This window comes from Mercenaria mercenaria, chromosome 10, assembly GCF_021730395.1.
Source record: "Mercenaria mercenaria strain notata chromosome 10, MADL_Memer_1, whole genome shotgun sequence".
NCBI lineage: Eukaryota > Metazoa > Mollusca > Bivalvia > Venerida > Veneridae > Mercenaria > Mercenaria mercenaria.
Genome location: NC_069370.1, coordinates 74,417,926 through 74,490,014, shown reverse-complemented (window position 1 = coordinate 74,490,014; position 72,089 = coordinate 74,417,926). Strand labels below are relative to the sequence as shown.

The window sequence follows — 72,089 nt, the reverse complement described above, 5'->3', positions numbered from 1 at the left end:
TGATAATTACGATGTCTTTGTCTTACCATTTGTAGTGCCTGGTTGAGGTGTTGTCATGGGAAAATTCTGGGGGGTTCCACAATGGTCGTTACAAAAATCTGTATTGCAACACATGGGGGCACATCTGTGATTACTAAATGCATGTGCTATCGCATCGCATGCCTGAAAATAAGATATATTTTACATAGCGTGCATCATGTGTATTTGAACCACGTATTTCGGTGCGGTTGTTGGAATTTACAAAGGATTTATAAATGTTTTAGTTTATGCCGGTTTAAACCTGTATCTTCCACTTCCTCAAAATTGTTTTTGTGGAGTTTATTATGACACGTCACTGCAGGTACCCGCTTAGTTCGTTCTTGGTTGTGTTCCATGTTTCACATATTTTATCAACAATCACAACAATATTTTTCTTTTCAAGTGCCGTGTGGCGGCTGCAAAATCTTTTCTGTAACTAGGACTCAGTGTTGTTATAGTTTTGTCCTTTTGAATCATGAAGAACATTCAATTTTACTAGAATAAAATTTCGTTAAGCCGGTGCTCTCAGGTCGTGAGGGGTAGTGCACTTATCATTGCCTTTCAAGAAGAGAATCAATCCCACCGAGTCTGCTATTATGTTGCTTGGTTGCGTTCTATGGTTCCGGTATCAAATGATATTTTCACGGATTTTGTCTGAAATGTGTTTATATAAGTTATGCTGCACAACATATCAGAAGCTAAAACTGATATTGGATCCAGTCTACCTATTTCGTAAAACTGGTTGTCGTTAATTACTTATATAATACATGTATTAATTAAAAATCTATATATACTAGACCCAAAATTATCATTTCAAATGCTTAATAAATACATGCGTAGCTTAACAAAATATGAATGTGTACTGCCAGTAAAAAGTTTAAACAATCGACTGTTACTTCTTGAATATAACTCGTACATACACAATTAATTTATATAAATATTATTTAGTAAAGTTAATGAACATTTCCCACGTAAGACGTAAATATCTGAAGATAAAATATATTTTAGTGAAAGATGGGCAATAGATATTTTTAAGACTGTTTTAATTTCGTTTAATATATTTTTGTCATAGAATACTGAAAGGGATTGAGGGGTGGAGTATTTTTGTTATAATGAATTGCATTTTTCTACGCTTTCAAAAACTTGTAGTATAAAGTATTGATATGTAGAAATATACTCTTACTGCTCGTGTTTCACATTGACCTCTGTAAATAGTTTCAGGAAGGCCGTGGAACTCACCAGGATTGTACATGATGCAAAGCTGCAAATAAATAGTAAGAGAAAGATCTTTATCATTTAAGAAATAATTTATAGCAAAACGGTGCTTTAACACTTTATACACGATGGGCGGTTATACGCCGGGCGTAATAATTTCACGAGGGCGCAGCCCGAGTGAATTATTTCGAATGACGTATAAACCGCCTGAGTGTATAAATAGTGTTAAAACAACGTTTTGCTATAAATTATTTCGATTCTAATATGAATTTTTGTAAAATTTAGATCAAATATGACAGAATTGTTTTTTCGCGCAAGCATGGCGCCAACTGTTAGGTCGTCACGCTCCTTTGTTTATGCACGCCAGGATCGGAAATGGTAATACGACTTGCGGAAATGTTCAGTTTGGGCGCAAAAGATGGCGAATTATTCTGCAAAGCGAATAACCAACTTAAATTACTTAATACATGTGTTAATTAATCAAGACAGTTGTTCAATGTGACATTTTTTTTAAACATGCTATAAAGTAAAACTTTTGAACAAATTTGAATGCCCTATTTCTAGATGTATACATGGCGGTAAATATCACGTCGACGTGACGTCAACATTATATCGTTGTGATGACTGAAGCATTGTTAGTCATATTAGAATGTTTATTTAAGAAATGAAATGATTTTGTTCGGTGTTCATGCGAAATGAACGACAGAATAGGATCGGCAAATCTAGCGCGATTCATGTTTAATTTGCCGATCCTATTCTGTCGTTCATTTCGCATGAACACCGAAATAAATAGTTTCATTTCATATATTTACATTATATTTCCTTTCCATTTGTAAACAAGATAATATTATAAATTGCACATATTTTGTGGCATTTAACATTAAAATCAGTTTCCCGGGCATTCTGTTCAACACACGGAATAACTGCGACGTCATCTAAGGAACGTTCTCCCTGACTATACGCGGACGTCGTCAAAACAGCGGTCGGTTATCACTAATATGACAAACAATGCTTTAATCATCACAACGATATTATGTTGACGCCACGTCGACGTGATATTAAGCGCCATGTACGCGTCAAGAAATAACGCTTTCAAATTTCAAGAAATAGTCTACTTAATAACATGTTTTAAACGAAATGTCACATTGCACAAACGTGTTAATTAATTTACACACATACTGTGTTAGTTATACGCTTTGCTGAATAATTCGCAATAATTTTCGCCCAGATTGAACTCTGCCGCAAGACATATTACCATTTCCGGTGATGGCGTGTATAAACATAGACCTACTATTGGCGCCATGTTTTGCGCGAAGAAATAGTTCCATTACATTTGATATCAAGTTTACAATAAAGAACATATTAGAATCGAAAACAGTGTCTGAACAGTATTTATACACTCGAGCGGTTAAACGTCGTCCGAAATAATCTCACTCGGGCGCCCGACGTATAACCGTCCGTCGTGTATAAATAGTGTTAAAACACTGTTTTGCTATAAATCATTTCTGATTCTAACACGATCCGATTCATTATCCTATTAAACAAAGAAGGCAGAAAACAGTGAATTATTATACAACAAATCACTGTTGACGTCACAATTATACGTCATGAGTTTCAAACGCCATGGCGTCGCCTGGAAAAACGATTGAAACGGCAATATTAATGAATTCATCAAGAGTGTACTTAAAATCCTTGAACGTGTTTAGAATCGAAATATTGTCTTTAGTGATTTGTCTTGATAATCATGTTTGTCGTTCAATGGTTTACATATATCACTCGGCTGGCTCTGATATATTCCTTGCTGAATCCAACAATGATTATTCAGGACATGATGATATATTATTCTTAATTCTATCTACAACTTGTTTAATCTCACAACGAATTGTGCGTCATCAACCATGTACGCATAAAGAATAGCTTTCAATTCATAATTCTAATGCATGTTTTAAACGAAATGTCATTGCCAGTGTGTTAATTACAAACATACTGAGTTGTTATTCGCTTTGCTGAATAATCGCATATTTTTTCCCGAATAATTTGCCAAAGACGTATTACCATTCCGGTCAGGCGTGTGTAAATAATAGGATATATTGCGCATGCTTGGCGAAAAATAGTTCCATCATTGATATAAATGTTACAATAAAAACATATTAGAATCGTGCTGCGCCCTCGTGAAATTATTACGCCCGATGTATAACCGCACATCGTGTATAAATAGTGATAAAGCACTGTTTGGCTATAAATTATTTCTTAAATAAAGACATATGCATATGTATAAAATGAATTAATAATATCATATACACTTTGTAGTCAGCAATACAACCTTAAAGTAAAGAAAGTATCCACAATCTAAACATTGAAACACTATCTTCGTATATTTAGAGTTATTGCAGACTTGGAAAATAGGATAATTGAAGACATAATGTGATGACATAATAAAATGTGTAAACAGAGTCCTTTCTAGTATCTCTGTATAGATTTAACAAAGTAGTTAATATAAATAAGATATGTACTTCGTTTTTAGAACAAACGTCTACATCAGTGCAATCTTTGGGGTCTAGAGCATCACACGTGTAGCAATACGGACCACGTTGTTCAGCTGGAACTCCTGAAACATGCAATGTCGTTATCACACGTGTTTTGATAGTGCAGGTCTGCTCACTTCCAATATTCGAATTACTCTCCCCGTTATCATACGTGTTTTGATAGAGCAGGTCTGCCCACTTCCAATTACTTTCCCCGTTATCATACGTGTTTTGATAGAGCAGGTCTGCCCACTTCCAATTACTTTCCCCGTTATCATACGTGTTTTGATAGAGCAGGTCTGCCCACTTCCAATTACTTTCCCCGTTATCATACGTGTTTTGATAGAGCAGGTCTGCTCACTTCCAATTACTTTCCCCGTTATCATACGTGTTTTGATAGAGCAGGTTTGCTCACTTCCAATTACTTTCCCCGTTATCGTACGAATTTTGATAGAGCAGGTCTGCCCACTTCCAATTACTTTCCCCGTTATCATACGTGTTTTGATAGAGCAGGTTTGCTCACTTCCAATTACTTTCCCCGTTATCATACGTATTTTGATAGAGCAGGTCTGCCCACTTCCAATTACTTTCCCCGATCTAATCATTACTTCGTCATAGAATATATACTTTGTACAAAAGACCTTGTTCTTTTCTAAGAAATAATGAAATCAGATAGTCATTAAATATGCCAAGTTTATAGATAGGCCATATCATTATTGTTTGAAATAATCAAATTTAAAAACAAAGCATTTCAGAGAATCAGTTTGATAAGTAAGGTGTATCCCGCTTGCATGCGGATGTCAGGTAGTTCTACAAAGCTGGCAGCAATTCTGCAGCCACTGTAAGCTGAAAATATTTCCCCAAATTATATTTAAACAAAACATTTTGAAATATTTATTTCCCCCTAAAATGGTAATATCCGTTGTATATCTACATACTATATCTTGTCCTAAATCGTGAACACGTTTCTTTATGCAACGGTAATATATAGAGCCTCGGTCACGATTACATTAGAATGGCCACGACATAATCATATAAATGATAAAAGCAAGGTTCCAAAATAGAAATAAACTTTAAAACAATCTGCGGGATAACTGAGCATATTAAATGCAACCAACATCACATAATAAATCGATAATGAACTTGATGCCAGATAATATGCTATGGAAATGAATACGCGATTTTATTTCCAATCTGTATACACTACTAACAGTTACATTTAGGCTAAGTTTTGGAATGACACCACACTAATTATGTCTGTTTGTTTGTTTAATTAATATCATAATAAATGTTTTTGAGTTATGTGATCACGGATTTAGATTAAGGAGAATATAGGAATGTGCTAAGATATCGATTATTACATTAATAAACTCCTTTATCTTGCCTCCTACAAGTTTCTTGCATTTCTATTGGTCAATAGACGTCACGTGGAGACAGGATATATTCCATATCCTGCTAGTATATTTCAGATATGAATTTTGATCAAAACAAAATGGCTGCCACACTGCTGGCGTAATTGAATCAAGTCAGATTATATATTAGCTCCAACGAGAGTATCGTTTCCGAGAGTAAATTTAGTGTTTTCTTGCCGATTTCATTCTATATCTAAGTTGAGGCTCATGAAGTTTGGCAAAATTAGATGTAAAAGCGGAATAACTCTGTATGGGATAACGGACGTTGAAATCTTGTTTTGGAAGTTAAATAGTTAAATCATCGTGAAATTAAGGAATTGACATATTTGTTACTCAGCAGTTTGTTGTAGGATCATTTAATCTACGTGCAAGATAAATGATTTAACAGGAAACGGGATGAAAGCCGAAGTATCAAGACATTTATGACATCGTGATATCCGGTAACTTTCGAAGGGATGGGACAAGAAGTTTTTTAGTGTTTCTAATCTAAACCAGTTCATAACCTGTGTAAATGAGCTTTTGTGTTTTACGATTTAACCAAAACACAGGTCATTGTGCATTTTATGGCTGGTGTAAATCAACTAGTGATGACCCAACAAATGATTTGTAGGATTCCAGTCTGCACTGTAAGTAGCTTTGTTAATTTACAAAATGTGTTGATTATAGCATGTAAGTAAAGGGTAGTCGGCAAGATAAAATCGTTACACTGCTTGTTGGTGACAGGATACGGGATATACGCTGTCTCGAAAATCCATATCAGGCTCGAGCTTCGCTCTCGCCTGATATGGATTTCCTTGACAGCGTATGTCCCGTATCCTGTCACCAACAAGCAGTGTAACTAATAGGGGATGAAAATCCCCGAGACGGTAACGTCCGTATATAGATATTCGTATTTGCTGTTTGCATATACTGAGGCAATTTTTTCGATGTTTTCCGGTTCCGGTTTATGTAAAATCCGCTGACTGGTTGTCTTTATGAACATCCGAGCACCCCGAATCAGTCATAGAAACTCGTAAACCGCGCTAACATGATTATTTTACTTCTTTTTCGTAATGAAAACTGTACATGCAACTGAAAAACACTTTTAAAACAGTAAGGAAGTGTAAAGACCGTCAAGTTTCTGCATGGAGTGCAAACAAACAAAACAAAATTCTAAAAGCTAGTGCGAGAACGCTGAATGACGTCACCGGCATGGCTTCCGTAAATTTTGCAAAGTATGATATTCGCTGTAAGAGGTATGATGACACTAAATGTAAACTACAGTTTAGAGCAAAGTTTCACTTTCTTGAGTGTTGAATATTTGTTTCTAAGCGGATATATAAAAGATAAATCCCCAATGCTAGGCGGTGCCTTAATTCATATTAATATATACAGGAAATTGATAAGACTTCCAGTCTATATTTACCTTGCGTTCCACACCCCTTCATGTTGCAGAAGTCGTCTGTACAACATTCTGTGCACGTGACAAGGTCACTTGAACGTTTATCCACCATGTTTGTTATCGACCTTCTGCCAACAAGTGATGTCGCAACAGTAGAGCAACGCTGTTAGAAGTATGTGTTTATGTCTATTAAATATGACTCTCAGAAATGTAGTAAGTAAGTAAAGTAAGCACATTCTTTGTTTATAGAGGGTAACCCATTTAGCAAAGCTGATCTTACATGAGGCCCTCTTAGGACTAAAATGAACAGAAATGCTACCTATTCCAGTGAGATTCCTAACACGACTGAATCAATAGATATCGGGCGCATTCAAGATTATTTTTCCTGATAGCCAGAAACGAAAAAAATAATCCATTCTTCCCTGTTATGTGTAATAATCCCAGCTATTTGTCTTTTCTGTACAACGTGGACAAGAATAAACTACTATTGAGAAATAGTTCATAACAATCAAACACGATCGAAGTTTTTCTATTGTTGCATGCTTTGTAGAAAGAAAATTGTATTCACTGTATTCATTATTGAATTCAGTATTCACTGTATTCATTATTGAATTCAGGCTCGAACCCATATCGGTGAGGGACAAGTGATATTTACCCATTGATAGCTTGCCACTAAAAGCCTTGTAATGTGTGCGTTTTCATATAATTTGGGAAAATGCACAAGGTAGTTCGTATAATGACGGAAGAGAAAGCAAGTTTCCCTAACTGACATCTCTTTCATCTTTACATACGAATGTACTTTATCTGTCTTCATGTTGAATAGGATATTTTATTTAACATGACATTTATTTTTGTTTATTAATTTGATAGATACATTACTACATTGTTATTACTGTAATTGGCTAAATTGCTTGGCGTCTACTGGTAACTTTTTCAACAGTTTGGTATATACCGCACGGCAAGGGAGAGGTTCCATGATTTCCCCTATTTGAAGCAAACGCTTAACCACTGGACTACCTAAGCAGCAATTACAGTTTAATTGCATCAGGTTATTAAGGTAAAGTAATACGACATACTTTATGTCATGAGACTAAATTTTTTTTGGAATTTGGTTACTGGTGAAATATTAACGTGCTCGTTTGGAATTGGGCTATTAGTGCCGTGTTATCTATTAATGGTGCCTCTTTCAATCTGGGTATTCTGTGCCAAGTCACCCTAAGATATCCTGGTGTCCCCTTCGATTTGTGTTTATGGTGTCAAGTTACCCACAGATGTCCTGGTGCCATTTCAATTAATGCTTTTGGTGTCAAGTTACCGACAGATATTCTGAGGCCAGTTTTGGTTTGGGTTATTGGTGCCAGGATAACGGCAGATATCCTTGTTTCCGTTTGCATAGTTATCAACCACTATCTCGGTGACCGACCGTCTTAAAGTTTAAATTGTCTGTAGTTAACATTTTTTTTTATTAATCAACTATTTGTGACGGCTGTTAGTTATTGCTTAATAATTTTGAAAGAGGAAAATATTATCATAATGACCATATGTACTACAGTTCGATTGATACACTTTTTGATTATTTGTCAAGAAAATGTTCACAATTTAGAAATAACAATGTTCACAATTTAACGTATGACGTCATTTATTTAATTCAACTGGCGAATGTCTAAAGTGTGCAGTTTTAAGACAAAAGGTCAGTCTGTTATCACCACACTACATTAATCTCCAGACCAAACTTTTCACTGTAATCAGTTCAACAACTATCAAATGGAAAAAGTGCAGACACGAAATACTTAGCGCAGCAGTGACAACTCCATTAAAACTGTACACGCCACAGACTGGACGTAGTGGTCCAGTTGTAACACACTCACACTATGAAACCAGGGGCTGTGTGTTCGAGACTCAATCCTCCAACTAAACAAAAGCTAACACGGGGATAAGAGTCTATTCTATAGATGTTTTACACCTAGCACACTAAGGAAGCAGGGAAGCTGCTGGAATTGGAGTGTTTTCTATATCCTGCACTGTTCTTTCTCTAAAAATTACTAACAATCCTGTGAAGGAATCGCCAATACGGGCCACCAGTGGCGGCTATAAATAAACTTCCAAACAAACAAAAGTACCCAGAAAAGAAAGTGGAAACTCCACAACGCGACAAAAATGAAAATGTTGCAGGCTCGGTTTGATTGCGCATGTTCATGGACGGTAGCGGAAATGCATGCTGCTGTCTATGCCCTCTAGCTCCTGGTTGAGCAAAACTCAATATTACACATGCTACAAGTATAAAAACAAATTAGAAACATCTGCAGACGTGTTCATATCATAATTACATAATAATTGTAAACATACACACCAGATATGTTCAACATGTAATTACCACTAAGAAATTACAGTATGCGGAAGGATGGACGTATTGACAAACATCGCCTTGACATTATTGCCCTGTATTTTTTAAAAAAAGACATGTCTGTTGTTCATTTGCTACCTAACTAATATATAGTTCAATTGCAAAATAAGTGTTTACCGATTTGGAAAGGCAGCCAGAGTTATAAATAATATTTCCACTAGTTGTCACCACTTGCTCCGTGTAACATTGCTGGAACATAATAATACATACATGTATATAGATTGTGTAATATGATAGGTGAAATGTGAATCAAATTACATTCTGTATAGATGCTAAGAGGTTTTTTTATCTTTTTTCTCGTGTATTTTAACCCATATAGTATATATCTTTAGTGTTTGCATTACTTGTGTTACCTTTATCTTGACAACATTGTGTGTTAAATTTGTTTTAGAATTCTGGTCAGTTAAATTTGTAATAATTTATTTGGTTGGATGATGTGGACAAATTCCAGTATTTAATGGTTAAAAAAAGACGCCAAGAAACCCCCTGAACACCGCCGACCTTCCATAAGTCATGAAAAACTACAACCTAAGTAAGGTTTCGATTCCACAGCAATGAGGGACAAGCTATTCGGCCACTGAGGGCTCTGAACATAAGAATATAATATCTGACGAGTTGCATGAATGAATCCAAAACAAATAATTCAGTGTCAAATTGTTATGTAGCCACTGTATTTCATACGAAAGTCTGTTCTTACAACATTAGTATTTCCAACGTGAATTGAAATGCAAAAGTCTGTGTTAAGTAAGCTATTTCTAAATAAATTTACTGCATAATAATTGACTTACGGTTTTCTCGTAAATACCATATGTAAAGTGTACCATGATACATGAAAAGTGGACTCTGAAGAATGATATATGAACTGTGAAGTATAAATTATGGAGTGTTATGTATGAACTGGGTGCGTATTTCAGTAGCATCTAAGATTTGAAAATAATCTTAAGTTCATATTATTTCCTTAAGTTTTGATTATTTTTCCTTAAATCTAAGATTTTTTTTAAGTGTGATTTCAGAAATTTTTTATCTTAAGTAAAATCTTAAGATATGTATTTTTTGTCCTTAAATCTAAGGAAGCACCTCACCTTCCTTATCTTTCTAAGAAAATTCTTAGTTCACAAATATCAGTAAAAAGACAGGCATATATTTGCTGTATTTTTCTGCATTTTAAATATCTTATATTGGATTTTTTCAGGAAGACAGGTGAGCCATTTGTATTGTTTAGTAACCCGGTAAATTACGGCGCTGTCGTTTATTAGATGCTATTCGTTAGAAGAAAGACAACTCGGTTGGGATTGTACGAACGCTCACGGATGTAATAAAGGAACAACTGTAATTTTACACTTTAATGAATTTTTCTCAATTATGAATGGATAATTTGGATAAAACACAACCACTAAACTGGAAAATGGTCGTCCATATGCACTGGAAACAGATTATTGTGATATAAAGGACTGTCTTTTTTTTCAACTTCGTGATGCAATTCGGATAGGTACCCAATGTCGGATTCCCTGAGAATGCCTCATTACCACAGAGTTATTGCGTTTGAAAGTCTTTCCTTGATCATTAGTCGATGGATAGTGGGTCACAAGAAATGGATAAAACGGTATGTAGATATAATGTTTATTGATTCATGTAATTCAGCACTATATAAAATCATTACTTAATTTTTGAGATTGTTTATTGCGCAGTCTTTTTTTGTTGATTTCATTTGTAGATTACCTAAATATCTACTATCATGTTTTTTATATAACCTACTCTGTGATGAACTGTTAATTAAAAGTTACTGATGTTACATTTGACACTATAAGTTTGATACAGTGTTAACGAAGTATGTAACAGTTAATAAGTGAATTATGGGCATTTTTTTCAAGTCAAAATTCAGCTGAAAATAGATGTGTGTGTAAAAATGGTGGAAGGAATTTATAGCTTTTAACCAATATACCAAACTCTTCCTGTTACCAGTACGAAATAATAAATTTTTAAATTACATTTTTGTATGACTTTTCTTATTTTGACTGGGGCAGTTCTTTTTAAGAATTGTCAAACTGCTGCAGGAGTTGTTTCCTTTCAACTGGAGAAATCTCTACCTTAGGTAAGGGAGATCCATGCGTCGAGATGGAGAAAGAACTATTATTTTATTAGTCTGATTTCTTTATTCTAAAGCATCAACTTCAAACACTTATCGGCATTATTGTAATTTAACACATTTAAATGCACAGCAACCGAAAATTACTTTTATACAACATTCACCAAAACACACTATGTGCAGTAAGATGCGCAGATAAATGCCACTATTACAGAATGAATTTAAGAATAATTTTATAGCAAAAAGAGTGCTTTATTCACTATTTATGCACGATGGGTGGTTATAAGCTGGGTGTAATAATTTCACGAGGGCGCATCCCAAGTGAAATTATATTGAACGACGATTATCACCCAAGTGTAATAAATACTGTTAAAGCACACTTTTGCTATAAATTATTTCAATTCTTATATGCCCTTAATCTCAAACAATAGATAAATTATAGAATCGCTTTTTCTTGATCGCAATAAGAACTTTGACGTAATCGCATGTTAACGTGATGTCATTCCAGCACGAGTGTTTTAACAGAGACAAGCGTATTAGAATTTGAGTTAAAATTCATTTTCAGACTTAGTTGGTTCTTTCTGCAAATGATAACATTATATAAAGAATTAATAAAAATATCATTATTCTTTTTCAGACTGAATCTGGTAAAATAACCAGGTGACCAACATGACCAAGTGACTGCCAAGCTTTGAAAATACCTCTTTTTTAAATGCAGCAATTGACGTTCAAGTAACAGGATAACACCTGGTATATATGTAATTTCTTTTTTTTTTAAGGTATTTTATAAATAATGGATTATGATACTAAGAACAAGCAATTTATCTATTTACAATTTTAAGGTTAACCTGAGAAATTGTTGAAAGATGAATGATATGATGTCTTTTTTTCTTTTTTAGCTCATCTGATTTTTTGAAAAAAAATGATGAGTTATTGTCATTACTTGAGCGGTTGTCGGCGTCGGCGTTGCCTGGTTAAGTTTTATGTTTAGGTCACCTTTTCTCCTAAACTATCAAAGCTATTGCTTTGAAACTTGGAATACTTGTTCACCGTCATAAGCTGACCCTGTATAGCAAGAAACATAACTCTATCTTGCTTTTTGCAAGATTTATGGCCCCTTTTGTACTTAGAAAATATCAGATTTCTTGGTTAAGTTTTATGTTTAGGTCAACTTTTCTTCTAAACTATCAAAGCTATTGCTTTGAAACTTGGAATACTTGTTCACCATCATAAGCAGACCCTGTGCATCAAGAAACATAACTCCATCTTGCTTTTTGCAAGATTTATTGCCCCTTTTGGACTTAGAAAATCAGTTTTTTTGGGTTAAGTTTTATGTTTAGGTCAGCTTTTATCCTAAACTATCGAAGCTATTGCTTTATAACTTGCAACACTTGTTCACCATCATAAGTTGACCCTGTACAGCAAGAAACATAACTCCATCCTGCTTTTTGCAAGATTTATGGCCCCTTTTGGACTTAGAAAATATCAGATTTTTGTTAAGTTTTATGTTTAGGTCAACTTTTTCTCTTAAACTATCAAAGCTATTGCTTTGAAACTTGCAACACTTGTTCACCATCATAAGCTGACCCTGTACAGCAAGCAACAAAAACTCCATCCTGTTTTTGCAATAATTATTGCCCTTTTTGGACTTAGAAAATAATTTTCTTGGTTGAGTATTATGTTTAAGTCAATTTTTCTCATAAACTATCAAAGCTATTGCTTTAAAACTTGCAACAGTTTTTCACCATCATAAGTGGACACTGAACATCAAGAAACATAACTCTAACCTGCTTTTTGCAAGAATGATGGCCCTTTTTAGACTTAGAAAATCATGGGTAGGACAATATTTCTATTACACAAAAAAAATCAGATGAGCGTCAGCACCCGCAAGGCGGTGCTCTTGTTTTTAAATTGCAATGATGAGTCTTGAACTATTTCAGACTGCCGTATGTCTTAGTTCAAAGAAGCAGAATAAAATGGTTTAATTTGTAAATGCTAATGATGTAAAAACTACACTCAAGAGACAGACCTGGTGACAGTAATGCAGGTTCAGGTAATAAAATCATATTCACTGTAAATATTTAAAGATGCATGGTGCACCAATGATTTCATTATATATGTAGAGAGTAATATGTGCTGTGTGTCTGTTTTGTTTAGAGTAAGAACTTTACAAAAATTATTACCCATCTTATTTTAATTGTAACCATGATAATGATATAGTACGGACAGGCCTATTGGAAAGGGTTTGCTGGGCCACTGAATCAAGCTTTTTGGTTTATGCACCACTAGGTGTCTACTACGCCTTCTCAATGACACCATTAATGGTTTTTACGGGATGTATATTTGAGAGTTTACTGATTTACATGAGACAAATTTTTCAATATTGAGACCTTCATGACTGGTTAACTTGTAAAATATTTTGGTATGTGTCCAATTATATGAGCCGCGCCATGAGAAAATCAACACAGTGGCTTTACAGTCTGGTCAGGATCCATGCTGTTCGCTTTCAAAGCCTATTGCAATTAGATAAACTGTTAGCGAACAGCATGGATCCTGACCAGACTGCGCGGTGGTCATAAAGCCACTGTTTTGATTATCTCATGGCAAGGCTCAATTATATTATATCGTTCCATGTGAAATCTATGATTTGTTTTTTATGATGATATAAAATTTATGATTGTAGGAAGTTGTTCATACAGTTCAATATAAACCTCTTGAGGGAATCATTTGAGGAGACTAACCGTCCAGTGTGTTGGTTTATAACATGTTTAAACACAGATAATAATGAGATATTGGTACACTCAGGTAAATGTTTACACTTGTAATTTATCAGAATAAATTCCAAAAAGAAAAATTCTAATATGCTTGTCTCTGTTAAAACACTCTTATGCTAGAATGACGTCACGTTAACGTGTGGTGACGTCAAAGTTTTTGTTGCGACCAAGAAATAGCGCTTCTATATTTTATCTTGTGTTTGAGATTTAGGGCATATTAGAATCGGACTAATTTATAACACAAGCATGCTTTAACACTATTTATACATTCGGGTGGTAATACGTCGTTCAAATAATTTCACTCGGGATGCGCCCTCGTGAAATTATTACGCCAGAAGTATAACCACCCAACGTGCATAAATATTGTTAAACCACTCTTTTGCTATAAATTATATCTTAAATCACTGCATAGGTCAATTAATGTTTGTAATGTCAATGAGAGGCTTGTGTAGTTGATTTCAAAGAACTTCAAGTCCAACTGTCAAGTATGTATTGAACTTTACACATGCAGTTATAAATGATGCATTACGCAACAGTAATTGACTCACACTGTTATTGTTTTAGCCCGACTACAGAAGAAAAAGTAGAGCTATTGCACTTGCCTCGGCGTTGTCGGCGCCGTCGGTTAAAGTTGAGAAGGTGTATATTGTTTTGCAGATGTTGGTCGGTGTGTCAGTATTTATACCAATTGATAACATTTCCCTAATATTTGCCTAATTTAATATTTATTCCACTCACAATGTCCTTGTGTGACCTTATACAAATGTTGTTAATGAATTTCAGATTTTTCAAAAAGCATGGCCGCCAGAGGGCATGGGCATGGTCATTTTCCTTCTGTGATTTTTTAGATAACATATGCCAGAATCACTGAATGGATTTTGATGAAACTTTACAGAAATTTTACCCTAGGTAATCATCATATGAAGTTTGACGCGTGTAATGCCTAAAGGTCGCATTGATCAATAGTAAATTCTAACATGGCTCGATTTATTTACAGTCAAAAAGAAGGAAATTAAGTTCTGTATATTCTGTGATAAACAACAGTTGACACGCAGACTGGTAAAGAAGCATATGACATCAAATTGCCACATGATGTCCGATACATTACCTTCCGGTAAATTAGTTCCAGCAAAATATTATTTAAATACGTCAGTCATGGTCAGTGAGCATGTCAGAATGAAAACAATAAAGGGCCTTGTTGTGATTTATCTTTAATTTACCACAGTTCATCGTTATGCTTCAGTATTTGACCACTCAGGCTAGCGCCCTCTTGTTCAATTCCTACGCATCTGAACTCTGACCGTGGTATATTAGACGATAAACCACTCGAAGGCCTTGATTATTTGTTAATTAAACATTCTGACAGATTGAAGGGACAGGCAGCCCAACTAATATGCCTCCCCTTTGGTGGCCAGAAAAAGATATTAAGGCACTTCATAAGTAGGTGTGATTTCAGTTTGACAGTATAATTTATTTATGTCTTCAGAATCAACGTGGAAACTGTTGGTGAGATGTGTACATCATTCAGCTTTGGAATCCTGGAACTCATGAAGTGCAATGTTCAAATAGCACTCAGTTCAATGTTTGAAGAACCTTCAATGGTGTTTCTGTTTTGCTTGAACAGAACAGTACCGACTCCCATTACAGTTGTAGAATTAAGTGACGTGGAAGGCACTGTAGCTCAGCCTAATTATTAATTGTACAAGAATGTAGCCTGTACATATACATGTTGTATCAAGAGGAAGTGAAATTATTTATATGCATGTCCAGAAGTGGCTAGCTGTGTACATGGATGTCTTTGTAGAAAACTCATTATTGTTAAGTTTTAAACCTTTGCTTTAGTTGCTATAAAATTTTATTGTAAAACTGATGAAATAATCAGCATCTTTTAATATTCTTAAGGATCACTTATTCATATGATGGATTATTTCTATTGCAATGTAACTCACATTGTTGTCACTGTTATGATATGTCACTTAAGGTATTTCTGCACGTTTGAAAAACCGGAAGTGATTGCATAACGTCACTTATTTGGAAAACGTAGAATAATGCCCTTATTCGGCGTACGGAAACAAAAATCAGTTTATGAATTAAGGACAACCTGTGAATAAATATATTAAAATGGCACTGTTACTTTCTTTCTAAAGTTAAAATATGATATTAAAACATCTTACACGTTAAATAATCTAAAATAATGTCTTAAAATTAGCTTGAAATAGGCAGTTCACTTTAATCATAGCCAAATATCTCAAAAATAAGCATATGGACCTATACATTTTATTTCGTCGTATTATAGGCCGTATGTCTGTTTATGACTGAGAAGTTTCATTAAAATCTACATTGCAGAAATATTTCTATTTGCGAAAATGTTTTGAAAATTGCGTTTTTCCCATAGACTCCCATTATGAAAACTTGCGTTAGGTCTAAATTTTTCAAATCAGTCTAGCAAAAAAATCAAGCACACAACCCTATCTTTTTTATTTTCTGAATTTTCTTAGAATATTCCGAAGTTTTGAAAAATCAGAGTTTAATCAAATTCTACATTGTAGAAAAAATTTCCGGTCCTGAAGTGCAGAACTACCTTAACAGAATGCCATGCCATGTATTTATGATTTACTTCACATTTTTGTATTTCATCAATAAAACATTATTATCATTATAAATTTATAATATATAAATTGAGAGGAATAAATATGTTAGGAAACAGTAAAGATTTTGCTTACTAATTGTAATACATAGATTTTCCCTGTTTTCCTTGTATATAGGTACCAGTAATTGTACTGTGAACACAAAAATGGACAAAAATGTATGAGTAACCAGGCTAAATTGTAAGTTAAGACCACTTGAATACCACACCTGTTCGGACGAAAAATACCACAAACCCAAATGAAGGTCAGAGTTATGGGACTTGGTGCCATCAATTTGTTTTATAACCCCGAAGACACGTGAAATTTCAAATCAATATCTGCTTTAGTTTTGGAGATAGTAGCTTGCATGTAAAACTTTAACCAGATTTTTCTAAGTCCAAAAGGGGGCACAATTTGCTCAAAATACATGTCAGAGTTCTGGAACTTGACCCAGTGAGGTTGGTAATTGACCTAGAAAAAATAAGTTTCAAAGCTATATGCCTTTAAATGATAGCTGTATGTACTTGCATGCAAAAACTTAACCCAGGTGTTGATGCCGACACTGAGGCCAGGGTAAGTAGAATAGCTAGACTATTCTTCAAATAGCTATCTAATAAAATGGAATGTCTAAACACAGACAGAAATGGCAAGCTGCATGATACTTGTCAGGCATGATACATGTCAATACAGCATAAACAGGTATCAACATTTGATCACTGATAAAACTTATTAAAAATTGTTACTTTATTCATGATATATGAGCTGCGCAATGAGAAAACCAACATAATGGCATTGCGACCAACAGCCTGCCAATCCCGGCAGTCTGGTCAGGATCCATGCTGTTCGCTAACAGATTCTCTAATTGCAATAGGCAGAAAATGGCGCCAAAAAAGGTAGTAGCATAGAAAAATGGCGCAAAAAAATGGTAGTAGCATAATGGCGGAGAGAAATAGTTCTTAGTTGTTTTTGCTCTGTAGAGCTATTTTCCTTAGTTTCTTTGCATTTTATTTGCTAAAATCACATGACAGATCTATGCTTGACATGTAAGGTCACTATGTTGGTTTTCCCATGGCACAGCTCATATCATACTTTAGACTGTCTGTCAAAAGTTTCAACAAATGTTGACTTCACTTCAATTTTCCATAGATAGTGTCGGCTGCACAGAAAGATGTACATACAAAACTATAATACTTAATAAATAGTCCAAACGTTGAATGAAAATGGAGTTAGCCTTGTAATTCTCCTGTTCTCTGCATACAAAACTATAGGAATTCCCTTTAAAGACTATTTAAAAAATACATGAAATAAGTCTATTTAATTGTAGTTTTTCACTTTATTAGTCTCATTTATGTACAATACAATTGGCAAAAAACAGAAATAAAATACAGCTCTGTACATAGCCATACTCAGAATAGAACTAGAGCTGCTTTTGAGAAAAGGGTATGTGTCCCCACAACTGCCAATCATCTAGATAGTAAGTCGTATATATACATGTATATTGGTTACTTAGAGCACATAAAAGACCCAAAAGGACACCTATACATACTAGAGCGTATGTGCATTTTTTTCACTAAAAGTACCCCTATACTACTTTTTACAAGGCAGTCTGAAAGACAGCTAAATCCCCCGCACTGCTATGGATAGTGAAAGGGTAAAACCTTGATTTTAGCTGTGACCTTGACCTTGAACTGACACGGTGACTCATGAATTCGCACAACGTCTTGATGAGGTGATCATTTGACCAAAGTTTCATGAAAATCCTTCAAGGGGTTTAGGAGATACAGAGCTGAAACCTTTGACCTTCAGTTGTGACCTTGACCTTGAGTTGACATGGCTGACTCATGAGTTCTTGATGAGGTGATCATTTGACCAAAGTTTGATGAAAATCCTTCAAGGGGTTAAGGAGATACAGAGTGGACACCAAATGGAAGGCTCAAACCTTTGACCCTTAGTTGTGACCTTGACCTTGAGCTGGCATGGTTGACTCATAATTTCTGCACATCGTCTTGATGAGGTAATCATTTGACCCATGTTTTATAAAATTTCTTCAAGGGGTTTAGGAGATATAGAGTGGACACGAAATGGAAGGCTCAAACCTTTGACCTTCAGTTGTGACCTTGACCTTGAGCTGACATGGCTGACTCATAAGTTCTGCACATCGCCTTGATGAGGTGATCGTTTGACCCAAGTTTGATGAAAATCCTTCAAGGGGTTTATGAGATATAGAGCGGACACAAAATGGAAGGTTCAAACCTTTGACCCTAAGGTAAATTAAGGGCCTTAATTCCGAATTGCCTGGGCCGATTTGGCTAGTTATCGAACATGGCTGGGCACTTATTGGCAAACACATTTTGTTCAAGTTCGGTGAAGATCGGATGAGAAATGTTCGACAAAGAGTGTGAACAAGCTTTATGACACACAGACAGGAGTAAATCAATACGTCTCCTACACCACTGTGTAGTGGGAGACGTACATAAAAGAGACAACAAATAAATTCAAAAATAAACTTTTTCATTAAAATTGTACATACAGTGCAACCTCTGTAGAGAAACACCCTTGAGAGATACAAAAGTTGACTGTTATGTAAAGGTTGTTGTTCTAGAGAGGTAAATTTGATAGTATATTTCAGCTTTGGGAAATTTTGATGATGTTACTTTACAGAGGTTTTTGCTAAAGAGAGGGCCACTCTGGAGAGGTTGTACTGTTCTCTTAGTCTAAATCTTTATCTTTACAACTGCAAATTGAAATGTCATACTATTTCTTCTGATCACTAAAACACTGTACACATAAAGTGCGGTTAAAAACAATACATGTACTGAAAAAGGAATTTTTAAGATATTTCAACAGGCTTTTGCTACTAGTCTAATCATTTCTACATTTGCAAATGGGTAATAATGATAACAGGTTTATCAATCTCGCTGAGTATCCAAAAATACTGTTTACAATGTTAGTGTGTTCAAAACAATTACCTTGTTTCTTCTAAATAGGAAAGTACATGTGCTTAACATTTTATAGCTTTTGAACATAAAGGGCATACTATATCACAGTCAGGTATATTTTCATAATGACCATAACCTAATCAGTCTATTTAACAATACGGTCTTAAAGAATACATCTACGACAAATACGTAGTTACATTTGATTTTAACTTTAGAAAATTAACCATTATTAAAGACCTTTCTGTGGGTTTTTATATATGCCAAGAAGGAAAGTTTAAACTAGCCGAGAGAATTTTCATAAACTCTGCATGATCATAGAGCATCATATTATAAACAACTATATTTAAAAAAAAAAAAAAAAAAAAAAAAAAAAATGAGGGTCCCAGTGCTACTTTTGAGTTATCTCCATCTGAAGGTGGGATATGTTATAGTCAATAGGAAAGCCTCCACTTAGTAACTAATTATTAACGTTAAAGTTCTATGTGAAAGTTTTGCTGCATTTTACAGCCTGCAACCCACCTGCCTAACAAGTTTAATGAACATAAGCATATCTAAAAATGGTTTTGGAAAATAGGGATAACCTTTTTTTCTTTGGGAGGGGGTGGGGGGGGGGGGGGGCGTAATCATTGTTGGAGAATTATACTGACCACTATCAAGTTTGAGGGTATTTTTTTTTTTTTTGGTAAAATTTTCTTTGGAAAAAATGTTTGAATATTTTTAAGATGTTGTATCTTGACCTTAAGTCTGGTACACAGATCATTTCTTGAATGAAAAATTTTTTACATAATGTTAGATGTATTTCTTAGGTATGGCAGCGAGACCAAATATGTTGGACAACCTGACAGACCTTGAAATCATCCAGAGATACAGGTTTGACCGTAGAGGTATAGAGTACCTTGAGGACCTGTTGCGACCATACCTTCAGCCAAGAACAGCCAGACATCAAAGTCTCTCTGTGAGAGAGAAGATTTTAATTGCTTTGAGATATTTTGCAAAATGGGGGTGTGCAGTTGAATGATGGGGATATCCACCATGTTTCTCAATCAACCGTTCTAAAGCTGTGAACGAGGTGGTAACAGCTCTATGTACACCTGCTTTAAATTTAGCAGTTTGTTTCCTTCCCAACACAAGTGCAGACCTTGACAAGCAGGCCCAACAATTTACGGAACAGCAAGGTTTCCGAAGGTTGTTGGAGTAATTGACGGGACCCACATTAAGATACTGGCTCCATCAGAGGAGGAGGATATATTTGTGAACCGGAAGGGCTATCACAGCATAAATGTGCAGGTGGTGTTTGATGCCTTTGACAGGATCGAGGATATTGTTGCACGTTGGCCTGGTTCTACACATGACAGCAGGATACTTCACAACAGTGGGCTGAGACAGCTTTTTGAAAGAGGCATTGTCCATGGTGGTTATCATCTGTTGGGGGACAGTGGCTACCCGTGCCGTAGATGGCTGCTGACCCCCTACCTCAACCCTCAACCTGGGGCACAGAGTGCTTACAACAGGTAAATATATCAACTTCAATCTTGCATAACATACCCCAGTGTTACCAGTCAGGGTGTAAAATGTTTAAAGTTATCGCAGTTTTAACCCATTTGAGTTATTGCTGATACTTTTATAACTTGTTTCAGTTATCATAAAATTATTATAAAGCCCTCCTGTGCCAATTCCGTATTTTGAATGTGACTAATGCTATTATTACCTGAATCCTTGACGTTTTATCTTTCCAGCTCTGCAGTAAAAAAATTTACGCAAGGCTGATAAAGTTTTACGCAAGAGTTTTAAAGCTATAAAACTCTTAACATCCCATTATGCTTATCAGGTCATGATCAACTAAAAGAGAATTTGATTAACCACAGTTTTTCTACTAATTTCACTATAAAGGTCACTTTGTGAAGAGCAAAAAGACTTTTATTGAATAACTTACCCGAGTTAACAATATTTTATAACTAACACAGGTTATAAAATGCTTGAAAAGTAACTGAAATAGGTTACATGACTTAAAACAGTTACACCCCTGACTGGTTTACAACTAGTATAATTTCGACTTTGCAATGATTTCTCTGTTAAGTTAAAATCTTTATGTAGTAGTAAGTTCAAAAATTCATACAGAGGATTTCGAAATCAGTCAAACCAGTACACAGGAAAACTAAAAGTAGCTTATGATTAAAATATATGAGACTGTACAATTACAATTTTGAAAGCATAAAATAAAATAACTATACAGCATTCAAACTTGTTTTTGCATGTATAGAATAATCAAATCTTTTGCATGTTTTATCATCTGGTAAACAATAGATCAGCATTAACTCAAGCGGTTCGATATGTCAATCTTTGTGCTACTTGCAATACACTAAAGTTGAAGCACAAACCTGTGAGAGAACACTTTTATGTGAAATAGCACCCTGACGTCCTGTCAATGGCTACCAAGTTTAACAAATTTAACAACTTTTATCCTCAAGTTACAACAAACATGTTACAATCAGAATAGACCATGCCAATTTCAGGCTAATTGTCTGATTTATCAGGATTCAGTAGCCCAATGCTTAGATATTTAATAATCTGTGCTTACACTCCTGGATCAATTCCTACACCATCTAAACTGAGCTGTTGTACCTGTTGAAACTTAAACCACTAACGAAGTGATTATTTCATACGTATACGAAAAATGAACCATGTTAAACCAAAATGAGAAGGCTTAATTAGTGTTTTAATGTGCACTGAAATTTTAAGAATACATGTAATTACAGATTTCATCCATAGTAATTCCCTATTTCATATACTGATTATTAGAAACTAATTATTATAAGCCAAAAATATGTTTAGCAGATCTTGCAAGTCTAGATCTCAATAATACAAATTGTTTATATGCCGCATGTTTAATTTAATTGGGCTATGCCAAAGTGATATTGATCCAAACACGTATAATTTCTTCTCATTTGGTTTCAAATATTAAAACATGGGTCTGAAATGTATTACTTCTTATTATAACACGATCCGATTCATTTTCCTATTTTAAAAACAAAGAAGGCAGAAAACAGTGAATTATTATACAACAAATCACTGTTCTGACGTCACAATTATTTTGTCATTGCGTCAAATGGCATAGCGGCGCGCTAAAAAAGAAAACGATAGAAAACGGGCAAATATTTAATGAATGACGTCAAGGTTGTACTTAAAAATCCTTGGTAACGTGTTAGATTCGAAATAATATATCTCATTTAGTGATTTGCTCTTGAATAAATCATTGACGTTCAGATGCTTATTATTATGTCACTCCAGCTGCAACCTCGTGATATAATTCCTTCGCATCTGAACTCCAAACAATGATTTATTCAACGACAAATCACTGGATGAGATATATTATTTCTTAAATGAAAATGCAACATATGATTATAAAAATATACTATATAACAGAGCCCACAAAATCACAAGAAGTAAAGTTGAGAGAGGAATTGGGCAACTGAAGAGAAGGTTTGGGATATTGCATGGAGAAATTAGAATGAAACCAGAGAAAGCCTGCAGGTAGAGTAGTTAACTTTTTTCCCTTTTAAAACACTATTGTTCAAAGTTTAGTTACATCGGTCTTTCAATCTGTGTGAACATCATTCGGAAATTTTAAGAAATATTGAGTTATGCTAGTAACCGAACACTGTATGATAGCCAAGGGTATCACTATTTCAAGACTTGATTTATTTGAAACCGAAAGCAAAAATAATGGGCCATAACTCATAGAGAATTGTTCACACGACATGCATGTAAATTTTTTTGTTGCATCTAAATCTAAATTAAAGATGAATTATTAACTGCCTTTCATTTCATATCCTAAATGAATTAATAGTGAAAAAAGGTATATATTATTCAGAGTTATCACTGCATGCGCAGTACTGCACAACATTTGCAAGCAGAGAGACATTCCATTGCCTGATGTGGACAATGAGGACCAAGATGACCAGCCACAAAATGCAATTGACCCAAATGCTCCACAAGTGGGACTGAGATATAGAGATTACATTGCAAACACTTATTTTTGAACAATTAGGTAAATATCTATCAAATAATATTTCCGTTAGACATAAGGATAATGATGTTGAACAATTGTTTAAGTTTGAATCAGATCCATTCAGTAATAACAGAGATAGAGTGAAAGTGCATAAAACTTTAACCTGAAATTCTAAGTAAAAAGGGGAATAATTCATGACAAATTGTGCCAGAGTTATGCACCTTGTGTCATATGATGTGGGTGATGATACTGAACAACTATTTTAAGTTTGAATCAAATCCATTCAGTAATAACAGAGATAGAGTAAGTAAGTAAGTAAGTAAGTAAGTAAAGACTTTATTTAATGAGGCTACACATTTGGTTTCCCAATCTTCCATGTGGGCCTCAACATATATACATATAAACAACAGAGCATTACACAAAGTTACAATACAAAACAAATAAGAATGGTACATAAATAAAAGTTTTGTACAAACTGAATAAGAAATGTGGCATTGTTAACATAATTTAAAGATTGTCATACCAAATAATTAATATCAAGTTTAACACAAAGCAAAATATATTTTGTTGGAACATGTAGATTATAATTGCATATTCACATATGAGAAGAGAATTTCCACTTAACGTATGAAGCTTGGAATTCCTTAAGTGTTTCAGACTTTCGTATATTAAGTGGAATATCATCCATAGTTTGGGACCTGAGTACACCAATGATTTACGAAAGAGTTCTTTCTTCGGTTTTGGAATGACTATTTCAGAGTTATTTACAGATCTCAAGTTATGATGATGCCTTTGATTAATATTTTGAAATTTATCTTTCATATACTCAGGAAAGGAGTCAGCATTGATGGATTTGAACATCATTATTGCCTTTTTGTATTGAAGTCTCTCGTCAAATTTCATCCATTTTAATTCGCTAAATAAAGCATCAGATGGAGTATCATAGCTTTTATCTAGAATTATTCTTGCTGCTCTTTTTTGAAATTTGATTAGATTTGTGGTCAACTCATTGTTGCAGTTACCCCAAATTGTACAACAATAGTCCAAATGTGGTAAAATATAGGCATTATAGAATAACTTCCTTGTGTGAATTTCAAGATACTGTTTGATTCTCAGCAGTAAATATAATTGAGAGTTACATGTTTTAAGTACTTTTTCAACTTGAGTCTTCCAGTTTAGATTATCATCCACGTAAACACCTAACAATTTTTCAGTTTTAGAAAATTCAATGGCTTGATTTTCTAAATATAGATCTGAATTGCTAGTTGAGTCTGTGCTTCTTGAGGATATATACATTGCTTTAGTTTTTTTGCGCATTTAAAATCATCGCGTTTTGTTTGCACCATCTGTTTACATTGTCAAGGTCAGCTTGAAGGTTTTGGCATAATTCAGGAACACAGTATCCTGAGGCTGTTATTGTAGTGTCATCTGCAAACATATCTGTGGTAGAATTGTCTACATGAAATGGCAGGTCATTTATGTAAATGATGAACAGTAAAGGCCCTAAAACTGATCCCTGCGGTACCCCGGACAGAACCTCTTCAGGTTCTGAAAGGGTACCTGAAACACTGACTCTCTGTGTTCTATTGGAGAGGTATGATGTAATCCAGTTGATTGACTTTTGAGACAGATGATAAAAGTGGAGTTTTTCAAGAAGAACTCTGTGATTTACTAGGTCGAATGCCTTTGAGAGGTCAAGAAATATTGTCCCAACAAGTTTACCATCATTTATTGCATTGATCCAGTTGTCAGTTATATTAATCAAAGCTGTTTCACATGAGTGTTTAGTTCTAAAGCCAGATTGCCTGTTAAAGATCAATTTATGAGTTTCTAAAAATAGTTTCAAGTGATCTGATACATGTTTTTCAAATATCTTAGAGAGGACAGGCAATATTGATATAGGTCTATAATTGTTTTTTGTCAGATTTTTGGCCTTTTTTGAATATTGGTGTTACTTTAGACTGTTTCAGTGAGGATGGAAACTTTCCAGTTTGTATGCTCATATTAATAATTGCACACAATGGTTTGCATATCACAGAGGAACTAGTTTTAAGAAATTTAGCACTGATACAGTCAAGCCCTGTGGCCTTAGTTGTATCAAGGGAGTCTAGTGCTTTTTTTACAGAGTTTTCATCTATTTTAGGTATTTCAAATTGTGTTGTGTTGTTTTTTATTTTATGTTGCATGTTGTCTTTTAAGACAGATTTAGTTTCATAACTGAGAGTTGAGATTTTTCTGCCTTTTAAAGACATTTGAAAAGAATGCGTTGAATGAGTCAGCTGTTATTTTGTGTCAGTAATGGGGTTTCCTTGATCGTCATTTATATAGTTTGTCTGGTAAGTTTCTCTTTTGCCTGAAAGGTCTTTTAAATTTTTCCACAGTTTTTTGGATTTTTGTTGTTGGAATTTATCTCTTGGTTAAAAAAATCCCTTTGAGCTTTGTACGAAAGTTTTTTAACTTGTGACTTCCAGTATTTGAATTCTTCTGTTTGATGTTTTTTCTTAGCATAGTCCCTTTTATTTATAGCACTTGCAATTTCATCATTGAACCAATCCTTTTGATTTATTTGCTTTACACGTTTTTGCTTGTATGGTGCATGCGTATTTAGAACTTGTAAATATATTTTATTAAATGTATCTAGTGCATCATCTGGGTCGCTATACATGTCGATGAGTGACCATGGTTGATTTGATAGATCATCAATATAATTGTATGCATTGAATTGTTAAAGGTTTCTGTAATTAATTGTTATATGCAAAGGACCTTTTTTTAGCTTAGCATGTGTTTTCCTTGTGAAGCATATAGGATAGTGGTCACTCAAAGATAGTATAGGGACATCAGTGAAGATTATGTTTTGTGGCTGATTTGTATATAGGTGGTCAATGATAGTTGATGACAATTTCGTGACTCTAGTAGGCTTGGTAATAAGTTGTCTTAAATTGAAAGTGTAATTGATGTTATTCCATTTTGTATTTGTGGAGACTGATTGTTGAAAATTGTAGTTAAAGTCCCCAAAAATTATAATTTCTTTGTTTTCTGCATAGAGTTTTTCTAGTATTTCTTCAATTTTGTCATTCCATGTAGATGGGGATGATGGTGGCCTATAGATGTATCCTATTATGTAGGGCTTTTGCTTGTTGCTTTTCATTTCTAACCAGATAGCCTCAAGATCATTTGATTCGAGATCAGTTCTTTTTTCGCATGGTAAACTAGACTTAACATACAGGATAATTCCACCACCATTTGATTGCCTATCACGACGGAAAAGTTGATAGTTGTTCAAATGAAATTCATTGTCTGAAAATGCATCATTGAGAAAAGTTTCTCCTAATCCAAGTATATCAATATTTGGAAATTTATCTATCAAAAACTTGATTTCATTTAATTTTGGATACAGATAATGAATATTTAAATGCGTAAAATTCAAGCCATTAGTGTCAAATTTGATATCCTCCATAGAAACATCTAGTGAGGTATACTGGTCATCATTTTGGTTTACATTTATATTTTTGTCACTAGTTTCACTACTGGTTGTCATTATGCACTTGTAAGAGTCACACAATTTGTCAGATTTCCTGTTAGTACAGGTGGATACCTTCAGTTGTTTTTCTTGTGATAAAGATGAGGTGGAACCCAGGAGTGTCCCATCCGCACCCAGGCTAACGTCAATTTGGTAATTTTCAGTTTCTAGTATGGGTGTAATACCCATGGTGGGGGCATGGTCATCAGTTGTTGTCTGCCCCGGGCTTGAGGGGCATTCCAGTATCCCCTGGTTCTGTTTTGATTGAGTTTCTGTCGGTAGTTTTGGTGCTGATCTTTGTTTCCATAGTTCCTCATCCCCTTCAGGAGGCCGGCCCGAGAAAAATTTCCAGTCTGTTTTGTGACAATTGGGAAGTCAAGGCCTTCAAATATTTTTGACTTCAGGTTCCTTGCCAGCACAGAGCACCCTTTTGTTGTAAGATGTACTTCATCTCTGTAGAGAGATTTATTCACTGTTTCATTGTTCATGAAGCTGCTTGTGTGATCTACGAATGTATAGTTATTGTCAGAACAGAACTGTGTTAAGAGAGAGTTAGTCGCTTTGATGACAGTCAGCGAGAGTTTGTCAAACTTCTTACAGAGCAGTGATGAAATCATGATTTTCGCAGTTGGATTGTGTTTCTTAATTTCAGCAATGAGATCGCTATATTCCTTGAGAATGTCATTACTGCTGTCAGCACTGGAAACATTGTTGATTCCTACATGTATAACAAACATGTCATAGTTTGATAACTGCTGTTTTTCGTTTAGAAACAACACACTTTTTGTTATGTCCTTAACTTTTGCTCCAGGATGTGATTTTATTTTAACATCAAGGCTTTGGCCGGAGAATCTCTTTGGATCAAGAGCTCTTGTCACAGAGTCACCTAAAATGATAATCCTTGGTATTTCATGTTGTGTAGCATTAGTAGATGTCCCAGCAGCATTATCGGTTGTACCTGATGGTGATGCTGATAGATCAGCATCTGAAGTTGGCACTTGCCTGTTTGGCTTTTTTGGCTCAGCATGAATGGATGGACTCTCAGAGGCTGAAACTTGTTTAGTTGTATTGTCTCGTAACTTGACAATTTCTGTTCTTAGCTCTCTGTGTAGTGCAGATATTTCCTCTTTCTGTTGTCTTAGTTCACACTGCATTATAGAAATGTCAACATTGGATGGAACTGTCTGTAATTTCTGTTTCATGGATAGAACAGACTGCTTAATTTCTGAAATTTCTTCTTTAATGTTTGAGACTCCTGAGGTCAGCTCTGAAGTAATTTCTGTCGACAATCTCTCTTTTTGTAGTTTCTCTTTTAGTCCCTTGTTCTCAGTTTTTAAAGATTGATTTGTTTGTTTTAATTTCATCTGATCTTCTTCAAGAGTTAGAAGCTTTGAGGTGGTCTCTGAGAGTTTTGATTTACTAACTTTCAAGGATTCTTTTAAAGTTGATATTTGTTTGTTCATTTCTTGTGACCTGTTTTCTGCATGCTTATCAGTAACTTCACTGAGAGATTTTATTTGTTTAGCCTGTTCAACATTCCTTGAAACAAGTTCTTTGTTTTTGTTTTTCATATCTGCATGTTTTCCCTGTAACTCCTCAAGCTCTTTCTTTAAGTCTTTAAGTTTGTTTTCAAGTAAATGAATCTTGTCTTTAGATTCATTTAGTTTTTCAGCATTGTTGCTGCATATCATTTTCTCACAGTTACTTGATGAGACTGTCTTCAGACAGGTTTCGTCAGTTTCTTGAGACTCTGTCGTACGTTCATCCCAACTTATTGTGTCTGAGTTCCCATAAGGATTTTTTGTTTGAATGTTTTCAGTGCTTTGAGATTTATCTATTAGGATAACTGGTTCACTGTTTGAATTACTCGATTCGTTTTCTGTGTTTGTTTGTGGTTCTCCATTAGACCGTTTGTAGAAGGTTCTGTTCACAGGTGACGAAGGTGCTGATCTGGTGTGGAACTTCTTTTTGAAGGAGCTAAGCAAACTTTTTGATTTTTTCTTTGGGTCTGGTGTTATGAAATATGTGCCAGATTTATAGGACTTTAAGGAATCAGCTGGTGACAGTTGCTCAGATAGTTTTCTGAAGATAGAGTTGTGCCATTCTCTGTAGCCTAGGCCTTGTATCATTAGTTTCTTACTGTTAGGATACAATGAGATTTTAACTGCCTGACCGCTATATGTAACATCACTAGCAATCAGACCTGAACTGTTCCCATTCTGTACAAAGTTATATGTTTGCATAAGCATGTCTGCCATTTGATCATAAAGTTGTTTTGTGGAAAAAACAACAACACTGCAGTCCACTGCCACTGGAAATTTAACATTATAAAGAACACCATTGTTCTTGTCAACAAAGTCAGTGTTTAATTCTTCTATTGTGAAGCCATCTGTTGATGATAAGGAGTCTGTTGACATATTTTCAGCCATTGTTATATAATCCACTGTATAGTATTTGTAAAGTGCTTTTTCACACCTTTGCTGGCTAGGTTGGTGATTTTAATTAATCCCTTAAACACCATTGGAATGTTAGAAATCCCATGTTTATACACTGGTACTCTTAAATAATAAATAATCCTTTGTTTTATGAATAAAAATTAAATTTCTCAAATCTCACTGAATTAATTATAAATCCAATATCATTTTTGAAATCCTCACACTTTTCTTGATTTGCACATATAATTTTTTTCTGAATATTCCACTGTTTTCCTATTTAAATCTTAGTTTTTGTCAGAGCAAATTTTGTGTGTCTGCACAAGAGTTAGATAACTTGCTGCTGTCAAGAGTGAAAGTGCATCAAAACTTTAACCTGAAAATCTAAGTGAAAAGGTGGGATAATTCATGAAATATTGGTGCAAGAGTTATGGCCCTTATGTCAGATGATGTGGGTGATGATGAGGAATAAGTATTTCAAGTTTGAATCAAATCCATCAAGTAATTACAGAGATAAGTTGAAAAAAGAGAAAGTGTAAAAAAACTTTAACCGAGGTGGGGATGTGGAAAGACGCCGACGCCGGGTCGAGTAGGATAGCTCTCCTTATACTTCGTATAGTCAAGCTAAAAATGTCTAGTTTCTCTAGATGGTTTAGACGAGTGGATCCAATTAGATGGTCTGGACCAGTGGATCCAATCAGTAATTCAAGGGCCATAAATCAAAAGTGCCTTGGTGGATTTGGCTAGTTATCAAACTTGGCTAAGGTCTTATGGCCAAACACATTTTGTTCGACTTAAGAGTGCGGACAAGAGTAAAAAAGCTGATTCTGGTAATTCAAGAGCCATAACTCCAATATGCCTGGACCAATTTGGCTAGTTATCGAACTTGGCCGAGGTCTTATGGTCAAACACATTACGTTTAAGTTTGGTGAAAATCGGATGAGAAATGTTCGACTTAAGAGTGCGGACAAGCTTTGTGACAGACAGACACACATACAGAATTGAATAAATCAATATGTCTCCCACACCACTGTGTGGTGGGAGACATAATTAAAATCAAAGTTAAGGGGATTGTTACCACACTGGCTGATGAAGATGATAGAGATACATTTTCAGTTTCAAGCGAAAATTGCCAAAAAACTTTAAGTACAAAAGGGGCATAATTCTGTCAAAAACACAATTACAATGACCTTGTAACCACACAGGCAGATGATGATTATAAAGGAATATTTTCAATTTCAAGTCATTTTCCTTTAAAGTAACAAAGAGATGTCTATAATAAAAGCTTTCAAAAAACAAGAGGGCCATGAAGGCCCTGTATCAGTCACCTGACCTATAGACCTAAAGATCATCAAGATTAACATTCTGAACAAGCATCATTAAATCTATCTCGGGTTATTCTGCAATATCTCTGGTTAATTTGCAATAAACCACTTGCATACAATGAAGTCATCTGATCCAGGTGCGTAGCACAGTCGTAAAAAGTAGTTACCATTTTTTCTAACTGTCGTAAAAAGTAGTTAACATTTTTTCTAACACTGTTGATACTAGTATGTTGTTTTAGAATCGAAATAACAAGTTCCCAAGTATGATTTATTGTATAATAACCAGAGTTTTTTGTTCTTCTGTGAAACAATATATCACTCATGCCTACGGGCTTCGTGAAATATTCTTCCGCATAATAACTCAAAACACAGGTTATTCTACGATAAACCACGTTTGGGAACTTATTATTTCTTACATATATGTAATGGCTTTATTTCAGTGGCAGCGTCCAAAATCATTCTTCTCCCAGCTGTTTTTTCAAAAGTCTTATCTGTAGTCCCAACTTTTCCTCTTTCAGGATTTCTATCTTCCTATGACAGTTGCATCTGCAACAAACCACCTGAACTGAAGAGGATTGATTAGGAATTGCTCGAGCTGAAGCCGAATTTCTGAAATAGAAACACAATACATGTTGATTCAAGAAGATTTAGAGACCGATTGTTCATCTAATGGGGTTAATGATTCAACCATCTGTGTGAAAGAATACCGGCAATCATACATGAAGTATCACAATCAGACATGAAGTATCCTACAATTGCAAAGAAAAAATCAGTTATTCATGACAGCATGGTTCTTTCCTGAACCAGTTTTGAAATGAACCAGTACTTAATATTTCAATACATACTGGACAATATATTTTACAATGCCATCATACATTTACCATTGTTCAATAAAAATTAAATCTCAATTAATGATTTGTCAATGAATAAAACCAATGTCTGGAGTTCAAATGTGAAGGAATTATATCATGAGGGTGCAGCCTAAGAGATACAAAAATACACATCTGAACGACAAACAATGAATATATTAAAAAGGAATTCACTAAATGAGATTTATCACATGTTTGACGTCGCGGGAGTGTAATAAAGCCATTAAATAAAAATGATAATACACTAGTGTAATAAAGCTTTGACGTCCACGTCATTTACAGTATTGGAAACGTCAGTCAAATTGACTTGTTTTTATAGTAAAAGAAAGTAGATTTTTTGATGTTTCGACAGGAAAGTCTAATATGTGATAAAAAGAATATTACATTTGTGACTTTCCATATTTAATTTATTAAACTCGTTGAATAAAATTGATAAAATGCTTGGCAGAGCCTCGCATATTATTATTTTATTCAACTTGTTTAATAAATTCAATATGAAAAGACACTCATGTAATATCCTCTATATATTGTTTCTAAACTAAGACATTATCATGAACTTTAATGTACATAATTGATGACATCCATTTAAATTTTGATGATTTTGTAAGTTTCTTTTCCAGTGGCCCAGTGCTCTCCTTTGCCTCTTGACACAATAAGTGTGACTGAAGAGAAAATAAACTGTTGTATAATAACACAAAATTTTCACCAGGCTTTTATTAATATAAGAATCAGTTTGAGCTAAAATTAACCATCTTGTACATTTTTTTTTCAAAATCAAGCAGTTCTTTTGTTGTTCAATGCAAGTCAACTCATACCTGAATGATGTGTGATCCTCTTCAAGAGTATTTACTACGTCTGTATCAGGAACACTAACATGTGTAGTCCTGAAATTTTTTTATAGATTCTTGAGTACACATGTATCACAATTATTTCACATCAAAATGATTGCAGTAAAGCATTTGTCAGTGGCAAGTTGTTGATTTTGCCTTTGCGACAAGTGTAGATTATGATCAGCCTGCACATCCATGCAGTCTGATCATGATCTGCACTGCTTGCGATCAAGCCATAATCAGTTTTGTAAGCACCTTTTTTTACAGTCAATGGTAGTGTCTAAACTTAAAAGATGGACAATTTCATTATACAAATTTAGCAGGGTAAGGATTAACATGATCGTTTTATGCATTATATAAATTTCTATGAATGTTTTACATGTTACCCTTTCAGAAAGTATGAAGTTGTAAGTTGTTGTATACAATAGTTTAAATAACATATATATATGTTTTACCATCATTACCTACTGTCACAAGGCCTTGACAGCTCATCTTCCTCCATAGCTACTGCAGATGATATGCTGCCACTGAAATGCAACAAGAGCTGTATGCAGGATTGTTTGTGCTCATGCAACTATTTGAAATGCTGTACCAGAAGCAGAAAAGAAATGACACTATATTAATCGTTTTTATTATTATCTCCCCTTCCGCAAAGTCATTGTATTTACATTAGTCAAAATCAAAAATAAAAGTGTGAAGTTTCAATTCAACATTTGCCTGAGTTTCCGAGAAAATAAGTTGTATGAAAAAAAAAAATCAACCAATATTTTTCAATTGTCATTTTAGCACAAACCTTCTGTTTTTGTCCTTTTTCAGGGGTGTTTTAACAGAAGAGAAAACGTGAGTTAACTGAGAGATTCTAGCATTCACATGCTGTTATAACACATGTTTATCACATGTTTGACGTCGCGGGAGTGTACTAAAGCCATTACATAAATATGATAATATACTAGTGTAATAAAGCTTTGACGTCGACGTCGTTTATAGTATAGGAGACATTGGTCAAACTGACTTGTTTATATAGTAAAAGAAAGTACAATTTTATATATTTCGACAGAAAAATCTAACATGTGATAAAAAGAATATTACATTTGTGACTTTCCACATTGAATTTATTAAACTCATTGAATAAAATTGATAAAATGCTCGGCAGTGCCTCACATTTTATTATTTTATTCAATGAGTTTAATAAATTCAATATGAAAAGACACTTATGTAATATCCTCTATTTATATATGAGCGATCCGTGGAAAAGCGTAAACGTATTACGGGCCCAAAACGGATAATTAAAAAGGAAATGAAGTAAACTTGAAAAAACAACTTAGGCTTTACCCATCATTTCATGAAAATTTAATGACGTTGAGGGACAATATATTAATTTACCTGGGTTTTAGGCCCTTTAAGCTAGAATAACGTTAGCGCATGTTTCTTTCATGTTATAACATCATCAGAATCCCTCGGGAATCGTTGGTACCCTTGCCCTAATGGGCTCGGGTACCAACCAATCCTTCCAGATTCTGCAGATTTTATAACACAAAAAAAAACCATGTGTTATCCCTACATTTATATAATCAATATAATTATAGCAAAAGTATTTGTCAATGTAAATCAAGAGGCCTAAATAGACTTCAGTCATTCACATGTTTAGGACAATGATTGTTTTATATTGCAAGAGGCTAAATTACGTGATATATGCTGTTGGTGATTATTGTTAACAAAAATAGATTTAAAATGAAAATGGAAACTATAATTACTTGAAGTTATTAATTTGTAGTTGTGTTGTGTCCAGATCTGACCCAACAACTCCCTTGGTGTTGCAGGCATTTCTCCCTATCACTGCCATCACTGCTTCGGTTACCACGGACAGCTTTTTACAGGATGGCCCTCCTCCTGAATATTTAAATAAACAGTGTAAATATAATTACGTATATTGTTGGGAATAAAAGATGTTAAAACAAAATTATTAAGTTCAAGCAGTGTCATCCAAAATTATAAAATAATAAATCTACAATGTATTTGCTTGCATTGTATGGCAAAATGTACAATTTTGGCTTTAAAAAATGTGGAAAGCCTTCGCTTACCAAAAATAAGTGATAATTTATGCATTGTTATTATCTTTACGATTAGCATGTAAGCATAGCAGACAGAGAGGAGTTAAATCAGATTTTTCAATAAATAGAATCAATGTAAGTCAATGCTAGGCTTCTATTCTGACCAGAGATGCCAGGAACTTTTAGAATATCTTTACACCAATGTGTATAACACCTTAACCTAACACCTTGCATAACTGAAACTTCTGCATGATTAAGCTTTGCAATAACAGATATTAAAAAATTAAAGGAAATATTTCCAATAGATAGCCAATCAACAGGACTCTCACATATAAAGGCATAGATCTATACTTTGGTTCAATATTCAAATTACATATATATGGTTACATTTTACTGCTGTTACAAATGTAGGGAAAATGCATGTTTTTTCGTGTTATAACATCAATGAACATGCGCCGACGCTATTCCAGCATAAAACGCGTAAAAACTGATAAATGAATACAATGTCACTCAACGTCATTAATTTTCCACGCAATGCGCGGGAATTGCCGAGTTGTTTTTTTACGTTACGTCATTTTGTTTAGAATTTTCCGATTTGGGGCCGAATGACGTTTACGCTTTGCCACAGAAAGTGCATATATAAAAAGGTGTTATAACAGCACGCTAGCACGAGAATCTCTCCGTTAACACACGTTTTCTCTCCTGTTAAAACACACCCGAAAAGTGACAAGAACAGCAGTTTTATGCTAGAATACATGAAACATTGTTGTGAACAGATACATGTATACAGTTGCTAATTCACATTACAGTGCAACCTCTGTAGAGAAGCACCCATTGGGAGATACAAATATTGACTGTTATGTAGAGGTTGTTATTCTGGAGAAATTTCATAGTATATTTCAGACTAGGGAAATGCTGATGAAGTTCTTATATAGGGGTTTTTGCTTAAGAGAGGGCCGCTTTGTAGAGGTTGTACTGTACGTTTTATTACCTGTTAACTGCTGACTGTGCAAGTAGTCAGCATATTGTGACCTGTGGCTTTGGACAAGGTTATCCCACTTCTTCTTCAGCGCAGTCATTTCTCTAGGTTCGTCAGCCCTTGCATTGAAAGCCTGGACGACTCTCTTCCATGCCGCTGCTTTGCTACATGATGTTATGGCTGTTGAATAAAATAAAGTGTTTTTTTTTTTGTCATGTGAAATACGTTAAACATAATTATTCCAGGATCTGTGTTATGTTAATATTTGAAATAAGTGATAATTTTATTTGATTTAATGCTAACTGATGAAATACTAAAAGGAATGAATATCATATTGTTTTGTTTTACACACTTGTAAAACCAGAAACCGAAGTACACAAATCTGTTAACGGCTGGAAACGTAGTTATGTGTACGAGGTTTCGGGATTTACAAGTGTGTAAAACAAAACAATATGACATTTAGTACATTTGTTTCTTATTTATAGTCATTCTTACAAATGTAGATCTACAAATTATTTCAAATCTCTGTACTGGCAGTATAAACTGAAAAATGAAAAAAAATAGTACAACATTGGGAGCAGCTCAAAAGTTACTGGAATAATTTTGTTTTACACACTTGTAAAAAAATTCTTTTAGCCAATCAAATTGAAGGAAACGGTCAAAAAAAGATACAATTTGTTTTATTAGTGAGATATAGTCCATAGCACTCACCTTTGCCGATCTACTTGTACGTACATAGTGTATTTATTTTAAATTATGAAAAAAGTTAATTGCTTAGAATAGGATGAAAATTGTACTCGCTCTTAGTTCTTTATAGTACAATTCTCGTTTCAAATTACTTTACTGAATGAGAATTCAAATATGTTATGCAGGAAAACAATACTATAAGGAATGTAAAGTAACTCAGCTTCATACAGTGAAAAATGGAATCATGCAGTCTTAATTTTTTTGATTTATAGATGACACCAAAGATTGGTTTATTCCATGGATAGTTAATTAACAACAGCTTTCACATAGTTATCTTAACACAGATTCAACATATTTCAAATCCATGAATAAGACCATAAATGTTTGCAATTACTTACCACAAAGCAATATAACTACACTCATACAATTTCTTATTTTATGCTAACTGATGAGATACTGAACAATATCAGTGAGATATTTCTCCATATCACTCACAGTGTGCTGAACTTCATGAACTTTGTTTTTGTCACAGGCTGAGAAAAATTTGCAGTTAGTCCGGGGCTCAAACCGGGACCACTCCCTTACAGGGCGAGTGCTCTACTGACTGAGCTAACCGGCTGCCTGACACATCTTCTCCCCTATTGTGACCAAGTCCGTACCGTGACATTTTTTTCAGATAAAATTATCTTCCTTGAAATATATACTACAATTAACTCCCTTTGTTGTCTTTAAAAGTTTTGAATTACTGGTACCCTATGAATATCCTTTTCAAGCCATACAGGACAATACAGAACAAGCTAGCTATAATTCAGTTTGCAAAATAAATAATATGTTACCTTGGCTGCTAGGCCTTGCCATTCATGTAGCTAATAATTAAAGAGTTGAATAAAATAATATTATGCAAGGCTCTGCAGTGCATTTTATCAAGTTAAATAAATTCAATGTTGAAAGTCACAAATGTAATATTCTTTTTATTACATGTTATTTTTTTCTTGTCGAAACATCAAATTTCTACTTTCTTTTCATATATAAACAAGTCAATTTGACAATATACTATTAATTTTATGCTTATTGGTGAAATACTGGAAAATAGCAGTGAGATATAAATGGATATCACTCACAGTGCCGAACTTCCTTTTTTTCCAGATAAATTATCTCCCTTGAAATATATATTCTTTAATTACCTCCCTTTGCTGCCTTTAAAATTACTGGATTATACTAATACTCAAGCCATACACGAATCATGAACTGCTAGACAATCCTATATAGAACTAGCTATATAATTAAATTTGCAAAAGAAATAATGTTACCTTTGTCAGCTTGGTTGCTAGGCCTTGCCATAATTTCATAAAGCTACAGATATATATGTGTTTCCTCTACTTTTTTCCATTGGTTCACTATCGTGTTGTAGATTTTACTGGCGACAGCACATTTAGCTGGTTGTTGTCTTAGTTAATCATCACAAGACATCAACTCAACCTTACGTAATATGCCAGCATTTACTTTCCCACTCCAAGCCCAGCCAGTTGTGTTCCAACTTCCATCCATTTTGTTATGCTATGCAGCTCCTAGATCAATATTTCCTAGCTATTTCTATTGAATCCATGATGATATTTAATTCTGCAGCTTGATTTTCCAAGGACATACGCAAATATTTAAAACGTATGTCAGAATGTCTGTTTGGATGCCAGTAAAAAAATGATATGAAAATTTATACAATAATTCAAGTCTAAATATATATTTATCAATCTATCCTCTATACCCTAAAATCCGCTATACCCTAAAGCACTGTATGCTTCCATTAGTTTGGTCTTTCAAGTGTTTTACGCTAGTCCAGTAGTGCCTACTACTAGTGGGGCCATATTGCCCATACAGTATGAAAAAATTATCATAATATTTCCTAGGACTGCGTCAAATTGGACTACCGTTACCTATATGATTTCATTATCCATTCCAAATGTAGTCCTTAAGACCTGACATAATTCATATCACTTTATAAGCTCATTTCAATGGATATTTTACAGTTTTTATTTTCCATGTTAAATCGAATTTATGCTACACTACTTTCATACTTCCCGTTTAGCAGTTTAGACGTCAAAAAAGGCTTTGATATTAAAAATGCAAAATGTCAGAATATAAAATGTTGAAAGTAAAATGACAACATTTTCACGTCTAACTCTTTGGACTAGATCTATCCCAAATCATGCAATATTTCTTGATTTATGTGCAGAAAGCTTAAAATCCTATCACGCGTAATGTAGATGAGTCATTCAGCGTTTCCGTTATAAGGAAATGTTTGTGGAAATTGCAAGACGGTAGGCATACTACCCTATATCATAGAGGAGAATAAAGACTCGATATGATAAGGATACTTTTTCGTTAAAACTTACTATTTGTGAATTTATGCCTCTGCATGGAGTGGAAGGAGAGCCCCTCCACCCCGCTGTCTCCACCCATCACCTCACACAGCAATAACGCGTCTGACATAGAAAAATTTGGCGAGCGAACGGGCTTCTTGGATTCCTCCATTCCGTCTGCTTTGACAGGTGATATGCGCGCGGTGATTTGTCATATCCGTTTTGATACTTCCGTTACTATATTTAGGCGTGGGAATTTCCAAATATGCTTGACAACGGGTTAAGATTTTACTTAAGTTACTTTGTCAAACTTAAGATTTTCTTAGCTAAGAATTTCTTAAGTTCATTTTAGAATAGGACTTAAGTTTAAGATTACTTTTTATCTTACCTAAGGAAATAAAATTAAGATTTTCCTTATCTTAAATGTATTTTCTTAGATGCTACTGAAATACGGACCCAGGTCAGTTTTAAACTTTGTTCGAACAAGGTCACGTCAGATTGTGGGCACCCATTATAGAACATAATTTACCACATGGCTAGGTGTGTGTGAATTATACACTTATTGAATAACATGCAGGTCAAATGTCAAGCCGACCTGACTAAATATTTTTGACGTGGGAGCTGATCAGTATGTGTTTTATTACTTGGCATCAGAAATAAATGTTCACAGATCTTTTATCTTTACTTAAGCCCAGCTAACGTGTGCTGAAACAGACTGGTCTTATGATACAAATTATGGACAGGCGATTTTTATTTAGAATCTTAAAAAAACAAACAATACTTATTGAATATTCAAAACTGTAGCCCGCCAGTCCATAGTCAGGTAACAAGGACCGCCATTCTGTAGTCAAAACTATTGGCCAAGAACCAAAGAACCGATGGTCAATAGGTATGACTATTACCCAGTAAGAAAATCCCTGTGTTTCATTACATGCCATCAGAAATATATTTCGACACTTCTGTTGTTAAACTTCGACTCATTAGCCCAGCAAACCAGTAAGGACCGGTTTTTACTCTTATTCATAAAAAATGTGTACTTTTTAAACTTAACGCATCGTGTAAAGTATTTTAGTTTATGTTAAGTTTATTACTTAGGTACCCTTTAAATCTGTATAAATCATAGTAAGAAGAAAATGGCCCATTTATACAAATCAGTTTTTCGAAAATTTATTAGTTTATTATGTTCAAACTGCTAAACATAATTTGACTACATAATTTGACTTTCACGGGATGAAAGCTATTGTATAAAATAACATAAAGAAATTGTCATTACTAAGTTTTCGTCAATGTTGTATTAAGCCTTCCTAAACAAGCCGTGGTTATATTTTTTGCGGAAATTATTTTGTACAAAAGATCTGTGTATAAAACTGTTCATCAGTTTGCTCTTTGAGCCAAAAGGAAGATATTTTCAGCTCGGTAAAAATGAATTAATTCCATATTTTAACGCTTAAGAAGAAACCGACACTTTGAAAACAAGGAAGTTAGCCTTTTCATCTTATATGAGAAGCGTACGATATGACTGAGTCGTTTCTGTGTATTAGTAAACTTGACAATCTGCCATGTCAATATGCGTTAAAATGGAGCTTTTTCGAAAAAAAGTACGCAGTTATTATAATGTCCAAAATCCGAGGCGTTACGAAATGTTCAAATATAACATATAGAAATTCATTACTTTAAGATTTTATACTGTAAAATCATGCAATTTCGTATTTCTTTACTTTAAGATTTTATACTGTAAAATCATGCAATTTCGTGGGTACAATATTTCGTGATGTTGCCCAAAGCGGCTATTTTCTTTGAGCATCAATTAATGGGTTTCCGCTTATTAAGATAAAGGAATTGGAACTTTGCTTTCTCGCGGGATTTACAAAACTTGAGAAAATTAGTTTCTGTGAATATTTATGATTTCATAGTAGATAAAATACTTTAAATAGATACTTATGTTCATCTATAGCATGCATTGAATTCAGGAATCTTTTTTACGTTTTTTAATCTTTTTTCTTGAAAAAAAAGTTTCAGGATCTGTTTTAAAAATGCTGTCTTAACACTCTTCATAATTTTCTTGTTGTGCAGGAGATTCAAAGAAAAGCATTACATTAGAGTTCGACAATCTGTCGGAGAAAAAGTCTGACGGCAGTGCAGTTAAAGAATCTTCTCATGTGACAAACACTTTCGCCAACCAGCCGTTTACATTCAAGTAAGACAACTTTAGATATATATATTAATGGTCCTGTAATCCTTTGCCAATGCTAGATTTTAAATTATTTACAGAAGGAAAGAAATTGAGTCGTTCTTTGGATTTCAAAAACAAACTCTCAAAAAAAAGTGCGACACATCTGGTATAAATTATGTAGCTTTTGTTTATTTAACACCGAGTTTCCTGAAAGAAAAATATCTCACTGTTAAATGTTGACTATCATGAAAACTTCGACAATTTCTTTGTACTGTGAAATCGTTTAATTTCAAGTGTTTTTTTTTTCAAAATTATGGGACGCCCTGGCAGTGCAAAGCATAAAGCCCCTTCCTCCTGTTGAAATTTATTATACACGTTTCTATGATATATCTAAAAAAGTCATTTCATGTTTACAGGCCTATAGTAGAAGAGGAGTATCCGGGTACCAGCATCGGAGTTCAGCGTTTGACATTCGAGTCAGCCTTAAAGAACGGGGCTTCTCTTAAAGTCCACATGTATATATTCAAAGAAAGCGGAGATATTGTACAAGAGAATGAAACTGTTTCCGTGAAAGCTGGTATGTCATTGTGTAAATGCACTTAATATTTTAGATAAAGCTAGTTTGCTTATTGCAAAGTATTTATAAAATCAAATGTAAGGTTAACTTTAAAGTGTAAATTGAAGAAGTAGAAAAACATTAATACCAAATAAGGCCCCTTTACCTGACATTTGTTATACGTCACTCTACAGTTTGCACAAAATCTAATAAACAAGCAGTCTATATATATCTTATGTAGTGTATCTGAACAAGGTGTGTTTTGATTAGTTTGAATAATAAATTAACTAAACAGTTAATGTTTTTGCAGGAAATGTAAAAATCAATATTGATATTACCAGCTGGTCGTTTTGTGACGGTTCAAGTTCTTGCAAGCAGAATGAGATGGGAGAATACCTGGACTTTGACATCGTAATGAAGGGTAAAAGTGGCAGTGCGACAAGAGCTGACTCGGAGTCGGGAAATACGTATACACTAGGAGATAGTGGTAGCACAATGTTGTCGAGAAAGGTTTGTTATTCTTAGATATGTACCATGCCATGAATATACTATCACTTTAGATTCCCTACAGTTTGTTAACTCAGCGCCGGGTTATAGTAATGAGTACAGCCAGTCTACCCACCCCTCTGATCCGTGACATTCCGTGCAAAGCATAGCTGTAAATACCTGTACACTAGTGACTAGTGCACAATTTAAATCCACTAGAGCTAATGCGGCTTAATATATTATGTTATTATTAAGCATATATCTATTTCGTGAATTTTAACAAAAACATTTGATAATTTTAGGTTTTTATTTATTTATTAATAACCCCCTTACATCTTTAAACGATGTTTCAGCAAATAACATTTTTTTACACTACAGTAAGTTCTTTGATATTTATGCCCCCGAAGGTGGGCATATTAAAATCACACTGTCCGTCCGACTGTAACTTTGTAAATTCTTGTCCGGGCTGTAACTCTGCCATCCATGAAGGGATTTTAAAATAGCTTGGCATAAATGTTAATCATAATCAGAAAATGTGTCAGGCGCAAGACCCAGATCCCTATCTCCAAGGTCAAGGTCATACTTAGAAGTCAAAGGTTAATAGGATCTTTTTCGTGTCCGGTATATAACTCTGTCATCCATGAAGGAATTTTGAAACAACTTGGCATAAATGTTTACCATAATGAGAACATGTGTCACGCGCAAGACCCAGACCCCTAGCTCCAAGATCAAGGTCACACTTAGAAGTCAAGTCAAAGGTTAATAGGGTCTGTTTCATGTCCGGTTCGTAACTCTGCCATTCATCAAGGGATTTCAAAATTACGTGGCATAAATAATTCCCATAACGAGAAAACGTGTCATGCACAACAACCAGACCCCTAACTCTAAGGTCAAGGTCACATTTAGAGGTTAAAGATTAACATGCCCGTTACATAACTCTTCCATCGATGGAGAGATTTTAAAATTACTTGGCATAAACGTTCCCTATATTGAGATGACGTGTCAGACGCAAGACAAAGACCCCTAGCTTCAAGGTCAAGGTCACAGAAGTCAAAGGTTAACATTGTACGTTTCTTGTCCGGTCAATAACTCTGCCATCCATCAAGGGATGTTAAAATTACTTGTCACAATTGTTCCCTATAATGAGTTGGTGTGTCATGCTCAAGAACCAGACCCATAGCTCCAAGGTCAAGGTTACCTTTGGAGAACTTTTTGTCGAGCCCGCTTGCGGATGCGAAGACATAGTTGTCCAAATGGTGTTCGGTGTATGTGCGTGCGTCCGTGCGTCAGTGCGTGCGTCCGTCCGGATTTGTTTTTCCGGACCATAACTTTGACATGCATTGAACAATCTTGTTTATATTTAACATGAATGTTAACCTCAGTGAGACGGTGTGTCATGCGCAAACCTCAGGTTCCTATCTCAAAGGTCAAGTTGGAGGTCAAAGGTCATGTCAGATCTTGTCCAGCCCATAACTTTGACATGCATTGAGAAATTTTGTTTATATTTTGCATGAATGTTTAACTCAGTGAGACTGACTCTATCTCAACGGTCAAGATTACAGTTATGGGTCAAAGGGCGGGCTCGACATGTTGCCCGTGGGCATCTAGTTTTTTATCTGGTCACAAAATGATTCATACCTAAACTATTCTGGCATATTTTGCGCAGACAACTGTAGCATTCTTTGGCACACTTCGGGGGCGTTTGTCACTAACAGTGACAGCTCTTGTTTGAGGTTCAATTTTAAATACTTAGTAGTTACCTTAAAGACGCACCACAAAATAACTGTATTCTTTTGTAATTCCATGATGGTAATCATACATTTTTGCATGGAGTGGAGAAAATGAGAAATAGCAAGTATCTAGTTACAAATTGACAGTGACATAGATAAGGCTAAGACAATGTGTTTATTGATATACTTCTACTCGGATCAATAAGATCTGTTGAATTAATTATACCAATGAGCGGAATGTTTGTTTATAGCCTAGACATGGGTATAGATCTAGTATTTCTTCGAACAATCAGTTTTTGAAATAAACCATTTAGATGTTTGAAAATACAATGTGTATGAACAATTTTTTTAGATAGGGGGTCTAGTGATCGAAATTGCTTTAAACATAAATCACATTTTTATTACTGAAATAGCCTTTGGAAACTGCCAGTTTATTTAAAATTGGTTATTTACTACATTTCTGTTCCAAATATTATCATTAGCGGTCTGCTTATTGTTTCGATCGGTCGCAACAGGAAGAGGGGGAGTACAGTCGTTTATAGGGGTGATCATAGGAAACCATCACATTTCGTTAAAATGTCACATATCCATGCCAACTATTCCCATAAGAAATTATTATATTTCCCTACCAGTTATTCGCATGAAAAATGTCTTATATTTCCTTACTAAATACCATGGGAAACTGTCACATTTTTTTTTCTGTGGAAAATATATTAAATTTGAAGTGGAAATATTATCCCGCTTGAGTAGAGTAGACTACATTTCATTGAACGCACATTTAAAGAATTGTGTTTTATTCGTATCTGTATGATTTTGATACCAAGTAAGATTGACATGAACCCTTTCTAGACGGATATATGCAAATATGTCATTGTACTAACATGCTCTGTTTAATTATTCATACATGTGTACCACTTTTAGATAAAAGTTGACGGTGCAGCAGACCTTGTTGATATGGCAACAGATTATCCTAAGCTGATAACGCAGGGCAGCAAACAGATCTTCCGCTTCCGGTTCCCAAAGTTCACGACCAGCATCTTATATGATCCAACAATTTTTCTAAACCCAGACGGCACCAACAGTGCTGTGAAGGAAACTATTTCCGCTTTTATGCTAGCTGCAGTCGGTGTTTTATTCTATATGCTTTAATTATTGATATAACTTAAACTTCTTTCGAATGTTATGCGTACATTTTCCTAGGTATTTTACATGTCTACAAGTCCCGTGATGTATACAGCATTTTATTAGTTTGAATAAGTCTAGTTTTTTCATATATAATGCCATTTTAACTACTGTCCAATGATTGTGTCCAAAAGATTAAAAACGTTCATTAAAGTTTTTTTGTGATATTAATTGCAGTTTACGCTTTTTACATTTTTAAAACATTTAAAAAACATTGACACACATGATTATATTGAACATAGAAACAAAATGTATGTCAATGTAGTGAGGTGTGGGCTGAAAGAAGTACCAGTTATTTATTAAAGGGACAACAAAATGCAAGTGTTGTTTTTCGGTTAGCAATTAGATAGACTGATATCAACTACATGTAATATTTTGTCGATGTAGCTAGATATTTCTCATCAAGAAGTGTCGATTAAGGAAGGTATATCACATATTACACATGTTCTGTCTGAATGAACGAGTGTCAAACATTTGTAAAAACCATTGCATTTCATAGAATCTCGACCTTGTTGCTTCATTAATCTCTGTCTATTTTAGTCTAGCATAATAATATTATTTTAAATATAATTTTTAACCTTATTTACATTTTTTATTTCTCTTTATTCATTTATTTTCTTATTGTTCTTGCTACATATCACATGTTTCTGTCTGAATAAGTCGGTCACTTTTTTGACATGGCATGGATTTCTAGAATTGAATATTTACCGTTATTTGAAGTACATTTTTGTTTCTCAACCGTAGGTATTGTTCAACTATATTTTATCTGGTTATTTAACAAATACAAGGTACTTAATTTGAGATATTATGGTTGGTTTGTTTGTTTCAGATGCAAAGTGAAAATCAGTTTGCCGGTACATATAATAGGGTTATTATAACAGTAGCTCGTTCTGGGATGCTGTATTCGGCTCGAGTGGATTTTGCCAGTTCGGACCTCACGAGGCGCGCAAGCGCCCTTGCAAAGTCCACGAGAGCCGAATACAAAATCCCAGATCCAGCTACTGTTGTAATGACCCTTTTATTATATACCTCCACCTTTTCGTTTGTTTATTTGTAATCGAACAAAATCTTAAATATTTGTTGATGTTAAAATGAAATGAGTGATGTTTTAATGTGCGCTATTTATATAATTGTGTCAGTTCATGCATATTCAATGAAAGTAGTCCGGCAACATACAGTAGAAAAGGTACAATACGGATTTTTTTTCTGCCTGGTCATACTTACTTTTGAAATACAATCCGAATTTTTGACAGAATTTATGTAGGTATATAATAAAGATAATTACATTGTGATAACAAGACTTATAATGTTCCGAAAATAAATAGGGGCTATATGATACTTGATTTGTTTGTATACATATAGGTTCAATAAAAATGAAAACACTAAGATATTTATAACAGAAGAACATGAGATCGTGAATGCCTTTTCTTACACAATGGCATAAGAAATGTAGTACACCATATTTAAGACATTCCATTACGACAACACAAAACGTTTTTCGTCTCCTGATTGAAATTTGTACTAACTTTGTGGTTCTAAGATCGTGTACTATAAACGACTCCAACTGTATAACATAAGTTTCTAAAATTAAAGAAATTTTACCATGCAAATCTTGTAACTTCAAGTACGTCATGTTCTAGTTTTAGTTACGTTTTTTGGCTTTATTGTATTTATTACTGTTTACGAGCAGACAAGTGGACTGGCTTCAAATTTGTTTGGGATACTGTTCAGTGAGTTCACTTTACTAAACGTAAGTTTGACAAGTTCATTCTGATTACTTGTTACCTATTTAAGAAATAATTTATAGCAAAAGAGTGTTTTAACACTATCTATGCACAATGGGCGGTTATACGTCGGGCGTAATAATTTCGAGGGCGCAGCCCGAGTGAAATTATTTGTACGAGATATTACCGCCCGAGTGTATAAATAGTGTTAAAACACGGTTTTGTTATAAATTATTTCGATTCTAATATGCCTTTAATCTAAAACAGTAGATGTAGTTGCGCTCTTTCTTGGTCGCAACAAAAACTTTGACGTCACCGGACGTTAACGTGACGTCATTCTAGCATAAGCATGTTTTAACAGAGACAAGCATATTAGAATGAACATTATAACACAACTTTTGTGAGTAATCAAACCGTTGAAATTCCTTTTAGAGTAATAAAACCCCTTGTCGAGAGAGGGTTCACATAATTTAATTCAATGTTGTCGTCTGTAAATGTCGACAACTTCTAATACCAATGTATAACATAACATAATACTAATGTTTATTTCAAATTGTATATATCACACAATATCTGTGGGAGAGCACATAATATCTATGGGAGAAACATGAGTGATTAGTTGATATTAATAGAATAATTTCAGGCCCCTGGATCACAAAAGAATTTCAGTCGCAGCTTAGTTTGATAATGAAATTTTATTTATCACTTATATATCTAAATTGCATTTTCAAAACTAAATGTTAAGTTAATGACTGTTTTTAATTAAGTTCATGAGCATTATCGTGACGTAAGACCATGATGTTGTTTTGTTGTATATTGTATAAGTATTGTATTTTTGCTAAAATACCATGCAGTCTTAATTGGCCTTGTAAAGTTGTTGATGGGAAGTTATGTAAATCATGTGTCCAAGAGGAGTGATGTGCTGACTTGTTAGAGCAGCATCACGGTTGGGTTCGAGTATCGATCTTGCTGCATATTTTTTCTAACATTGACACATTAGTTCAAATTATTTTGTTTTTGGAAGAAGGTTCAAACATATATGCTTTGTAAATGTGTTGGTTATATTTCAAGGATTGTCGTCTGCGCACTTAATATAAGGTACATGAATAATTTCCTGTATTTTAAAATAGACTGACATTTATAGATACTTTGCATCCTGTATTGAAGTAGTTGATAACAATAGTGACACAAAATGTTTACTTGAAATTGTTTGATCAAGATTATAGTGTATCAGCAACACCGGACAAATATTACTCATTTCTTAACACACATTAATATCAAACTTGTTGTACTGACTCTTCATACAAATAAATGTATGAAACGATCAAATAACTTTTGGTTTTATTTCCTTTTCTTTATAAGCAGACATCAGAATTTTGTTATATGAACTTTTATGATCGTAAGTCAAATCCTGACAATGCAGGTGGTCTTGTGTGATCGTAAAATCCCTCGATGTCTTGCAATCAGTCGTGCTATCAATATGTTCCATGTCGCAGGCAAGCCAGGACACTGTGTGATCATAGAAAAAGACGACCAGACCAAGACCGCTCTATGTCGCACGACTGGGCATAGTCGCGGGTAATTGCAGCTCCAATGTAACTGGGTCATTGAGATCTCTGTGATAAAATTACAACGGAGGGATGGTCTTACGCTTGCAACGAAAGTACATGTATAACATGTGGGAACTTTTTTTGGTCAGTCTTATAGATTTATAGTATCAAAAAATGTTTTTGCCACATATTATAGAGTATTATAATCAATTTATTATCTTGCCTAAAATTCATAAAGATATTAACTCAGAACTACCACTTGGTTACCCGGGACGGCCAATTGTATCTGGGTATAACTCTGTTACTGAAGGCATATCTGAATACATTGATAATATCTTGAAGCCACACATGGAAGCCCTGCCCTCATATGTTAAAGACTCTACTGACTTCATTAAAAAGCTAGGGTCTATGCCTAATATCTCCCCTAATGCATTTTTGGTTACTATGGATGTTTCATCCTTATACACTAATATTCCGCATGATGACGGGATAGAGGCTTGCCGGGAATATTTGGACAAAGCTCATTCATACTTGTCACATCAGTCAGTCAATGATATTTGCCAGCTTATTGAACTAGTCTTGACTAAAAACCATTTTCAGTTCAATAATGAAAATTATGTTCAAATTTTAGGTACTGCTATGGGTACACGTATGGCTCCTACTTATGCTTCACATTTTATGGGTAAAGTGGAAAGCGATTTCCTAGCTAATACTACTGTTAACCCATCGCTTTGGTTACGTTTCCTCGATGACATTTTTTTTTATATGGGAACACAGTGAAGCAGACCTACTTAAATTTATTGACAGTTTAAACAATGTCCATCCCAATATAAAATTCACCCACAGTTATTCAAGAGATACAGCTACATTTCTTGATGTTAATATTGGTAGAACAGGAGATAGTAATTTTGATTTTTCTGTTCGTGAAAAAAGGAACCAATACATATCAATACATTGAATTTTCATCCTGTCACCCTCTTTCATGCAAGAAAGGGATCCCGTATAGCCAAGCTAAGCGATACAGGCGTCTCACTTCTAATGATGATTTGTTCACAAATGAATTGGAGAAATTGCGAACGTATTTCCAAAATCGTAATTATCCAAGTCATATCCTTGATGATGCTTTAGATAAAGCATCAGCATTGTCAACTGAAGAAGCCATGACCAATCACAGGCAGAACACAGATGATATTATCCCCTTTGTTTGCGTATACAACCCATCCCTACCAAACATTGGTCAGATCCTTAATAAATATTGGGGGATTTTTGAACTATCTGAGAAAAGCAGTGTACGCAACCTGGTTAAATGCAAACCAATTATTGCTTACAAGCGACCTACAAATCTTAGTGATATCTTGGTTCACAGTAGCCTGATGTCTTCGGATGTAAATGGTGGTGTTCTTAAATGTAATAGAACACGGTGTTCTCATTGCGCTAATATCACTGAATCTGTACAGTTTACAAGCTCTCAAACTTTAAAAACTTACGATGTTAAACAAAATCTTAACTGCATGTCTGAAAATGTTATCTATTTAATCACATGCAAAAAGTGTAAGTTACAATATGTGGGACAAACACATCAGAAATGTTCTCAAAGAATGAACAGCCATAAATTTGATATCAGACATTTTCCTGATACTCCTACAAATGTATCTGAACATTTCAATTCTGAAAATCACTCTGTTAGTGATTTTTCTTTCATGCCAATCGACTTGGTAAAAAATGACTGGTTTAGGCTCTTGAAAGAGACTCGTTGGATTCATACATTGAATACAGCCTGGCCTCATGGCATGAATGCTAAAATATTATTTTAGTCTTTCATTTTTTCACACAGATTCTTCCTAATGTATTTTTGCATATAAGTCAGTTTTCCTTGCCTGTATTAATATTATTTTTGCTTTGCAATTTTTGCAGGGAATAAGTATCTATTTTTGATCCTATACTATATGTGAATATTACGCCAAAATGGGTAACGTCTTTTGACGTCGTCATTGACGTCGTACTTTCCTGTGACGTCATACTATTTTGTTATTATACTCTGATGAAGTCCAATGGACGAAACATGTTAGTTTTGAAGTAAAAAGTATATTTCTGGAGTTAGTTCTTCGCTTTATCTATTTATTTCAATCAATTTATTACAAGTTTTTCAGTGAATTATTGAAATATTAGAGTGAAATATCTCTGGTATTTTCACAGAATAAATATCAAATATATTTTTCACTGGTAAGAATCTATAAAATGGGTAAATTTAGTCAAGAACATGAAATTAACAAGAGCTGTCACTATTGGTGACAAATGCCCTTGAAGTATACCCAAGGATGCCACAGTTGTATGCGCAAAAAGAAATCACATATCATTTTGTGACCTTGACCTAAGAGGCCTGGGTCATAAGCGTTACACACCTTCTCAATACGGTTAACATTTGTGTTATGGACCAGACAAGAACCACATTCGACTTCTAAGTGTGGTCTTGTCCTTAGAGCTAAGCGTCTTGCGCATGACACCTCATCTTATTATAGGGAACATTTATGCAAAGTAATTTCAAAATCCCTTTATGAATGGCAGAGTTATGGACCAGACACGAAACAGACAATGTTATCCTTCGACCTCTAAGTGTGACCTAGACCTTGGGGCTAGGGGTCCGGGACTTCCGCATGACACGTCGTCTCATTATGAGGAACATTTATGCCAAGTTATTTCAAAATCCCTTTATGTATGATTAAAGGGGAAGATGCACACCACATGCAATCCCTGTTCAACTTTTATAATCGGCAAATCGCTGGTTGTTTCGCTTCAACAGCAAATAAAATGCACTAAAATCAAGATCAATGCAGTCTCAACTAACATAGAAATTCTTGTAAAAGCTTGTTTTCGTAGAACACAGGGTATATATACATTTATGTATACTTTAAAATAGTGACTAGCATGACTATTCGAAGACTGCTCATGGCTATTGTTCTGATCCTGATGTCTACGGCGTCCTCGGGTTCGCTGCAAGATAGGTTTTTCGTTTTCGATTTGTTTATCTTTGTCAATTCGCATTGCTTTAAACATCAAAAATTAAAAAAAAAACTTATACTGACTACAATGGATACATCAAATGAAATATGTCCCATTTAAAACCCTGACGTGAACTTTATTGGATAATATTCAATAAGAGAGTTTTCTTGCCATGCCTGGTGTCTGCATTCGTATGGAAACACTCTTATTTTGTATCTCTATAGGAGCGACACAAGTAACTCCATCGGTGAGGGTGGCGCAGTGGATAGTTTTGCAGATTACGAAACCGGCGGAGCGGGTTGAATGCCCAGTCAGGGCCGGAATTTCCAGAGATATTGTGTCTCTCATCCACCCAGTTAAGACTTTATGTGTATCGGTGCGTTTTACCAAACCCGTAAACGAACGTATGAGTGTAAACTCGTATATGAGTCAGGGTATAATTTCAATTGAAATTAATGGGAAGAACCTTTGACTAGGGTGTCGAGGGACGCACGTCAGGACAGGGTGAAAACTACTCGTATCTGTTGGGATTTTCTTCTATCGGTGCTGTTTCGAGCTGGGAATATTATTGACATTTTTATCATCATTATCATCATCATAATAATATTCATCATCATCATCTTGGACTGGCCCGTTGTAGAATCAATTGAAAAATTAACTTCCCTTAACTGTATTACCTAAGTACTGTTGAAAACAGGCGCTGTGAATCCAACAAACAAACTTAATATTCATCAAAACCATTCTACAGGGTGCCAAACTTTGATACATTTGCAGTAATAGACTAGGTATATGATCACTACAGATTGTCAATAAATGGTGGTTATTTGTACCAAAGTATTTGGAAATCTGACTAAAGCGATTATGATCCGGACACAAATGTGTATATTACAACAAAATAACAAAACACATCTAAGTTCAAAGCTGTGAACTTGATCTTGAATATAGCAACATGGATCATGATCGCAACAAACCTTCTATCCATGCTGATCATGTGAACCAAATAACTCGAAAATCTGACTATGCATGGTCAAGTTATACCAAGAACATGAACCTATATATAACTGCACGAACACACAAACTCCGCTATTTCACGGCGGGATTATGATAAAAGAAGGCATATTACCTTACAAGCGGGCTCATTGGGATGAGGGTAATTAAAAACTAAAGTGTATTTTCTTAGAATCTCATAGATATTAGTCCGCAGCATGCACAAGGTCGAGCCCTCCTAGACCTAAGGCTAACGACTCCGTCCATGACAAGTTGTATATAATTTGTCCCTGGACATAGCAACTTCCTGTTTTTCACCCAACTTGAAACAGCTCTGGATAACGAAAGATAGCTACAAATGTATGTCGTCACCGGATTCGAACCAGTGACTTGAGCATGTGGGTCTACATTTCAGCTAGTCGAGGTAACAGTATAAGTAGCTGAAGTTGTAATCATATTATAGTGGTAGTGGCAGTGGATGCAGAAACGATAATAAAAATTGAGCCACGTCACAGGAAAATTGGCATTCGGACATTTTCGTGAATTTCCAGAAAGTCTGTATTTAGGCTGACCTGTGCATTTATGCATCTGCATTAGGGTCAGAAAATTTCATATTCAGGTAGAATTTCTTTGAAATAACAGCGAACGGTGTGGGTCATGATCAGACTGCGCGGATGTGCAGGCTGATCTGGGTCCACACTGGTTGCAAGGCCTCAAAGATTCCCGAAGGCCCATTTTTCTCATGATGGGGCTCAAAGAATTTTATGACCTCATCGACGACAACGACGATAACTTGTGATGGTGCTTATGGCAGTCATTTAATGATGTTGCGATAACTACCAACTGATTGAACATTTGCAGTATCTTCTTCTTCTTGTCGTTCGCATCTACACTTTCAGACCAGTAGCCTCGATGAAACTTGTGGTTTGCCTAAGATCCTCAATGCCTCCATACAGTTTCTGGTGGACTGAGGTATCTATTGGCCAAGTCGCAGCTCGCTCTTGGTCGTGCCTTTTACATCTCTGAAGTATATGCTCCGCAGTCTGATCTTCTTCACCACATGGACAAGTTGGCGATGATGTCAGTCTGTATTTCTTGTACATGTGAGCATTGAGTTTGTTGTGCCCTGAGCGGAGCCTGACCATCATCACTTGTTCAGACCGATCAAGGAGATGAAAAGCATCTTCCTCCATCCTTGGTCTCGTTAGTGCCTTGATGATGGTGACTTTCTCCTTGTAATTCACAGGTACTGTTGGTTGTTCTGACTGAGCTCCTAGCTTAGCCAGTTTGTCTGCCTTTTCATTGCCTGCAAGTCCACAATGGGATTGAATCCACTGAAGTGCTACTTTGCAGGTTATACTCAGGCTCTGCATTCTCCTGGCTAGCTGCGAAGCTTTATTGTTGATCAGAGCTTCCATGACAGACAGTGCATCTGTGAAAAAGACGACTGAGGAGCTTTCTTCTGCCGAGTCTTCAACCATTGAGACGGCCTTCATGAGTGCTTCAGTCTCTGCCTTATAGTTACTGCAGTGTTTTCCTGTGGCTGCATGTAGTGTTTCTCTCTTGCCAGATGGGTATTGAATGAAAACTCCTGCTCCTCCATCTTTGACGTTGCATGTGGCTGATCCGTCTGTATAGACATGAGTCCATAATTCCGGAGGATAGTCTTCATTGATCATAGCAAGTGTGAGGCTCTTCCGAATGCCTTCATCCTCTTGCTTCCCGCGGTCAAGACGAGGAACAGCAAGTCTCACAGTCACTGAGGACAGATCGTTCGCTAGTGGGTTTATGATGTCTTCCCTACCTAAGGGAGTCGTTGGAATGCTCAGCTCAGTTTTGAATTCTCGGTTGAGTTTCTTTGCCTCATGTACGAAGCTGCTACGTTTGAGCCGATTCTTTGTATAGCCATCTAGCTTGGCTTTCATGGGATGGTCTTGAAAAGACCTGAACTTCTCTGCTTGAAGCAGAACCTTTGCATGCCTTCTGTCTTATAACGGCTGTGTGCCTGTTAGCTTCTCCATGAAGGAGATTGGTGTAGACTTTGTAGCACCTGTCATGATCCGCAATGCTTGGTTCTGAACCTTGTCTAAAGCTTGTTGGTTAGTTTTGGCAGAAGTGGACCAGGCAGTTGAGCTATACTCTAAATGGGGTCTCACTGTTCCCTGATATACTGTCTTGAGTATTTGCTCATTTGCTCCCCACGTTGTTCCAGCAAGTTTGCGCATCATGGCAAGCTTTTTACGGGCCTTCCCTTCTGCTTGACTAATGTGGGGCTTCCAGGTTAGCCGTTTGTCAAAGGTTACCCCAAGGTATTTTGCCTCGTCTGCTTCAATCAGCGAAGTATTTCCCATCTTGATTTTACCCGCCCTCTGCTTTGACAACAGGGAGAATAGTGTGGTGGACGATTTCTCTGTATTGATCGATACACACCAATCTTCAGCCCAAGCTGAAAGCTTGTTGATGGCTTCTTGCATCCTGTATGTGGCTGTAGTGGCATGTTCTTCCTTACACCATAACACCAGATCGTCAGCGTAGAGAGAAACCTTAACTCCTTTCGGTAGTTCAGACACCAGATCATTGATGAAAAGTAAGAAGGGTGTAGGGGATAAGACTCCGCCTTGTGGGACACCATGACGCAGCAGGAACTTCCTACTGCTGGCATGTTCTAAACTGACTCTTGCTCTCCTGTTGTGGAGGTATGACTTAATCCACCTCAGCATGTGACCTCCTACTCCAGTCCTCATCAGCTTGACGAGGAGTCCATCAGTCCAGACTTTGTCAAACGCCCTCTGCAGATCAATCCATGCTGTAAGCATTACTTTCTGCTCTTGGAAGGCGTCCTCTATCTCTTGCGATAGATAAGTGGTCTGGTCCTCAGTGGAGCGGAATTGTCTGAAGCCAGCTTGTTGCGTTGCAAATAGGTTGTTAATCTCCATATACCACTTCAGGCGTGCATTCACAATCCTCTCCATGGTCTTTCCAACACAGCTGGGTAGGCTGATTGGGCGGTAGCTTGCAGCCTTCTTTGGATCCTTCCCTTTCTTGTGGATGGGGATCATGACTGCCTTTTTCCATATCTGTGGAAGCAGTCCTTGTGTCCTGCTGTAGTTGTAAATTTCCAGGAGCTTGCAAATTGCTTCAGTGCCTAGATGGGTCAGCATTTCATTTTTGACTCCATCTGGTCCAGGAGACTTCTTTGTCTTCAACTGCCTAAGAGCTGTCTGCAGCTCATGCAGTTTAAGACCCTGCTTCATGCATTCTGGTGTCACTTGGCTTGTCTGCCTTTCCCTTTTTTCTCTTCGGGCTTCCCTTTGCCGTTCTCTGTTGATGGGGATGTTGGAAACATCTTTGTTACCAGAGGCAAAAGTGTTCTCTTCCAAAGTTACTGAGCCTCTTCCTGTTTCTTCATCGTTCAGCTGTCTCGTCAATCTCCACAGCTTTTGGCCATCTCGCTCTAGGTTGAGCGAGACAGTTTTGTTTCTCCAGCTCTTCCTCTGTGCTTCCCGTTTGTGCCTGAGGAATTTGGCCTTGGCTTGCTGTAGAGAGAGGTTATTTTCTTATGAGGGATTGTTTTCTGCTTCCTCCCTGGCTTCTGATAACTTTGCCTGTAGATTCTCCAACTCATCACTCCAGTAGGGCTTATAGTCCTTTCTTGCTCCCCTTGGAATGGCGCTGTAAGCAGCCTTAAGTATACTGACGTTGAAGTCTTTGACAACCCGGTTGATGTCTCTACCTTCCACTCTGATGTCTTTACAGAGCTCATCACTCAGACTTTGGTAAAAAGTCCATCTGGCCTTCTTGTAGTTCCATCTGGGGATGTTAGATGAAGTAGAGGCTATACGGTCCATAGTGAGTTAGACTGGGCGATGGTCGCTACCTCCTAGTTGTTCATTGACTTCCCGCTTGACATTTGCAGTATAAAACTCAACATGATACATATGTGCTTCTCATGTCAACCCCCATGTTGGACAAACACATTCGTAACACATTTTTCCTGTTACGAATGCGATCGCATACGTACGAAATCTGTTACAAATGCGATCTGTTACGAATGTCGCCCTACAATGCTTTGCTTAATGTTTTGCATAAAACTTTATATCTCCAAGAAAACTGAAGGTATTTGGTTGAAACTTCGCATATGTCTTCGGGGTCAACAGTGTCTTAACATCAAGGCCCGTAACTCTGGCCAGCATTTGAATGACTGATCCCCTTTCTACATAGAAAAGCTGGTTAAGTTTTGCGTGCCACTTCATGTCTTCAGTACTGCTGAAGGTAATTCGTTGAAACGATTGAAGAGAAGACACATAACTGTGTCAGGCATGTTTACTGAATTATCCCCCTTTTTGCAGTTATAAAATATTTATCCGAGGTTTGCTTGCAGGTTCATATATTAAATACTACTGTTCAGTTGTGAACATATCAGATTCTTCGCAGGAGTCTGTGCCCAGGACAAAGCAAGGGTCTGTAGGACCTCATTCGTAACAGATCGCATTTGTAACAGATTTCGTACGTATGCGATCGCATTCGTAACAGGTAAAATGTGTTATGAATGTGTTTGTCCAACATGGGGGTTGACAATAGAAGCACATATGTATCATGTTGAGTTTTGTACTGCAAATGTTCAATCAGCTGATTGTCATGGCAACATCATTAAATGACTGCCATAAGCACCATCACAAGTTAACGTCGTCGTCGTCGACGCCAATAACGTCATAAAATTATTTGAGCCGCATCATGAGAAAATGGGCCTTCGGGAACTTTCGAGGCTTTGCAACCAGTGTGGGCCCAGATCAGCCTGTGCATCCACGCAGTCTGGTCATAGCCCACACCGTTCGCTGTTATTTCAATGAAGGCTCATTCTACCTGAATATGAAGTTTCCTGACCCTAATTCAGATGCATAAATGCACAGGTCAGCCTTAATATAGAGATTCCGGAAATTCACGGAATGTTCGAATGCCAATTTTCTCGTGACTTGGCTCCATATTTATTATCTTTTCTGCATCAACTGCCACTACCACTATAATATGATTACAAATTCAGCTTCTTCTACCGTTACCTCAACTAGCTGAAAGGTAGACCCAAATGGTCGGGTCACTGGTTCGAACCCGGTGGCGACATACATTTGTAGCTATCTTTCGTTATCCAGAGCTGTCTCAAGTAGGGTGACAAACAGGAAGATGCTATGTCCTGGGACAAATTATATACAACTTGTCATGGGCGGAGTCGTTAGCCTTAAGTCTAGGAGGGCACGACCTTGTGCATGCTGCGAATTTATGTCTATGAGATTTTAAGAAAATACACCTTAGTTTTTAATTACCCTCACCCCACTGAGCTCGCTTGTAAGGAAATAGGCCTTCGTTTATTATAATCCCGCCGTGAAATAGCAGAGTTTGTGCATTCATGCAGTTATATATAGGTTCTTGTCCTTGGTATAACTTGCCTATGCATTGTTAGATTTTTAAATTATTTGGTACAAATGATCAGCATAGATAGAAGGTTTGTTGCGATCATGATCCAGGTTGCTATATTCAAGATCAAGGTCACAGCTTTGAACTTAAATTTGTTTTGTTTTTTGCTGTAATATATACGTTTGTGTCCGGATCATAACTCGCTTTAGTCAGATTTCCAAATACTTTGGTACAAATAACCACCATTAATTTACAATCTGTTGTGATCATATTACACATATTAATGCAAACGAGTCAAATTTTGGCACCATGTAGCATGGTTTTGATGAATATTATGTTTGTTTGTTGGATTCAGAGCGCCTGTTTTCAACAGTATTTAGGTAAATACAGTTTAGGGCAGTTAATTTTACCATTGATCCTACAACGGACCAGTTCAAGATGATGATGATGATTTGATGATGATGATGATGATGATAAAAATGTCAAAAATATTAAAATCAGTACAACAGAATCTTTATGTTAGTAACAGACAACTTCCCAGCTGGAAACAGCACCGATAGGCAAAAATCGCAACAGATACGAATAGTTATCACCCAATCTCCAACGTGTATCCCTCGACACTCTAGTCGATGGTTAGTTCCTCCCATTAATATTAACTGAAATTATACCCCGGCTCATATACGAGTTTACACTCATACAATCGTTTACGGGTCTGGTAAAACGCACCGATACAAGTAAAGTCTTAACTGGGTGGATGAGAGACACAATAGCTCTGGAAATTCCGGCCCTGACTGGGAATTCAACAGGCTCTGCCGGTTTCGTAATCTGCAAAACTATCCACTGCACCACCCTCACCGATGGAGTTACTCGTGCCGCTCCTATAAAGATACAAAATAAGAGTATTTCCATACGAATGCAGACACCAGGCCAGGCAAGAATTCTCCTAGTAAATATAATCCAATAAAGTTCACGTCAGGGTTTTGAATAGGACATATTTCATTTGATGTATCTATTGTCTTCAGTATAATTTTTTTTCTTTTTTCTTTTTTTTAATTTTGATGTTCAAAGCAATGCGAATTGACAAAGATAAACAAAACAAAAACGAAAAACCTATCTTGCAGCGATCCCGCGCACGCCGACGACAGCAGGATCAGAACAGTAACATTGAGCAGTCTTCGAGTAGCCAAGCTAGTCACTATTTAAAAGTATACATAAATGTACCGGTGTTCTACGGAAACAAGCTTTACAAGACTTTCTATGTTAGTTGAGACTGCCTTGATCTTGTTTTAGTGCATTGACAGACCAGTCATGATAACGGTATTCTTTAATTGCCAGATACCAAGATATTAACCTGACCGGAAATATCCCTCTAATCAACAAGAGGATAGTCATGGCCCACTATCGCTAACATGAGTAATACTACATTAAACATGTTATTAAATCTGCGTTTTTTTTGCCATTTCAGGGGCCATAACTCTAAGACAAATAAAGTGATGTGGCTACTCTTCGAGGAAAAAAAACAAGATATTAATGATATATAATTCCAATGCAAGTTTGGTCAAAATCAAATAATAAATGTGATCTATGTCATGTTTACAATGCTTAAGTCAGCAAATTTTGTCATTTTAGGGACCATAACTCCAGGAAAAATGGTGTTATATAGCTGGTTTCCGCAAGGAACCGAGATGGTATAGATATATAACTTCTATACAAGTTTGGTCAAAATGAAAAAATAAATATGGTCTCTATTGTGTTCACAAGAATAAAATAAGCAAATTTTGCCATTTAAGCCATTATTCCGAGACAAATGGCGCGATATGGCTGTTTTTAAAGGAAGTGAGATCCTTTATAAGTTTAACAAGGCAGTCTGAAAGACAGCTAAATTCCCCGCCACTGGTATGCAAAGTGAAAGGGTAAACCTTTGACCTTGAGCCGTGACCTTGACCTTGAACTGACATGGCTGACCAATCATATTCTGCACATCGTCTAGATGAGGTGATCATTTGACCCAAGTTTCATGAAAATCCTTCAAGGGGTTTAGGAGATACAGAGCTCAAACCTTTGACCTTGAGTTGTGACCTTGACCTTGAGTTGACATGGCTGACTCATGAGTTCTTGATGAGGTGATCATTTGACCAAAGTTTAATATAAATCCTTCAAGGGGTTTAGGAGATACAGAGTGGACATAAAATGGTAGGCTCAAAACTTTGACCCTAATTGTGACTTTGACCTTGAGCCGGCATGGCTGACTCATCAGTTCTGCACGTCGTCTTGATGAGGTGATCATTTGACCCAAGTTTTATAAAATTCCTTCAAGGGGTTTAGGAGATATGGAGCGGCAAGAAATGGAAGGCTTAAAACTTTGATCTTGAGCTGTGAACTTGATCTTGAGCCGGCATGGCTGACTCATGAATTCTGCACATCGTCTTGGATAGGGGATCATTTGACCTAGGTTTCATATGAATCCTTCAAGGGGATTAAGAGATACAGAGGGGAAACAAAATGGAAGGCTCAAACCTTTGACCCGGCATTGTGACCTTGACCTTGAGCAAACATGGCTGACTCATAAGTTCTGCACATTGTCTTGATAAGGTGATCTTTTGACCCAAGTTTGATGAAAATCCTTCAAGGGATTTAGGAGATACAGAGCGGACACAAAATGGAAGGCTCAAACCTTTGACCTTGAGTTGTGACCTTGACCTTGAACCGACATGGCTGCCTCATGTGTTCTACACATCGTCTTGATACGGTGATCATTTAATCCAAGTTTCATAATTATCCTTCAAGAGGTTTAGGAGATACAGAGCGGACAAGAAATGGAAGGCTCAAACCTTTGACCTTGAGTTGTGACCTTGACCTTGAGACGACATGGGTTCTGCATGATGAGGTGATCATTTGACCCAAGTTTCATGATTATCCTTAAATGGGTTTAGGAGATACAGAGCGGACACGAAACGGAAGGCTCAAACCTTTGACAATGAGTTGTGACCTTGACCTTGAACCGACATGGCCGACTCATGGGTTCTGTACATCGTCTTGATGAGGTGATCATTTTAGCCAAGTTTCAAGAAAATCCTTCAAGAAGGGGTTTAGGAGATACAGAGCGGACACAAAATGTAACAGAAGGACGGAAGATGGAAGGACGGACGGAGATCATTCCTATAACCCCCTACCACTCGTGGCGGGGGATTAATAAAAATTAAATAATAAATGTAGTCTTTATTGTGTTGACAAGGATAAAATCAGCATGTTGTTTTTTTTGTTGTTGTTTTTTTGTTTGTTTAGGGGTTTTTTTTGCTAATTCAAGGGCCGTTACTCCAAGTAAAATGGTGCAATACGGTTGTTTTTGAAAGGAACCGAGAACATATAGATATATAAGTTGTGTGCAAGTTCAGTAAAAATAAACAAAACAATGTGGTCTCTGTCTCGTTCACAAGGCTAAAATCAGTAATGTTTGCCATCTCTGGGGCCATAACTTCAAGACGAATAACGTGATATGTCTGTTTTTTAAAGGAACCGAGATATCATAGATATATACACGTTCTGTGCAAGTTTTGTCAAAATCAAATAATAAATGTTGTCTCTATCGTATTCACAAGAAAAATGTGAATGTACGGACGGTCGGACGACGGACGACGTACAAAGGATGATCACAATAGCTTACTTTGTTACTTCTAACAAGTAAGCTAAAACATGTTACAAATGTGTTTCAGATGTAAAAATGCACTTTTTTGTTAATTTTTCCGGTTGAAAATGACATGTGACAAATGTGATCAGATGTCACATCAAAAATCGGCATCGATCACATTTGTCTCAAAAATTGTTACAAATGTGCTTGATTTCTGTTACATATGCGATCTCATTTGTAACACGTGTTACATATGCGATCGCATTTGTAACACCTGTTACAAATGCGATCTGTTACGAATGTGGTCCTACAAGGGTCTGTTTGCGTTAAAGATGTGGATTCTAGCAAAGTCATATTTTGGAAAGCAAGCTGCAATTATATCTTGATCTTCAACTGAACTCTCAATATCCTCAGACTCTTCCAACAATTTGTGAACATCTTTCACTGGTGTTTTTGGTTTTGGAGCTTTTTGATATCGCCAAAGTTTGTTGTCCGAAACTTGCAGTTTATGCAGCTGAATTCTTCCATTTTGCCTGAAAATAAACAAAAAATGCTTTAAATTATAAATTTCTTCTCCCAAGAAACGTACAGAATCTTTGAAAATACTCCCAACATATGGTACAGATTGATAGCGTAAACTCGCAAGTGAGGTTCAGAATCACCAGCAAGAAACGTACAGTAGGCCTATTTTGCACCCTGGCTTTAACCATAATACCTTTTGTTATTGATTAATTGCAACGGTACAAACTCAAAACTCCATGTTCAACCAATCTAAACTTGATAAAAACCAATTTTCTTTGTCTGTAGTGCTGATCTCGTTCTAGCCTGCGGCGAGTTTCATAAATGTAATTGTCTTATTAATAATGTTGATTTACTGCTGTTATATTTTGGCATTAGTCTTTGTCGGGATTTTAGCCGACGACAAGTCCGTGGCCGTCGGTGGTATCACGACAAACGTGAATGGCAAGCCGGGAAATATTTCAGTTTATAGAGACGCGGATGAAAGCGACGGGGTGATGATAACTTTTAATACTCTTAATGAAATTGATACCGATGGAGATGAAATTATTCGGCACTCCTTCTATGACTTTGCCCATCTTGATTTTACATTATCCGATCCTGAGGCTGGAACTTACAAAGATTCTAAAGTCAGTGTTACACACTTCAGATTGATGTCAGATATTGGAGACGGCAACAGAAACGTCAAGTTGACGTCATACGTATATATTTTCACATCGCTTGGTAATATCATCGTGGACGGGGAAAACGTAGACGTCAAAGCCGGAGATTTGAAGTTTGATGCAAGGATAGAGGACTGGCCGTTCTGTGAAAGATTTTTAACTGATATAAAAAGTGACATTACAGGGGAATATTTGGATTTCTCTGTTGAAATCAAAGCGAAAAATGTACGTTATGCTACAGACATTGACAGGTTTGACCTCTGTTATCACACCAAAACAGGTTAGTACCAGACTACATTACAAACTCCATTCCTTCTTATAGAAATATCAAAAATATGTTAGATACATTTTTTTTCAGCGATTGTTTAATCGTCCAGCTTTGTAAGTATTATTTTTCCTGGATTACAACAGCATGAATCAACATCGCGTAAATTGTTCAACACTCACAAGAATTTTTATTTTATTTTTTTGGGATTTAACGTCGCACCAACACAATTATAGGTCATATGGCGACTTTCCAGCTTTGACGGTGGAGGAAGACCCCAGGTGCCCCTCCGTGCATTATTTCATCACAAACGGGCACCTGGGTAGAACCATCGACCTTCCGTAAGCCAGCTGGATGGCTTCCTCACATGAAGAATTCAACGCCAACCAACATCGATGAAGGGAAAGTGATTTGAAGTCAGCGACCCTAACCACTCGGCCACGGAGGCCCCAGCATTACCTTACGAAGAACTGTATTTTACAATAAGACTGAAATGTTTTTGTCTTTCATTTATGAATCGTCTAATACTTCTTATGTGTTCCTCTTTGTGTGCATGTTTAGCGCACTAGAGCGATATGTTCTCAGGGCGGGGTATTATGGCCACTCGCTGTCCGCTCGCCCGTCGTCTGACCACATATATTTTCTCGATACCACAACTTCTCCGAAGTCATTCAGTGAAAGTTGGTGAAACTAATCATGATCCTCCACCAAAATTGCTCAAACGGTTTTGCTCGTTTGCAAAGAGAGGACGGTTTGCCACAGCTAATTAAAAAAAGTCAAACAGCATATCCTCTTGATCCACCAGCCAGATTTTATAATTCATGTAGTTTCGAAGAATTGTTCCTTGAGTACCTCTCACATTTTTAGATTTGTCATAAAAACATGACCGCTAGGGAACGTGGTTAATTTCTATATGTGTATATGTATAATAATGGGAATTTTTTACCCTCTTTCAAGATTATTAGAATTGTTCCAATTCGTCAAAACTCATGACCGCCAGGGGACATGGTAACTTCCCTACATGCATAAAAGAAGATCTAAAAATCTTCTAGTTAAAGACTTCTAGCCCTTTTTCCAAATAATTTCATTCAAATGTTCCTTGAAAAACTGTCTACAGAAAATACTTGTTTGAGCTATAAAACTCGGATGGATGATTTAGGATCATCTTTATTAAGGTTTATACGGTTAAATAAAAACTTCGTTCTAAATTATGCAGTATTACATTTTATTTGTTTATAGCAAAATTTCAATGAATATTTTTAAAAAATACAGATTTTAAATAGGACAGATACAACGATGTTTAGTACGACTGTAAAACGCATAATATAAGAAAAATGAAAGGAAATAATGTCATACCCTGAAACGATTTTAAACGAGCGAACCTATGACGGTTAATAATTATTGCTGAGTTCAATTAAATATGAATTTCATTTCATTTAGTTTATATTTTTTACCAATCGAATTAAAAACATAAAGTTTCTGATGAAAATAAATTAAATATTTATGGTCATATATTTGCCAATACCTTTGTAATGTAATGTTTCGTTCCGAAACGATGTTCAAAATGTTTCAAAATTTCGAATCATTTGTTTGGTCCCGCAAACTTGCACAAAAAAATGTGAGCTTCTAATTATCTTGCAGGTGTTATTTGATAACACGACAACGGAAGACATGCCTATAAGGTATCCGAAACTCGAAAAGTAAGGTGCAAGGCAATTTTTGATTTTTCGTTTCCGAAAATTCAGTAAGTCAGTCCTATACGGCATGGTGGTTTCCCTTGGTGCAGAGACCGGAAGTGACGATTACTACACTTATGCTTCTTATCCTTATGATTATCATAATTATTCTTATGATTATGATTCTGATGGTGATTATTATCATTATTGTGACTATACCACTGAGAAAGGAGTAGAAATGAAAGTGTCTGGAGTGTCTGTTAAGGTCGAAACAAAATCCGGGAAGATCACTTTAGAAAAGGCTGGATCTACAGGTAAGTAGTTTTTGTAAATAAGCACTTTTCAAGAGTCAAAAAAATTCATTTCCTTTTCCGATCCAATGTAATTGAATCCAACCGGTGAATAATATTGAAAACGGAATGAAATGATGTAAAAGAAAGAGAGACTGTTCATTACCTAAAATAGAAGTGCACATGTCTGTTGACCGAACCCCCCCCCCCCCCCAGCATCTCCCCAGTCTCCCCAATACGGACAAATAGAGATCCTTGGAACAATTTTGCCGTGTTCAATATTAATGATCTCATGTTGCACCTCTCGCTTTTGGAATAGCCAGACACCTAAAAACAAATAAAGGTTCTTTAGGCAATCTGACTAAAATATTTGATCTTCAGAACGAAGATCTGAGGATGACCTATTCACATTCATCTTTCTGTATATTTTGATTTCCGATATTGCTATTTTTATTTTGGCAAATCTATTTTTATTTGAACCAATCAGACGACTCGTTTCAACAAGCATTTGGCTGAACCATCAAAATAGCGTCGAATGTCGCAGGGTGAGAAAAATGCAGTCAGTCCGGGGCTCGAACCCAGGACCTCTCGCTTACAGGGTGAGGGCTCTACTGATTGAGCTGACCGGCTGCCTGACACATATTCTCTCCTTATGCGACCAAGTCCGTACCGTGACATATGATACCTCTCAAAACACAAGGGCGCAATCATGATGATTATAAACATGAAAAACCCAGGCTAAATATAGATTTTTAAAACTATTCTCTACTTTCACTTTCACTTTCAAAATGTTGAAAGCAAGGCTCTGAATGGCCAGCGGAAGGGTCGTCAGAACGAGTCTATCAATAGCATGTCTTCAGATCCAAAGCGTAGCATTAATTGGAGCTGCACTTTAGTCGGCCTAGATGTATAACATGGATTTTGACCTACATTCTATAGTATTCGGGGCACGGAACAGGTGCGCGCTGAAAAGATAACCATTTATTACTAAGTCTTAAATAACATTGAATATAAGAAAACACATATTAAAGAGAGAATATTTAGTAGTTTATTTTCCTAAAACTAAAATGATTTATTCGAATATCATCGCAGAGAAATCGAAAATAAACTTCTTTCCCCGGTGCGTACCTCTCTTACAGATGAATGTGTGGCTGGTTGTAAATGAGGAGTCGGTGTACCCGGTTTCACACATCCAGCAAATTTATGTTCGTGAAAATAAAGCAGAAAATTTAACAATTATTTGCTATTATTTCACGAAACTAAGTTATTCCTTACATAATTTGACACCAGGGGTCGTTCCCATTGGAGCCTCGCCCCGGTAAGAGCAGACGAAAACAATAACCACACGAATGGAGGGAAATGCCGTTTTAAAGGGCAGATAACTCTTTTTCAATACCGGTGACCTATGACTTTTATTGCATATCTTTCTTTCTTAGGTGATTGTCCTTCAATATCCAGTTTGAAAAAATTCTATTATTGGGAAAAATTTCGCCCATCTCATATAGAATTGTCTGGGTCACTTTTTTTGGTTTTCAGCTTCTTAGCCTTTTCTGCCTTTAGATGTAAAACAGGGTTTATGGACCTGGCTTTCACTTGAAGAATTGCTTTTAAATCTCGCTTTCAGGTGTTTTATTCCTTTCATATATTCCGCCTCCAGGATAAAATGCACAGACAGCGCAGTTAAGGACGATTTAGATGCAGCAGTTGCCAAAGTTAAAACTAATTGTATGCGGGGCGAGATATTGTGCTAAAGGGTTACTGAGGGATTCTGAACCAACACGAAATTATCCGCTATTAGTCTTGTTGTCGTGTTTTAAGTGTTGGCGGAGCGAAGGCACGATAGCATGACAGATTTTGCGGGAAAAACTCGAATTTCAAAGGGCGACTATTCGACGGACTTATTTGTGGAGCTGTCAAGATTCAAAGGAATTGTCGTGTTGGCACTACCTATTTATCGTGCTGTGCCTTATGCCAAAGTAATATACATATATCATACATGGTTGTATAGGTGTAAGTCCCGGCTATCGATTGAGACCATGTTTAAGTGACTAGGGTAGCCCTAGAGGTCAGGGCAGCTCATATATGGCTACAAAGTATGTCTCCAAAATAGAAAATACGGCTTTTTTACCTTGTCTGGAAGGCTTTGGACTCAGTTGATCCCTTTTGGCCAAAACATTTACCAGTTTATACATGGCCGGCTAGGTATGGGTCCTGTCTACAAAGTAAGACCATGTTCGAGTACCTGAGTTGATCATGGATATCAGGGGGGAGGGGGCGGGGTGGGAGGTAATATATGGAGGTACGGTGTTGTAATTTAAAGTGAATTTCAGTTGATATTGATACTATCTTAGATTTTGACCTTTGTTCGAGTCTCTACATACCGGATACCTACCTATACCATATATGGATATGTTGGTAGATGTCTAAGCTTTACATTTAAACTACTTACAAGTCCATTTAATGCCATCAGAGCTCAGGACAAGTCAGAATGTGACCAAACTTGTTTTATGCGGTAGGGTGCTGGCCAAGACTAAGCTGACTCGACCAGGAGAGCCGTGAGAATTGCTCCAATGGTGTCATATTTTGAGAATATTACCGGATTTTGACCTATGACCTTGACACCTAGCCGACCGTTTTGGAACCCGATTTGGCCTGCTTCCTCTAGCTTGCCCTTTGCAACAATGTATCATTTATTAAAATCGGACATTAGGTTATGAAAATATGACTCCTTCGACAAGGCCCATCCCTCTATTTTATATATGAAGAAGTATGCATATTTTCACGAAAAATGGTACATTTTGAGACGGTTCCCCCGACGAAACCGTCGGTGTTAAAATATACAAATTACATATCTGTCTAGACAATGTTTAGATTTAATTCATAAAAGTTATTTCATTAAAATATCTTGTGTTTTGAACATTCTACAATAATTTGAAGTTAATGTGTTTTTAAATTACGTACAGACGAACGAACAGATGGTGTCTTTTTTTGTCACAAACTTTCAGATATTGTAATGTTTTATAAAAACAAGTTTTTATTTGCAGTAATAAACGCAAAACAAATATTTTATAAGCACTTTTTCCTTATTTTACAGCTAATGTTTTAAGCCAAAAATGCCGAAACCCAGCATATAGTGTTCCCGGCGGCTTGTCCGTCAGGGAAAATTGATTTTCATGTTCGTTTAAATGATAGTTCCAACTACTTACTAAAAGAAATTTCGGTTTGAAATCTTGCTCCTAACGCTTTTTAAAATAAAATGAAATCGATGAAATTTTCGAAAATTACGACAAAAATTACCATTTCATATATGGTCCCTATAGCAAGTCTATAGATCATACAGACGGACATAACTTACCTAAAACTATTTATTTCTATAGAAATAATAGACTTACACCAAAGCGTGTTACTTTAGAGCCTTAGTTGTTGTAAAATATTTTTCTAGAGAAATAAGGTGCATTTTCGCGTACTTTTTACGTTTGGTCCTGGCACCCATGTTCGAGCCCGGTCGAAATAGTTCTTGGAAAGTTCTACAAATACATGTAACTTTTATTAAGATATCTTGTCAATGAGTACTTTTGTCGTAATATTTGATTGAAAATGACCTTTTTTTAAATTGATTTCAGGCCCGGGGCCCGAACCCCTCTAGAGACCGGTCTGACCCAACCAGGGGGTTCTGAATGTCTTTTGTTGTGTAGTATTTAACAATATCTAGCTAAAAATGTCAAACCCTACGAGAAAAATACAGGTTTTGACACTTTAACTTCGATTTCGAACGACCCCCGGACCCTAGGGGTGAGAGGAAAAATGTTCGAATCTGACCTTAATCTTTTGCATATCGACTGTGTAACCCCTGCGGGATTTTGCCTTGGTGCTGCCCAACAGTTTAAGACCTTTACAAAAAAGGAAACCCCTGATTTTTTTTTTGGAGGTTTTGAAAAAAAGGATTGGTGAAAAAATGAAAAATCAAAAAAAAAGTGCATTATTCTGGGAATTGGAATTTTCGACTTCCCTTTTTTTTTCCCCCGTTGTTTTTTTTTAGGTCGGGTTGGGGTGGGGGTCGGGCCCCAACCGTTTGGTATTTTGGGAAAAAGCAAGCCCGTCGGAAAACCCCGATCGGGCCCTTTTGTCGAAAAAGGACATCGCTTTGCCCCGTTTGAGTTTTGGGTTTTTTTCTTTGGTTATACTTTGTACTTTGATCGGTGTCTCATTTAAATTTTCAAAATTCTTAAAATTTTTTAAATTGGAACGGGCAGGGGGGACTTATTTTTTTTGTAAAAAAAATATTGTCGACCGGAAAAGGGAGCGTTTATTTTATTTTTTTCGTTTTCAGTTATTCGTTTTACTTAAAAGGGCCTTTTTAGCGAAAAGGAAAAAAATTTTAGCTTGTAAAAAAGTTGAAATGATAAAGTGTCTTCTTTTGCCCAAATCAAAACAAAAATTGAAAATAGGAAAAAAGAAGGTGTTTCTGTGCTCCGTTTTTGTTTCCCGTTTTCCTTAGAATTCTGACAACTAAGCAAATCTTCTGGTTGTTTTTTTTTTAAAATTTAAAACAATACCCGTCTGTGCCCCCAACAGTGTGATTTTGTGTTGTTTCATCGTAAAAAAGGGACGTTGATTGAACGTGGTTATAAAAACACGAAAAGTGGGGTTTGTTTTTTCCCGAGGAAATTTACGTACTTGCCCATAATCAGAAACAGTATGCTCAAAAAAAGACAAAATAATTACGGAATCCTGTTCGTGCCACTTAATTGTGCTTCCCCAAACGCGACAACGCGATAATTATCGCGTTGCGCCTTGTCCGAAAACTATTAATGCGAGTTTTTAACAATCCTCGGGGGTTAGAGGGCGACATTATCGTCTTAATTGTGCTTGTCCTTTTTAAACCTGCACGTAAAATTGAAATCCAATAGCTAGTTGCGAGAATTAGTAAAACCTGATTGTGCATTGTCGCACTGTCGTTTGGGGGATTATATTTCGGGGGAAAATTGATGATAAAAATCTTCTTGGGTTTTTTTATTTTACACCGAAAACAAATTTTTAATGCAGCTTGCTGGCTGAACCACAAATCCGACTTTTCTATATTTCACTTAAAAAAAAGTTTTCGACTTTTTTAAAAATTCAGTTTTCAGGATTTTCGTATTATAAAATCTGAAAGTTTGGAAAAAAAAGACATCTGTTCGTCCTTTTGTACTTTTAATTTTTAGGGTAAAAGCTTTTTATTTCGTACTTTCCAAGGGAAAAATAGTTCGTTTTTTTTCTTTAACTTCAAAAAATTGAGAATTTTAGAAAAAGCTTTTTTAAATTGAATATTTTTTATAAAAAATCTAAACAGGTCTAAACAGATATGAAATTTATGCTTTTAACCCCCAAAAGGTTTCGTGGGGGGGACTTTTAAAGTGTAAAAATTTTTGGTAAAAATATGCATTTTTCTTCATATACTAAATAGAGGGGTGGGCCTTGTCAGAGAGCATATCTTCATAACTTGATGTCTGATTTTAAAAATGCAAAGGAAAACCGAAAACCTCGGGGAAACAGGTCAAGTCGGTTTCGAACACGGTTTTCGGTTTTGGGGTAAAGTCATAGGTCAAAGTTCGGTATTTCTAAAAATATGAATTTTTTCGCAGAAACAAGGAGTCCAAAAACAAATAAATCTTCATAAGTCCAACAAACCCCTTTGGGACTTCTCTCGGCCCCCCCCGGCCGGGCCGGGCTTAGTTTTTGTCTCCCCCTACTGCATAAAAACAAGTTTGGAAATTTTTCTGATACGCCTGAGTTGTTGGCATATTTGCTTGAAAGTAGCTTAGACATTCCCAACTATCTATATATGGTTAGGGGGGACCGGATGTAGAGACTCGAACTCCCCAAAACCCAACGGCTTCGAGGTCTCGTACTGGCATCATCGATAGCCTGGATTTATCAAAAAACCTTTCCGCGTGGTAAAAATAGCAGATTTTAAAAAGTTAAAACCCGCTGGTGACCTTCTACAATTTTTCCCCTGACTCTTGGGGGTACACTAGGTCCCTAAAGTGGTTAAATTTTACTAGGATTCTTACACGAGATGTATAATATTGTACTATGTCTTGGTCAAGTGTTAAAACGGGCTAACGGGTAAGACATGTAAATTTGCCCGATTCCTATGTTTAACCTACCGGGACCTTTGGAATCCCTGATTTATGGTATGTCAAATATCAACTTGATTTATTCGATAAAAAGGACCTTTCCTTTTTTGATATAAATAGTAGTTATCCCCGGGCCCCAAGGCATAACCCGGGTAAAAAACCCCGCCCAATTTTGTAAAAATAATGCGTTTTGACTCAACTTTCTCCATAATTTTTTTATGCCCTGACCTCAGTGGATCCGTTCCCCAAATTGGATTTTTGACATGCTTGTCCATATAGTAGTTTTATGTTTTGGGATATGTGAGCCCAAGAGGTCGCCCCCAGGGTTAAATTTGTTCAGTTGGTTAAAACTGATGTTTCATTGTTTTTGCTGTGTTGTTTCCTTTTTTCTCTGTGACCTATGGGGTTACCCCTTTGCCCCTTCACCTCCCTTTAAAAAATGAGATTGTTTTATGGTAAATTTAAGTACAATTTTGTGAAAGGGGGGCTTTTTTGTTTCATCAGATGAAAACCCAATCAAATGGGCCCCTTTTTATAAAATATTTCCTTTAGGACATCCTTTTTTTCTTTTCCTTTTCCCATGTGGTGTGGTTATCACCCTAGAGTCTGGGGCATTTGGCCTATACTTATTTGCCCACTTATTAAGTCATGGCGTCGGATGTAAAAAAAACTTTGGTTTTGATCGGCCTCCCCGCTTTTATCTATGTTTAAATAAAAAATTTTTTTTGAAATTTAGGTTAGCTTGTGTCCAATGATAATGGGCCGCCCCCCCCCCTTTAGAATTCTTGGAGTGTTCTTTTTTTTTTTTTTTTTTTTTTTTTTTTTTACATTTGTTTTTTTTTACTGCAATATTGATTATTCACATATTATTTCGAAAATTTCAAGGGAAAATCTGTAATTAAAGAGTTTTAATTTATAAATTTTTTTATTTCACTTTACTTTCTTGTCCTTTGTTTATTAAGGGAAGTGTTTACCTTTTTTTTTAGGCATTGTTGTTTTTTCTGAGGAGGGGTTTGGGCGGGGGTTTGGGGGGTTGAGGGGGGGGGGGGGGGAAGGGGGTTGGGGGTTGGGTCATGGGGTGGGGGGGGTGGTTTTGGGTGGTTACACTGATTTTTTTAATTTTTTGTGGTTCTCTGTTTTTTTTTTGAAGTTTTTATAGTCCCCCACTGGTATCACTCAAAAAGACTTTTCAAAATGTTGCTGGGGGATAGTGAAGACATTTCCCTTTCCAAAATTATGTTAGGAAAATTTGCGTGTTTTAAAATTTTTTAATAATGCTAAAAATAATTTATCTTGGTGCACAATCGGGATTCTGAAAATCAAATTTGAGGAATACCTAATAAAAAAAATGAATGTAAATTGGGGCCCCCTTTAAATTTGTCGCACCCCCTTTAATCGTTAAATCTTTTAAAAAGGCATACTGTTCTGGAACTAAGTTTTGTTTTTCAATGGTGCTCACTATAATACGTTTTTGTTTAAATATTTAGGGTTGAGCCCCGGGGTTTTTGGCGACAGAACTTGAATTATTTAAGGTCTTATCGGGTTCTGTTCAGGTAATAGGACATTGGGTTTTGCACCCTCGTTGTAGATGAAGAGGGTTCTGAAAAAAAAGAAACCCTTGTATAATTTGAAAATATTTGGTTTTTCTTTTTAAAGGGGTGGTAGTTTAGGAACATTTTTAGATTAAGATCTC

The 72,089-nt window shown here is 35.9% G+C and overlaps 4 protein-coding genes and 1 long non-coding RNA gene across 6 annotated transcripts in view; 3 read left to right on the top strand and 2 right to left on the bottom strand.

Moving 5' to 3' along the window:
• The window catches only part of LOC123561267 (macrophage mannose receptor 1-like), a 13,940-nt gene extending 4,325 nt beyond the window's left edge, over window positions 1-9,615 (bottom strand). Inside the window, exons 1-5 of the mRNA XM_053516509.1 lie at window positions 9,073-9,615; window positions 6,576-6,714; window positions 3,747-3,841; window positions 1,202-1,279; window positions 27-162 (exon numbers count right to left, since the gene is read on the bottom strand). Of these exons, the coding sequence (XP_053372484.1) occupies window positions 27-162; window positions 1,202-1,279; window positions 3,747-3,841; window positions 6,576-6,714; window positions 9,073-9,153 (529 nt within the window). The 5' untranslated portion in view covers window positions 9,154-9,615. The remainder of the gene's footprint in view (window positions 1-26; window positions 163-1,201; window positions 1,280-3,746; window positions 3,842-6,575; window positions 6,715-9,072) is intronic.
• Window positions 9,616-11,653: 2,038 nt separating this feature from the next.
• On the top strand, window positions 11,654-16,526 carry LOC128546247 (uncharacterized). The gene is made up of 4 exons (XR_008365889.1): window positions 11,654-11,791; window positions 12,982-13,094; window positions 13,725-13,846; window positions 15,302-16,526. It is a non-coding gene; the product is annotated as an uncharacterized LOC128546247 (long non-coding RNA).
• Window positions 16,527-20,189: 3,663 nt separating this feature from the next.
• LOC123562394 (putative nuclease HARBI1) lies at window positions 20,190-23,615 on the top strand. Its single transcript, XM_053516984.1, has 4 exons — window positions 20,190-20,328; window positions 20,532-20,892; window positions 22,805-22,912; window positions 23,253-23,615. The coding sequence occupies exons 1-4, from the start codon at window positions 20,190-20,192 to the stop codon at window positions 23,419-23,421; spliced, it is 777 nt and encodes a 258-aa protein (XP_053372959.1). The 3' UTR covers window positions 23,422-23,615.
• A 6,082-nt stretch (window positions 23,616-29,697) lies between these two features.
• Window positions 29,698-38,815, bottom strand: LOC123559464 (uncharacterized). Of its 2 annotated transcripts, none has more exons than XM_053516506.1 (6): window positions 38,474-38,815; window positions 35,409-35,576; window positions 34,121-34,256; window positions 32,831-32,893; window positions 32,352-32,420; window positions 29,698-31,276 (listed from the first exon to the last, which is right to left on the bottom strand). In XM_053516506.1, the coding sequence occupies exons 1-6, from the start codon at window positions 38,610-38,612 to the stop codon at window positions 31,123-31,125; spliced, it is 729 nt and encodes a 242-aa protein (XP_053372481.1). In that variant the 5' UTR covers window positions 38,613-38,815; the 3' UTR covers window positions 29,698-31,122. The 2 variants fall into 2 exon arrangements, with proteins under 2 accessions (XP_053372481.1, XP_053372482.1); XM_053516507.1 differs by lacking the exon at window positions 38,474-38,815 and adding an exon at window positions 37,394-38,463.
• A 1,663-nt stretch (window positions 38,816-40,478) lies between these two features.
• On the top strand, window positions 40,479-47,623 carry LOC123561269 (skeletal aspartic acid-rich protein 2-like). The gene is made up of 4 exons (XM_053516508.1): window positions 40,479-40,637; window positions 41,030-41,190; window positions 41,480-41,679; window positions 44,307-47,623. Exons 2-4 carry the CDS (start codon window positions 41,127-41,129, stop codon window positions 44,532-44,534), a joined length of 492 nt encoding a protein of 163 aa, XP_053372483.1. The 5' UTR covers window positions 40,479-40,637; window positions 41,030-41,126; the 3' UTR covers window positions 44,535-47,623.
• The last annotated feature ends 24,466 nt before the right edge of the window (window positions 47,624-72,089 follow it).

What these genes read in the sequence shown, in the direction of transcription:
- LOC123562394 (XM_053516984.1), top strand. Translation starts at nt 20,190, where the DNA reads ATGGCAGCGAGACCAAATATGTTGGACAACCTGACAGACCTTGAAATC. An exon ending in AAGAACAGCCAGACATCAAA is followed by an intron (nt 20,329 to 20,531) that starts GTCTCTCTGTGA and finishes CTTGACAAGCAG; the next exon opens with GCCCAACAATTTACGGAACA. An exon ending in AAACCAGAGAAAGCCTGCAG is followed by an intron (nt 22,913 to 23,252) that starts GTAGAGTAGTTA and finishes TATATTATTCAG; the next exon opens with AGTTATCACTGCATGCGCAG.
- LOC123559464 (XM_053516506.1), bottom strand. Translation starts at nt 38,612, where the DNA reads ATGGAGGAATCCAAGAAGCCCGTTCGCTCGCCAAATTTTTCTATGTCA. An exon ending in TCAAGGCCTTGTGACAGTAG is followed by an intron (nt 32,421 to 32,830) that starts GTAATGATGGTA and finishes AAAAAATTTCAG; the next exon opens with GACTACACATGTTAGTGTTC. An exon ending in GAGGATCACACATCATTCAG is followed by an intron (nt 31,277 to 32,351) that starts GTATGAGTTGAC and finishes TTTCTATTTCAG; the next exon opens with AAATTCGGCTTCAGCTCGAG.
- LOC123561269 (XM_053516508.1), top strand. Translation starts at nt 41,127, where the DNA reads ATGTATATATTCAAAGAAAGCGGAGATATTGTACAAGAGAATGAAACT. An exon ending in AACTGTTTCCGTGAAAGCTG is followed by an intron (nt 41,191 to 41,479) that starts GTATGTCATTGT and finishes ATGTTTTTGCAG; the next exon opens with GAAATGTAAAAATCAATATT. An exon ending in GCACAATGTTGTCGAGAAAG is followed by an intron (nt 41,680 to 44,306) that starts GTTTGTTATTCT and finishes TACCACTTTTAG; the next exon opens with ATAAAAGTTGACGGTGCAGC.